Below are 72,089 nucleotides of genomic sequence, written 5' to 3'. Positions count from 1 at the left end.
CTTTCAGTGGGGCAGCCCTGTGAGACCAGAGCCTGCTGTGCTTTCTGAGGCGATAGTTTGCATCAGTGAGCCCTGTCTGATTCATACCACCTGAATAAACTTGCTCTTACAGTTAAGATGGTCTCTTTTTTTTTTCCTGAAAGGGTTTTTTTTTTTTTTTTTAAAGGGGGAAGGGTGCAAAGAAAATCTCTTAAACATAAAATGATTTAAAGACTTTTTTTTTTTTTTTTCCAAAGCAGATACTTTAGTGTATGGTCTATGGTTAACCCTTTTTCAGGGTGCCTTAAACTGTCATTGTTAGTTTTAAATCAATTCCATGCTGTTAGCAAGTTGCTGTTATTTAGGACTCAAAAAGAAACAAAGAGAAACATTCAAAGAAAAGAGATTAGCAGAGCCAGGAAAATAAAAGTTTCTTTTCTTTTGTTGACTGACTAGACTTGCTAGGATATTGATTTATGTAGAAAATGTCTTGGAAAACTTGAGTTTTGATCAGAACTTTCCTATAAGCAGCTGAACAGTGCATCTAATGCAATGTATCAGATTTTGTTCTTCGTTGCACTGATATAAATCTGGCCTTCCTCCTCTCAACTCAGAGGAGATACTCTGGATTTATACTAGTATGACTGAAAACATAATTTAGCTAACCATTTCCAGGGGAACACTTAAGAATAAGGAATGCCAGGCTTTCTCAAGCTTGTTTAAAAACCCTCTCATCCTCTTAACCCCTCAAAAAAAGAAAACGGAAAAAGAAAGTAAAGCCCAGTAATATATATATATTTATAGAAATTAGCCTTATGAATTCTTGGATCTCAGACATATTCATGTCCAACGACAAAAATTACTTGTTCTGATTTCTTTTTTTAAAGTTGACGATCTGTTTAAATATGTGTATCTTAAGCTGCATCCAGAAATCTGCATTCTCTGTAGTGTTCGTCCTTTTCAGGGAGAACAAGCCAGTTCATAAATGTGACTTTGCTGTGTGGATTGCCCTGACTGACATTCTGGAAGCTGGAACCTAGCCACTGCACTCATTTGCACAATAGCAGGTACAAAATGGGGGCAGAATTGAAGTATGTCCTCACTGTTTATTTCACTGGCCAAGAAAGAGGATGCTCCCAACTCCATACTCAGTCCCAGAAGACTGCCAGCTTTGGATGGGGTTGTGAGCATGTAAATACCCACCTATGAGAAATGCGCTGAGACCATGGAGATTCATTCCACAAAAACACCGACTGCTAGTGTGGATGCTTTCAAAGTTAGCAGTGTGATTGCTTGAATTACACTATTATATTCTTATTTTGAAAGCGAGTCCAATGGGCAAATTAATTTCTGAAGGCATAGCTGAATGCCTGACTGCCAAAGTGGATAATGAGGGCATCACCAGTGAGTCAGAGGGAAGGCAGCAATAAAACAGAGAGAAAGGCTGGACAGCAATAAAGCAGCAGAGAGGGAACCTCACACCTTGGCATCATGCTCATCGTTGCTCTGGAGGGAGTGTGTAAGAAAGGCAACATCCAGAGCTCTTAGAAATTAAGCTTTAATGAGTATCATAGAAGGAACCCATTGCAAGGGATATGTGGAGGCTGAAGGGATTTGGAAGTACTGACAACCAGCCCAGTAGTGTGTACATATCTGTAGCTGCTGGAGAGTGGTGAATCTCAGCTTCAGCCTCCATTTTTGCTGTTTAATTTATTTCTTATATTTTTCCTAATCTGCTGAGTCCTTTTACATACTGTACATGACTACTGTGTCTGGAAGTCAAAGAATTCTATACAGTTCAAGTAGATTTTGTGTATTGGAGTTCAGATAAAAATAAAATATGGTTCAGAGATATATTTCTAGTAATGACTATTCCTATAGAAGTTGTTCTTATCACTGAATAAATGGCATGTATTTGGAAATTAATATTTGTACATGTGCAATTAAAATTTGTGCAGAAACTGCTGGATGAATATTCCCAAGTTGTTCCATTGCCAAAGACGGCAACTCTTTTTTTTTTTTAGCACTGACTAGGTCAGACCACCTGAAATGACTTCTCTTCATCTGGAACAATGGAAATAATGAATACTAACTGCTGCCATGAAACACTGTGCTCTTCACGGCAGAAAGCTAAAAAAGAAACATTGCCAAAAAGGAAGCATCATCCTCACAACTTCTGCAACAGCAATGTAAAATTAGGAGAACTGTCATGCAGTTTCACAGGGACATAGAGGGGTGTGAGGCGTCTAGCTCTCTGCATGGGTCGCTGTAATATATTTCTGCACCACAAGTTAGGAAATTTTCCTTCATTTTTACCTTGTTGTGCATGTGACTCTCCTGGCCAGGACAGCCAGTCTACCTCAGGAAAAGTGAGATAAGATGTGCCTTACGTGAGGCTTATGAAAACCACCAACCTCAAGAACAAGAGGACAGTCAGGACCACATTCTGATTCTCTCTGTTACAGATGTGCAGATGTTCTCACAAAGCTGGTGTCAGGGCTGCATTGTACTGGAGATCTGGTGCTGATGAGCCCCTGTACAGCCCAATTTCTCCTTGTTTGTAAATTTCTGTTAGTCTTGTAAGTACTTTTCATGATTCTCTAAAAAAGTTTTTTAAAACAAAAATTGCCTTATAAAAAAGAGCATCCAGCGAGGGGTTGATTTTGCTCACAGTGAAACCTGTGAGAGACTAGTGTGAGGCCTCTGATGCACAGCTGCAGAGGTGCCCTACATACCATAGATCTAGGATGTGAACATCTGTTGTAAGAACTGGACACTGACATAACATTTTATCCTTTTTAGTAAAGAATGATATATATGTTAGCAAATTCACGGGAATAAATCCGTCTGTTAAACCAGGGCACACATCAGTTTTTAGTAGCTGGTATCAAACTAAGCTGTAAGAAACATTTCCCATTCTACATACTTTCAGCTATCTAATATCCTCAGCTTTTCCTTCCAAACCCATTTCAAACTTTCTAGATTTGTGAAGAGCACAGCAGAGAAGTCTACAGGTCCTTGGAGCTGGGCCAGCGTCCCTCTAATCATTAGAAAAACTACATCTCGCCACGGGAGATAACTATGCTGCTCTTATCTTTAATGGTGACCAAAATGTTTAAATACTATTTTCTTTACATAGTAACCTGAAGGTTTGTTCCCTAATAGAGGCTTTTTTTTTCTAGCAGCGATTGAAAGATAGTTTATTCTTTTCACAGCAATCCATGTATTATTATATTTACTCCCCTGATCTCCTTGCCACCTCCCCCCCTCCTCCTCACCCCCCCCCCCCCCCCGCTTCCTAGAAGTTCTCCCTGAAATAAAACACTGGTTTTGAAAATCAACATCTTGTTTCCTGCCAGAGCCAGGAGATATGCCAGCCAGTATTCACTGGTTTCTGATTTTCTTCTCTTTGTGTTGGGAAGTAAAAAAATAAAAATAATTTGCTGACTTTAGATCTTAGCCTATCAGATGAAGACTTCTGGTGCATTAGGGGCCTATTCAAAACAGGGCTTTTCTTGCAACAGGAGCCCCTCACAATTGGTAATGAGGACAGATTCCGAATTGTTTGTGAGCAGCTGCTTAGTAGGTAAGAGCTTGTTTGGATTCAATTGAGCAGTGTTTTTAGAAGCAGTTACTGACCCCTGACCCTTCCTACAGACTGGGTTGATGGGATTAGGGAAAGCTAGCGTTCAGCTTACACTCAGCTATAACAAGCTGGCAAGAGATAACATACTTTTTAATTATCAAGTTACACCTCTGCCAAAGTTTGTCTGCGAATTTACCGAATGGGTCAATGAACTATAAGAAATCAAGCTAGGCTCTGAGATAATAGTTACATAATAAAATAGTCTTGAGGGAGAGATAATTAATACATTTTGGCGATTTATTTTCCTTTGAAAATATTTCATACTTTCAGATTGTATTCCATGTACCATTTAAATGCATTGTAGAGGCGTATCTTGTAAGTCAAACTTACATTAGTGCATATTAAAAGGTAAAATAGACTTGAACTGCTTCTAAGAGTTGCCAAAAATGTAGTCAAGGAAAAAAGTCCAATATACAAAATGTAAATTGAAACACCAAATTAGATAACAAGTATCCCTAAAACCTTAAGCTGAATTTGTTCTACCACTCTGAGTCTGGAGTAATGTAAAAATACTTACTATTGGCTAGAAGCCAATTTGCCTGGCAGTCTACAACCATAAGAAAAGGAGGCAATTATGGTATTATTCACCTGGAACAATTAATGATAATTTCTGGCATAATAATAAAATGTTCTCCAAGGGCCCTAGGGATTTTATGTCTTAATTTTAATTAATAATAACTAAGCCAAAATTATAAAGCTTAATTATTTTGAGGGATTCTTTCTAGCAAAGTGTGAAAAATTCTCCAGTTAAGTTATTTAAGGCCGTAGTTCACTAGTCGTCTAGTATACATCTTGTACATGGGGGCAGTCTGAGAGGCCCTTGTTTCAATACACACAACAATTGCGCATTCCCAAATTGATCCTTTAAAATAAAAAATAAATTGATCAAATAAAACACAGTGAGCAGCCCCCCTATGTAAGCTACGTTGAAAACTGTAGCATAGGCTGCAGTCTGGGCTGGGTTTGCTAACAGACCTTGAGCATTTCTTTTCTAAAGAGGACTTCTGGTGGTTCTTTCCATTAGGATGGAAAGATTGAAGATTGGAAGATTTGATAAAATACTTTTTATTTGAGGTAATGATGGCTTTAAGCCCACGCTTTATTTCTGAGTAGACCCGGTGGATCAGGTCCCATCACGCTTGTAAAACAGAGATCTTCAGGAGTGGAGAGTACCTCTGGGAGAAACAGACGTGTCCTTATATTTGTCCTTTTTTGTCATGGGAATTGCCACACACCACCATGTTGTTGAGTTTGCCAGTTGTTGTCCAAAAAACAGCTGTATGTTTTCTTCCCTCCACTCCTATCAGAATTCTGCCACTTGGTACTCTAATGGTCAGATGTCTTTTAATTTCCATCTTAAAGCTATTAGTGGTTACTCTAGACATATTAGTTCCTTTACCAGAAATATCGCACATTCTGAATAGTGCTTTCTCTTCCCTGCTGTTTAATTCCTTAATGTTTATCCATAGCACTTACTTCTTGCCTCAGACCTTATTTTGCTAAATAAACCAACGTTTTAAACTCTTTTCACATGGCTCTGTCTTCTTGATTTTACCATAACCCAATCTTCACCTATTTTTATTTAATTTTCCTAATTTGCCTAGAATTGTACACAGTGCTCTGGAGGACCACTAAGAACTGTCTGCTTCTGTGTAAATACCTCTACCTGTACATCTCAAGATTGCATCTTGCGAGGCTGACTTCCTGCTGGTCTCCCAGGACCTCTTCCTTTTAATCATTTTAAAGGGGTGTCCTGGTTGATAAAAGAAATGTAGCTATTGAATTTTGCACTATTGAATTTCGCCCTTTTTCTATTATTTTGTTCCTCAAGGTCTTTTTTTTTTCTCCTGTATAATAATCTAATGATGTATTGACAGTGCAAGTAGAGGGCACTTTGTAGCGACAAAGGAGATGTCCACAAAGACCAGGTTAGTCTTCCTCTGCCTGTGTAGCCCAGGGAAGGAGGTGAGCTCAGCTAGTAGTAGACTCAAAGCAAGAGCTTTGTTATCATTAGTGCATTACATGGACTAGGTGATCTGAGAGGTCTTTTCAAACCTCAGTAATTCTATGATTCTATACCTGGTCTGAATTGCACTTGGAGGAGTTTATCTGCCATTTGCCATAAGAACATCTTAAGAGTTATATCAATCTTTGTGCTTATCCCCTATATCTCTTTAATTCCCATAAAATATTTTAAAAAGTATTTAAAGACATTAAAAATATTAGAAAGGATTAACATCTCCTGCCCCACTCTTCCTTATTCTTGATGAACTTACACAGTCCCTTGTGTATCACACTATACAAAAGTCAGTGTCTTTTGTAAACCCCTATTCTTTTTGTGGCAGTAGTGTAACAGTTACTCTGCTGAGATTCACATTATTTCTGTCTAAAAAAAATCTGACTAACATATCTATTGGGGTATAATTTACTTATGACAAAGCCACATTACATGGTCTTTGAGCTCTTCAGTCCTATTTTTCCTGACATTTTCTCTGTTGAGACTGATCTAAAGGATCTTTTCAACAGTAGGATGATTTTTCATAAGTAGACACAGTATTAGTGTATTCCAGTTTTAAGGATTATCATGAAGCTGAAAGGCAATTCCCAGAGCCAATTGCTCTGGGAATTTGGGTTTAATGAACCCATCCTTTCATGGTTTTATTTGTTTATTTTTAAGACTCTAGGTTATTTGAGAACCCTCAGTTTGATCTTAATAAAGTATTTGTGTATAAGGTTCATCTTGCTTGTGTATGTTCTCTTTTCTATTTGCTTCCTGTTGTGTAATCCCAAATTCAAAAGCATGAGTTTGATTGAAAATTAAATGTTTAGATTTTTTGGTCAAATAATAATTAACTCAAACGTGGATGTTTGTGTGTATCTCATCCTCATTGCAACACCTTTCATTGTCTTGCCTTTTCCTTCATCGAAATACATAACTTCACCTGTTTAATCTGATTTCCATTATGATGTCAGATTCAGTTTGACTTCTAGCAAATCCTACTTTTGCCAAGTCTCACTTTAGAGCTGGATTTCTTGACATCGAAGTCATAGTTTTCTTTGGTGATCAGTCTTTTTTTCCATTATCTGTAGGCTCCCTACTTATGCTTAATGTCATTTTCAAGATGGTTATTCTTCTAGTTAGGTCTGGAAAGTTCTCATGCAACATTTTTTTTTCTCCTTGCCTGGCATACAGATTCCAGATAGCTTTAGCAGGTTTGACATGGAGAAATTCCAGGCTGCCTCCAAAATCAAACCCTCAGGTTCCTTACTTTAGTTGGCCTCCCTAAATAGTTACCTTGGGCTCCATCCAAACTCAGCAGCTTGCACACACAGCGCATTGCCTGTTGTCCCAGTTGCTTGATCTCCAGATAGTGCACAGTGTCAGTGTGAAGTGCCTCTCCCTCCTGACTCATATGCCCAGATTTCCTTCTCATCCAAAGCAAAGTTCAGCCAAGGAGGGGAGCAAGCCTGTGCCAAGGTTTTGCCCTCAATATACTTGGGACATGTTCAAGGCTTTTTTTTTTCAGATTTGGGAGCTAAAAAGTACTCCAGGCTTTTGTTAGTTTAGATAAGGCTCCGTCTCTTTGAAAGGAAGAACTTTAATGAATTTTAACTACATTTCTTTCTCTTTTCCATTTCAACCTAATTAAATTATATACACTGAAGGTATTTCTAGTTAACATCATTGTTTCTTCAGATGTATGTATCATACTATTTGGGCTGGTAGTACTGCTTTTCACTGCTCCTCACAAAAGAATAATTCTTTGTATATGTGCATACCTTTGCCATGACACCATGATAATCTCTGTTAGTATACAGATTTGATTCTGGGATCAGACTCCTATGAATTTCTCAATACTTCTACTTAAAAAAAATTTTGTTTTGTCCTATCATGAACAGATAGATAATATTACCCCCCAAAATTAATGTTTCATTTCATTGTCTTGTGTTTCTTTATGTTATGAATATACATTTCTAGAGAACCAGATTTACCTTGATGTTATCCTTTGATAGCATAGTATGTCCTTCACTATAACCATCATCACTGAAGTTTTGTTCAGTGCTTCAAAATCTCAAGTTCACCCTTGCTGTTGCCCAGGTTTTTGCATTATCGCAGGGACATGCTACCAACCACAGTTAATCCTTCATCTAAAGCACTGTTTATCTGCTAGCTGTGTCCAGTATTAACCAATTGGTATTAGCCTTTCCATTGACTAAAGGAGTTTGGAAAAGACACCCACTGTTTGGAATGTAAGATGAAGAAATCTGCTTTTACACCTTGTGAAGGTGATTCTCAGTCTGAACCCTCCTGCTGCAGTGTTGTTGAGAATTTGCAGAACACCTGTTTAGTTATAATTACTCTTTGTCTTGTAATGACAGACACAAACTAATGAAGAATTAAATTTTATGTTAAAGTGATAGATGTGTTTCTTATCAGCTGCACAACATAGTATCTTCAAATCACATTGCGGATGTCTACTTGTCTCTGAGTAACTGGGGATAAGTAATATGAAATATTAGCTAAGGGGAGTCTGTATGACATGTTTCTGCATATTTCTCTGTGAAATGTGTGGATAACAGAGGTGATACAGAGAAATATTGGTTAAGAAACCATCAAACCATCATGGCTCCAAGGCAATGACATACATGTTTTTTTCTCAGCATTCACTAATACTTTCTTGTAGGAATGCACTACCAGACCCAGGTGTTAGGCTCACGATACAAGATTCAAAGGAGGATTTAATTTTCTTATGTTACTTTAACATCTGAAGCGAAGACCAGCTGCTACCTAAAACACAGTCTGCACTAATAGAGTGAAACAATTTTCTTCTCTACTAAACAAAATAAACCTTATCAAGTTGAATTTTAGATGACATTCATAATACAGAAATAGCTGAGGATTTCTGCAGTACAACAGTCTGTAATTCCAGGTTTGCTGATGTAGATTCATACAAATTAAAATGCTTCAATGCTATTTCTCTATGTTGGTATACATAGAAACACACACACACCATCCATGAAGTACATACGTATCAGAATCACACACAGATCACCACAAGCCCTAATCAGCCCTGTTCAGTGCTGATGTGTGCTTTCAGTTCTTCCAATTAAGTTGTAGAGAGCAATTAATCTTGGCATGACAAGTTTAGTTTCATACATATGTGTGTTCACATAAATGTGAGTGACATGGAGGGAAAGGAAGAGACGAGTGAAAGTAGATTCAACTAGAGAGGAACAGTCCTGTGATCGCTAATGAAGAGATATGAAATTTACCAAAATACTTGAATATTAATTAATATTATCTTAATTATTGCAGAAAGGAGAAGGGATAAAGGAAAAGGAATAAAGTAGCAGCAAACTTAAAATTATGTTCAGTTTATTATTATCTCATGGAAGACAAATAGGGAATATTTACAGTTTTAGTTATTACACGAATCTGGGTTTCTTTTTCCTGTTCTTCCATATGGAAAGTAGTCACATTCACAGGCAGCATAACCTCTATCTATAAAAGAGAAAAGAATTACAGAAGAACTCTCAAGCTATTTAGTGAAATCTACAACTCTCTTCACAGAGGATCATTTTTTTATCTATTGATTTGTAAAAGCAAAAAATGATTTTGGATGTTCTAAATGTGCCTGTGATATTCAGTTGTTAGCCTAAATACTCTTTAACCTTTGAGAAATCAAATTGTTTTGTCAGGAAACAAGTGTAAATTTCTACTGTATTTTTAAACACTCAAAGTAATGTAAAAATATAGTTAGCATTTTTTTCTTAGATAATTTGGGAAAAGTTTGTCTGAAGTTGTGTGAATACATGCTCATGATATGCCAGCAAGTAAAAAAAAAAAAATACAGTTCTCCCCACTCCTTCCTTTAAAGCTCTTTAAAACTATGTAGGAAATGGCAGCCAATCTATGTAGAAATTTTCAAGACATTTTGTGTTAGTACAGAACATGGATTCTAGGTATTTTACATTCTTTGTGGGTCAGAGTGCTCCTGCTCCACTCAAACACATGACTATGTCCTTCTCTTAAAGAATGAATATACCACAATGAACTTGTTTATTTCCCTAAGTGTTTATTTTATTTTTTTTCTCCTGAATCCAAGTGAATTTGTGAATTGTAATATCTTCCAAGCTTAATTAAAATTATGGAGTTTGCAGCTGAAAATTTTCAACACTGTGTGGCTCAAGGCCTCTGCAAGGATGAGGAGCTACCTGAAACACCTACTTCAGGACTAATTATATATATTTATGAATTGATAAGCAATATTTTCTTGTGTTGATGGTATAGTGTGAGACACTCTGTGGCACAGTATAACACAGGAGAAACACTGAGTTACATGGATATCTTTTGCACATGCATTCTTACTGATGCCTGCTCCTTAGCTGTACTAAGTATTGAGAGGAAATTTAAATATCCTTCTTTAGAGTCCAAATTTTCACAGGTAGCACATAGTGAAAGTTGATTACATCTTGCAGTATTTTACATCTGCCACTAATATGATAAATGGGAAAGCTGAAAACCAAACAGTGTTATTAGTGGAGGCAGAAAGCTTTTAGCCAGGCTCCCTATATGTTGATGGATATTGTTTATCATATTTTACTTGTTGCTTTAAACTTCCCCTTTCAGAATGAGTCAATGATGTAGGGGAAGAGGGGCTAGATAGCAAGCAATATGATTTGTCTGATAGTAAGTTCCTCTAATAAAAAACTTTGAAATAAATGAACAATCGGTAATGTATTCGGCTTATCGGTTTGCATAAAACTGGGTGTACTCAGATATTCTGGAGAAATTTCTTTTGTTCTATATTTTGTCATCTGTATAATATGCAGTGAGATACAGATCAGTAACAAGGGTTAAAACAGAAATTTTATATAATTAAAAATATCATTTGCTGACGATTTTGCTTAACTTTTCTGTCTTGCTTGGGATGTTGTTTCTTGTAGCAAAGCTGTAGCACATAATCAAACCACTGTTAGAACCACTGCTCTACCACAATCTTATCATGTTTTCATTTCTGAGTTATCCATGTGCTTCTAGCTATGGGGCTTACCAAGTAACACGAACTAGTGCAGTGAAAAACAACAGCTATACTAAAAGGTTTGTATTGTTGTTTAAAAATAAATTAATAAATAAATTCTTACAAATTAAAAAGAAAAATCTCTTGTGCCAAACCCAGCACATTTTAATAAGTGCTTACAAAATGTTGTAGAAGCATTTCTAAACTAAACTTTATTTTTGTGGAACATTTTTTCAACAATTTCCCCGTTTAGTTTTAAAATTCAATGCTTATACTTTTTTTTTCTTCAGTTTTCTCTCTTAAAACAATGTTACAACATTTTTCTGCATATTTTGCTAAATTCAGACTGACATATTTGAGTGAAACACATTTTTTTTCAGCTACATTTCTTTCACAAGTGACATCCAAGTTTTGATAAACAAAGATATCCATCAATTTCAAAACTTGAGTTGAGCCTGTTTTGCATATTTTAGGGTTTTTGATGTACATTTTTATTTATCTTTGTGTGTGTGTGTGTGTGTGTGTGTGTTCCTTCCCTGATTCATTTTGATTCATTCTGATTTGATAGTTAATGACTCAATGTTCAGATGGAGATCAGTGTCAAGTGGTGTCTCTCAAGGGCCAGTTCTGGGACCAGTGCTCCTTAATGTCTTGATCAACGATATCAACAGAAGGATCAACCTCACCCTCAGCAATTTTGCTGATGATACTAAGCTGTGTGGTGCACTCGATTTGCTGAGGATTGAGATGCCATCCAGAAGGATCTAGACAGGCTTGAGCAGTGGGCCTAGGTGGTCTTGCACCTGGGTTGTGGTAGCTCCCAGTATCAGTACAAGCTGAGGGCTGAAAGGATAGAGCTTAGCCTGTGGAAAATAACTTGGGGTACTGGTGGATAGCAAGCTGGATATGAGCCAGCATTGTGTCCCCACAGCCCAGAAAGCCAACTGTACCCTGGGCTGCATCAAAAGAAGTGTGACTTAGCAGGGTGAGGGAAGAAATTCTCCCCTCTACTTTGCCCTGGTGAGGCCTCACCTGGAGGGATGCATCCAGATGTGGAATCCTCAGTACAGGAGAGCCATAGACCTGATGGAGTTAGTCCATAGGAAGGCCACAAAAATGATCCAAGGGATGGAACACCTCTCCTATGAGAACAGGCTGAGGGAGCTGGGGCTGTTCAGCCTGGAGAAGAGAAGGCTCCGGGGAGACCTGATCTCAACATTTCAGTATCTGAAGGAGGTCTATAGAAAGAAGGGGGCAGACTCTTTTAGCAGGGTGTGTTGTGATGGGATAAGGGGAAATGGCTGCAAACTAAAAGAGGGGAGATTTAGATTGGATATAGGAAAAACGTTTTTTTACAATAAGGATTATGAGGCACTGGCACAGTTTGCCCAGAGAGGTGGTGGATACCCTGACCTTGGTGACTCTCAGCAGTCTGATCAAGCTGTACATGTTCCTGTCCATCTCAGAGGAGTGATGAAATAACGTCTGATGTGGAAGTGCATATGAAGCAAAGGTGTGTCACTGAATTCCTCCATTCGGAAAAAATGGCACCCACTGACATTAATCAACACCTGCTGAATGTTTATAGAGATCAAACTGTGGATATGAGGTGAAGTGGTGTTTGGTTCATTTTATCAGTGGTGGATGTGACAGGGTCGCATCTGCTGGTGTAGATTTTGATGAGTGTGGCATGCAGGCTCTTGTTCATAACTGGAAAAAAAAGTACAGCTAATGGTGGTGACTAGATTAAAAGACAGTGTTTCATAGTTGAGAATTCACTATATCAAATAGTGTTATTGTGCTCTTTGCATCTGTTGCAGTTTCCCTTGAAGTAAATAGGAGGCATTACTTTTGGAGCAACCTTCATATCTTGAAATGAATTCCTATAGTTTAAGCCATACCTGTGACACTTTCTTCTTACCTAGATTTACTCACCAAGTCAGTAGTCTCCTACAAACAATTTTACTTACACTTTCTACTTTTCATTGTAACTAATTAAGCAGCTTTGAAGCACTCTTCTTATTTAAATTCCAGTTTCATTTTTAAAAGTATAACTAATCATCTTTTAGTTCAGTAGAGATCTCTTCCCTCTGTATATACTCAGTCACATCTCCATAATTTAGAACCAAAGTTATGTTTTCTCTGCAGTTAGTTTTCACAGTTATTTATCCTGCTGAGCTAATACAGCTAAGGGAAAGAGTGGAGTCCTACTTGTTCTTATGCAGAAATCACAGAATTAATTTCTGTTAGAGGTTCAACCTGTTATACCTGTGTAAACCCACGAAAGGTAATGGGGTTGCACAAGTCTCAGTAAAGGCATAATACGTTTAATCAAGCATAACAGCAAGTAAATTGCTCTGCAAAATCATCATTACTAGAGATGAAGTGCATTCATCTGTCTCAGCTGTTAAGCCACAAGCTGTCTGCGCAAAGGCAGTTCCTAAGACAATGATTCTTTGATTTCAAGTGAAACCTGTAGGTGATGTACCACAAACAAGTAATGACTATATGATAATAATCTGTATTGACTACTACACAAGTATTACTTTGCCCAACAGAACTGCATGTGTGGAAACTCACAATATGTATTCTAGAAATCACAACTGAAAGGCATTCAGTGTGAACAGCAACTGTATTCCTTTCATTCACATTTCCAAAATGAGATGACTTCTATAGGCAGATTCTTATTCAAGTATGCAAATATAAGAATCAGCAATTTATCACTAAAATATCATGACAATTCACATTATAAAGAAATAAACTATCAGCTCATATTAAAACTTTTTTTTAAGCTACTCAAATTATTACTGTGTCACTGATATCTCAAGCTTGGATTAGGGGAGTGTGAATAAAGACTGGCTTAAACAAAGTAAGTCTCTCTGTTCATCACTTAGAATAGTGTAAGTAACAGATTAACAGTACATTTGGAGAGATGAGCCACAATAGACAGCAACATTATCTTATACTATGACAATATAACAGGGTCTGAAGAATAGTAATCTGAGAGAAGGAATATTAAAAAAAAAACCAAAAAAAACCCCAACATATGTTGCATTTTGTTAACACTAGCAGCAATTATGACAGAATGCAGCCTCTCAGCATTCCTGCTGCACTGAAACCAGAGGTGTGTATAGGCTGATAAAGCTTAAGACCTGAAGGACCACTGTGATGATCTCTTCCAGCAACAAGAACACAAGCAAAATGGGCAGCTCTCAGTTCAGGTTTCGTATGCCAGGTTTTGGAATGGGTTCACCTTTCCTTTCTCAGTATTGTCAAAATGTTCTTCCCCACAAAGATGTTTCTAAACTGAACACACCATCTCCTCCTCTCTCAGATTGCTTTAGTAAACTACATAGATGAGCTCTTTGAGTTGTCACTATAAATCAGGAAGAAGTATAGGTGCTGTGATGTTCTCACTATATAACTGAAGTTACGTTTGCAAGGGGAGTAGTCTTCATTATTGGACCAAGATACATGGTAAGAAAAAACAGATGAACTTTCCAATCACTTATATCACCAGTAAAATTTCTTCAAACCTTTCCCATTTCATAATTTATTGACACAGTTTTCCATATATATTGCTCCAGTGCTGAATAATTCTAATTGATATTCACCAGTTATATCCAAGGACTGTGTTAATATTTTTGGCCAGGGTGTTCTCCCCTGACAGGGTGTGTTTGGGTGGTTCACCATTTGTGATTCCCGAGTTCTTTCAGAGATTCTTATAAATTATTTGCACCCAATGAGGTAGAAGATAATTAGCCTGTTTTCTTCTTCTTCTTCTTCTTCTTCTTTTTTCTTTCTTTCCTGTCTTTATTTTGGTGACATTTGCAAATTTCATTAGTAATGATTTTTAAAGATATTACACAGTCTGTGTTGACAAATGTTTTAAGCAGAGTAGATCTCCCAAAAGAAACATAATTGCTTAATGATAATTCTTCATGTAAGACTACAACTGAAGACTTAGCAATAGCTTGTTTCCAATCTATAAAGTGCACACCAACTCAATTTTTCTGTAATTCTGAGTTTATTGGCAAATAAAATGTCATATACTACCAGTGCTGGACATAAGTCTATTATATCACATAACAGTTTTTTACCTTTACAAACCACACTTCCTGCCTGATCTGAAAAAGTCATCAAGAAACTTTGATGGCATTTGCTTCCCATTGTTACATTTCCCTGCATTAATTCTTTATGAATTAATCCTCATACCAGATTTCGCTTTATTTTGCCAAAGATCAATGCTGGATGATCAAGCTTGTAGTTACATGAATCTGCTCTTTTATCCTTTTAAAATATTCAAACATCATTAGGTATGTTTCAAGTGTTTCAAACATTATTTTAAAATAATGCACCTGTCTTACACTGGAGGTACTTTGTACCTTTCAACACAATAAAACATGGGAAAAATTATTATTTTTTTTTTTTCCTCAAAGTAAAAAAAGCAAAGCACATTAGGTGATACTCAGGAGCACATTCAGTGTAGTGTCCCTCTACTCCATTCCATCATTTATCTTGCACAACTCCAGTCAACTGAAAAAAAAATCTCCTTCCATGCCTTTGTGCTTCAGGAACAGGAAGTGACATTATTATTACAAAGTCACCAGCTCTGTGCTTGCTAAAGTCTGTACAAATCAATTAAAATAACTTATCTACTAGAGCTCAATTTTCACCATGTGTACAAAAACTAAAATGAAAATCCCTCTTTAAAATGAATTTGCAAATATTTCTCAGAGAGATACTATGATTACAAAAGTGATTACAAAAGTTTGTATCTTAAAACCCCAAGCAGATTCTAAATAGTCACTGTCAAATAAGAATCAGTGAAGGTATTTTCTTGTATTTAATCAACGTAAATACAAAAATAATGTTACCTAATGTTAAAAAAAAAATCATAATAGTTTTCCTCAGAAGGCGGATGTTGAACTACAATTCCTTTGTTGTAATTACACCTTCAGTACAATGACAGTGCTCACCAGCAACACAGTTTACCTGGTAAAAGACGTGAGTGAAATGGTTTATAAATGCTGCTTTGGGAAACTGCCATGTTCTTCCTTCAGACATAAGGCATGTATTGAATAACCTTTAAAAGTTATGGTCATTTTCTCAACTAGAATAAATCATATGGATATGGAAAATAAATGCAACATACTAAATTGCAACTTAAAGTAAACTATGAAGGAATCAGTGGTAATCCATCAAACAGGAAGGAGATGGGGACTTTCAGGATTTTTTGGGTGACTCACAGCTACCAGGCAAGGTGTTCACAGATCTGTGGAACAAGAACTTTCTGAAAGAGATGGCTCCTCCAACTGAGTCACCCTTCTGGCTTGCTGTGCAGATAGCGTCAGAGCTATTCCAGGAGCAATTATTTCTTTTGGCAGAAATTCCTTCCTGGCTCCCAGTTACATTAATCTTTTCCTGAATCACCATGAAAAAAATACTTGAAGATATGCAAAGAGGTGTTGCCTGGAAAGTTTCACATTTTGCCTTTCCATTTGGCTTCAGAGCTCTTATGCAAGGTGCAAAGGGAACCATTTCCATAGAGACTACCATCATTCTTCAGGAGTGAGAGACTCCTGTGTAGCCTGTCTGAGGAATGGACTCTGGAGACTGTCACTCAGGACAATCTTTAAAAGTCAGAGAACCCCACTGGTGAACAACCATGGACTTGTTATCTTTAATGGGGGCACTGGTGGCTGGTGAGATAAGTTATGGAGCTTTTGAGCCGTGGAGACTTCTGCAGAACTTTCACAATTCTGTGAACTGGTTACAAAAGGGCAAAATATAGCCCTTGAGAGACAAACTTCATAGAGGTATTAAACAACAAGCATTTCTAGTTTCATTGGCTCCTAGAGGAAAGTTACCACAGTGAGAATTTATTAGTGAGAAGGAGGGGAGATACAGAAATATTTATTCCATAAAGATTATTAGGAGTTAGATAATTTCCGTCACAATCAAATAACCTGGATGACAGTTTTTCTTTCTTTCTTTGTTTTCCAAAAAATGATTAAAATAATAATCATGGTCTTCAGAATTAAGAGAACCTTAGCAGATGTACCTCTTAACTTTGTTAACTTCCATAGCTTGCAAAATTATTATGTGTCTTAACTACTAAGAGAACAGAAAGGAACTTTCTAAATAAGAAAACAAGTTGTTTCTGTTCATGATCCACCAAATAATCTTTCTGTGTCTTGAAGGAACAGGTTTATTACCTTTCTATCTGAATCAGATACAGTCAGTGGAGAATCTTGAAAATGTACATGCCCTTTACAATTAATGTCTGAGACACCAAGTTTGTTAAAATTAATGCATTGGTTCAGATGTTCCTGTCTGGGCACCAAGTTTGTTAAAATTAATGCATTGGTTCAGATGTTCCTGTCTGGGCACCATGTAGTCCTAGATACTAAAATCTCAGCCACCTAGGCTTTTGTCTCTCCACAACCTCTCAGCTGTCAAAATCCATTCAAGATATTAGTTCATAAAATTTGGAGTTTTTAAATATCGAGGCCTAGAGGCAACTTAGTGTTGCAAAATTTCCAAAAACAATAGTTTAGATCTAGATAAAATATTTGGAGTCAAAGTTACAAAAAACAACAGGACTTCCAGGAAAGTAAACAAACAAACAAAAATGAAAATAAAATGATGAAGAAAAGGAAAAAGGAAAAGGAAAAGCAAAATAAAAAAGAAGAAAAAGCAAAAGTAAAAGCAAACAAAAGATGAAAAAGAAATAAAAGAATAAAAATGACAAATGAGATTTCAGCCTGCGTAGCAAATTCTTATACAGATTTCTTTTCTCAAAGATTTGCTTTAAAATGTATACAAACACAAACAGGAACATATTTAAAGTTGTTGTTGTTTATTAATTTTTTAATGTTTTAATGTTTTAATTAATGTTGTTTATTAATTGTTTTATTAATAATAATAATAATTTGTTCTGGTGTAATTAAAAACCAGCACAGGGTTATGCTGAAGTTTGTGTTAGTGTTCAAGTTCAAAAAATGAATAAAAGAGAGAGAGAGAAAGAAAGAGATAAAGAAGGAAAGAAAGCAAGAAAGAAAAAGAAAGCACGACAAACAAAAAGAGCAATGCAAGATTTATAAAGAGAACAGTTTTAAGATTTCACACTCAAGTTGGAGATTTCTAAAGTTGTCAAAGAAAAGAAGATAAATTATAAAAATTCTTACTTTTATTCCCTGACTGCTTTTAATTCATTCTTCTTCCCACCACAGTGGTGGTATTGCTGAGGATGATCTAATAACACAGTTCCATGCAGATAGCTCTTCATACTCATGAAACTCCCATGGAAGCCAAGGTAAATTCCACATTAAGGTACTGGAGAGTTGTTCCTGAAATCAGCTGACAAAGGTAGGAGAACAAGGCCAGGAAGCTTCCATCCAAGTGTCTAATATCTACCAGAAACACGTATCTTGCAAATTCCTTACACCATGTAATTAAAGGCTGCATAATTTCTAGCCTGGCGGATTCTTGGTGTCTATGAAAAAGGCAGGTCTTTTTGCTCAGTAAGTACAGGACATAATTCTGTGGTGAGGCAAAGTAATACATGTTCTCTAAGAGTCAAAAGTTTGGAGACATCCTCCTAGGCTTTATGGTGGAAAGCCACGCTTTCCACATCTGATTGTCTTCTGCATTTGCAAAATGTAATTTATCTTTATGGAATGTGCTCTACATAGTTCTTCTTTCAGTTGATATTTAGATGTGAGCTGTGATATTTGCTGGCTTTGAGAGCTTCTCTGCAGGGAAAATTGGGTGCTGGGAGCAGCAATAATGAAAGGGCAGAGAGACGGTTCCTGTGTACTGCCTGCTCAGTTATTCTATGATATCTCTCTTACCATCCTTGATGACCAGGTATGAAGTCATAGACCCCTGTTGAAAACCAGTACAAACAATGCACAGAAAACATAAATTTTCGCGTATGTGAATGCTTGCAGTTAGATTAAGTAAATTTAAAGTGAATTTTAAAATAAAAGAAGAAAATTTCAGCTCATCTTTAGGTTCTTCTTTTTAAAGAATCTGTTGCACTGGATTCAGGGACTACTGGAATCTGAAGAATTACACCCAAGAGTTGCAAATCATGCCTACAGCATAGCTGTTCCTCACTGAAATTTTTCACGTGAATGTTTTCCATTTGTATACATAAGTATATATATATATATTTCTCTCTCTCTCTCTTTTTCTGCAGAGGCTTTTTGACTTACTCTCTTACACATGCTCTTTTATTTGAATGGGTTTATTTTTGTTAATCCCTCTCAGACTTCCAAAATTCCAGTCTTAGTACATTTTAGCCATCTGTTTGAAGCTATGAAATAACTCACGCAGTGGTGTGAGTAATGGGCATCCAAGATTCTTCCCTGCATGAAATCTACAGATGTGTAGTAATACTGGAGGAGGGCACACTTAGTGATGTGATCAAGACGAGCACAGAGCAACCCATCAACAACCCAGTCCTTGTGATGGGAAAGACCTATAGACCCTGTGCATGTGTTTTGTTTTTTTTAAACGTTTCCTTTGATAATATCAGTTAGAAGAAACAAATATGCTGATTACTTTTGTAAGATTGCTATGAATTATTTAGCTATGAAGTAATTGCAGGAGCCATTGTAGGAGAAATTACCCACAAAGCCAGCAAAACTGCAAGTCAACCTGCCATCATTGGACGCAGAGTCATCATTAATTTTAATGAGATGTGAGAGTATGCAGTTTGGTCAAAGGAGAATGCAGTCACTTCTCAAAAATCTGTGTTGTAAGCTAAGGAAATTTTACTAGCACTCCAGATCAATAGTGGAGGCAGCAGTCAATATTAGTAGACCTCACAATCATCATTAATTGAAATCTCTCAACCTGAAGTTTGCATAACAAAGCAGCTAGTGCCTTAGTGAGGAAAAGCATTTCTTGCAACATTACAGCTTCCCGACCTCCTGCAATGTCCTTCTGGACTAATGTGGTTGGAAAGAGTGCTTCAGTCCTACACTGAATCACTTCCTGTGATACGCACATGCTTTTTTCTCATAAGTCAATATACCAATGAAAGGAATTAAGTAATTAATTAATAATAGAAAATGAAATGAAGTACCCAGATTCAAATAAAATGGGCCAAAAAAATTGAAAATGCAGCACAAGAAGAAAAAAAGAACAAGCCAACAAACTGATCCACTTTACAGAGGACTGAAAACACGGATACTGGAAAAAATATGCATTGGAAAAGTAATCTTCAAATTTGAAAAGTTGGAGAAATATAAAAAAGATTTTCAAATGTAACAGGCCATATTAAAACAAGTTTTCTGTTTTGGGGCATATTCATTTTTTAATTTTCTATTTGAATATACTGAATAAAAAAGGCATTTGGAAAAGGCTCAGCAAGGCTAAAACATAATAAGAATCACTTGCTAGTTGTCAGCCTAAACATTAAGATGATTGAAGCTTGCAATTGTTCTGTCCTGCCATATGGTAGTGTCCATGTAAGAAAATTTGATGAAGATGATGAGATAACAATTTTCTGGCTGTAATGAGTAAGGAACTAGGAAATTGCTGGTGAAATTGTGAGATTAAGGCCCATTTACAGCAGAAAATTGCAAAGAACCCTCAGAGAAAATGCAGGAAGGCAGCAGCTGGAGTATTTATTGGTGCCACAAATCAGTCTTTTTTTAAGAAATCTGGCAAAAGAAAAAAAAGTGTCCAGATCGTATTATGCAAACGTACTCACATAAATATATTAAAAATAATCACTCTTTCATTTTCTCTACTGTCCCGTGAAGAATAATTAAGAGAGAAAACTCAGGAATACGATGCCTTTTGCATTTCTGTTTTCCACAAACTGCTTTCTACTATTATTTCATTCAGGAAAAATAAATGTACCTTCCAACTCTCTCCCATTTCTAATGAATTGTTATGATTGATAGTGACAATAACATATACTTACTCTCACAGTAGTTCTGCTTAAAAACCTGAAGACAAATATGTGCTTGCACTAGCTAACAGGATGAATACAAAAGGCACTTTAATTTTTGATCTTTGATCATCTCCATACGTTAAGGACTTCCACAACTTATTCCTTTTTATTTCTCTGTTGCATCTTTTTGTTTTTCATCAACTCTTCATACCTCTCCTTGTCATTCTGTAAAGGATAGATGTAGTATTGGTCCTAGTCCACATCTTTGATCTCTTCTTTGTCTGTCTGTGTAGATTTTTGTGCTACAGTATTTCACTTTTGCAAGATTAAATATAAGAAATAGAAGAGACTAGATGCTTGGAGCTGTGTGAATAGAATTGGATTTAGTCATCCTGAGAAATTCTTTTTAAGTTTTATTATTTTTCTTTGCAGGACTAAAATAATTCTTGCAGAACTGTTATATAGACAGACTGATAAGCTGTGATATCAAAATAGCCAGTAGCCCAGCTTGGATGCTTGGTGAAGCTGAGTTATAGGTATGAACTGCCAAGACAGGTTTGACCTAATTCATGCCAGTGACTTGAAGCCTAACTTTCTGACAAAAAGCTTATAGCTCAGCAGTTTAGTTACAAGTTTTCTCCAATATTTCTGTATTCTACGTTTAACCTACAAATTCCAGCTTTAAAAATATGTCTAATCAAAGAATCACCCACATTTGTATGTGTGTATTTTCATAAACTTAAATACATATATATGTTTCATCTAAATAAAATCAGTGAGTAATGAAAAATTCGTTTTGTCTTTGAGAGGGCACTGTATCTTATTTTTATTTTTATTATTATTTTTATGTTTACTGGATATATTTCAAGCTGGTACTCAGATGAACAATAAAACCAATCTCCAAGAGCCTAATATCTTCAGGCACATCTTACCTGAGATTCAAAACCTACTTTGGCATTTTGAAGAGTGCTGAATCATGTCCTTAGTGTTTCTCTCATTTCTGTTTAAATGCTGTTTCAAATAAATCTTTTCTCTTGTTGAAATTTCTTGCTTAAACATAAAAGGTCATCAGTCTAGGAAATGGCAGCCCCCTTGTCTCTCTGGACATGAAGTACTGTGATTCCAGGCAGGCTTCAGGAAGGTGGAACATGCTGGCTTTTGCTCAAATATGCATTAAAAGAGAAGACTGCCAAAAACAGGAAAATTGCATTAGCTACTGTAGAGGTAATAGCGAAAGGAATTTACCATTTAGATCTTTAATAATTTGTCATAATGATGTAATCCACGTCCACTTAATTTTTATCTCAGGAATATATTCATATATTACTATTTTTATTTCTTTTTCTTCTTCCTGTGACTTTCCATCACAGGAGTTAATTTTAATGACTGATATAGTCCCAAAGAAGAAAAGCAGAATAATGAACTTGTTTGGGGAATGTCGATTTTCATAAAGAAAAAATTTCCAGTTATTAAAAATGTATTGAATAAACTCTAGGCACTAGCTACTATCCTTTTGCATACAAAATACAGCTTGGTTAGCTAATATTTTTCTATGTTTGAGTGAGATAATTTTTTTTCAGGAATATATTGATTCTGATGTTCATATTTTATTTTTAACTAGTTCTAATAAAAAAATGTGATAAATAAGTGAGAGAAAGAGGCCTCAGAACAGACAGTAATAGAAGCCTACCCCCAACAATGGTACTCTTTCAATGATATTCCCGTATGAACCAAAACTCAGAAAAAATTCTGAGAGCATAATACAGTTGTGATCAAGACCATGTCAAAATGGTAAACACGAACAAAATTAAGTAGCATTGGTGGGCACAATGAAGAGTACCTCAGTTTCTGAAGAACTTGATGTTATTTCAGTGAGAGCAAGCTGAAGTCTTTCGCTTATGAGCTACTACAAATTCAAATATTTTCAAACTTCAAAATCAATGTGCCTAATTATATATTCTTTTTCATGTGTATTTTCTGTTTAAAAGAAAAAGTAAAATGATTTCCTAGCCATCAAATCTCCCTCATGAATACTTCTATCAGGGAATTTTAAAAAATATTTTTACTGGGCTCTGTAAAGTGAAGAGTACAATAAGACGCATACAAGGACTAATTAATCTCCTATTAAAAATTATACAAGAGATCACACACAGAAACAGACAGAATTGGAGAGGTTGGAAAGGACTTCAAGAGACTGAGCCCAACCCCCTGCTAAAGCAGGTTCCCTACAGTAAGGCACACGGGAAAGCATCCAGGCTGGTCTTAAATGCCTCCAGAGAAGGAGATTCCACAGTCTCACTGGGCAGCCATTCCAGTACGCCATCACCCTCACAGGAAAGAAGTTCTTCCTTGTGTTAGCATGAAACTTCCTGTGTTCCAGATTCTGGCAGTTGCCCCTTGTTCTATTGCTGTTTGCCACTGAAGAGTCCGCCCTAACTGACTTCTCTCTCACACTTTAGAAGTCTATGAACAGTGATGAGATGCCCTCCCAGCCTTCTCTTCTCCAGACTCAGAAGAAGATTCGACTCTAGAGTCTCAGGACTCTCAGCCTTTCCTTGTACAGAAGATGTTCCAGCCCCCTCATCATCTCTGTGGCCCTCTGCTGGGGGTCTTTCTAGGAGATCCTTGTCATTTTTGAACTGGGGAGCCCAGAAATGGACACAGTACTCCAGAACAAACAAGATCAGAACAAAAAAATAACAACAACAAAAAAGAGCTGAAGTGCAGAAATACAATAACAGATATAGATATTTTTAGCAAAGAGTAGCTCCCTTTTCTTACTTTCTTCAATTTGAAAATTTTCCAAACAAAAATTCAAAATTACACTCCTTCACATACAAGAATATTTCCATACAGACAATGATCCTTTTGGAAATATATTTCCCATATTTTAAACTCACATTTTTTCATTAAGTTTTTGATTATGCGTTATCCTAGTTCTGTTAACAAATGAGTTCTTACTGCTGAGCACATGTTCAGAATTTGTACCTTGTGAGCTTTAGCAAAGCACTAAACAGGAATTATTTACCATTCAGCATTCTAGAAGTGTCAAAATAAATAAAGAAAGAAATAGGTAAATAGAAAAATAAATAAATAAAAGACTGTCAGAGTAAAAACAACATCTCCCCCCCCCAAAAAATAACCAAACAAAAAAACAACAACAATGAAAGAAAACCACCATTCACTATTAGTGTAGGTGTAAAGGATTTTGAAAGGGTTGCTTTGCCATTTTTCCTTTTAAAAATCCAATAAGGGAATTCCGACAACCCCACAAGCATCAAGTTTTGTCAATAAGGTTTCATGAACAAATGATTCCCTACTATGGCATATTAACAATGTTAATCATTCAGTGTGTCTGAGCTTAACTCTTAAGAGTAATCCAGAGTAATCCAGATATGCTGTTTAAAGACACTAAGAATTTATTGTTTTATTTACCAGAGAATGAAAGTGCTGCCTGTGAAAGTGTTACATCAGTTTTGTGCCTAGCAACAAAGTTATAGAAGCAGAAACTCTATTTTGCTGCAATCATAGCAATACAAATAAGCACCTAGCATCTTTCATTGATTTTCCATCACAGTGGCAGCAAGTTTAAAACTTGCAACCATAAATATAATCCAAGGATTTTTTTTTGCCTACCATCTCGTACTTTAATTTTTAAAGAAGAGGTTTTAGAAATGAAAATGCATTTAAAAAGTCATGAGACGAAGTAAAATAGATGGCTCTGGGGTGGATTCAGAAAGGGTCACTGCTTTGAGAATGGACTGACTTGAAAGTGCTCAAAATTTATTTTGATTCTTTGACAGTTTTGCACTCAGGGTGATAGGAGATGCTGACGTCAATCCCATTTGATAGGCAGTGATTCTCCACTATATCTGACATTAATTAAATCTCTTTTTAGCAGGGTCAACAATCAGAGCAAAGGCTAAATAAATCAGAAATATCTCTGTGGAAATCAATGAAGTTACACAAGTGAGAAGTAAGCATGAGAGCAGAATGAACCCCAATAAATGTAGTTCATTATTCATTTCACTTAATTGCTGTGGAAAATAAGTGCCTTTGAACTTACTAAGCCATTAGCAGCAGACACTCAACTCCTGTCTTAAAGAAAAGGGTGATTAATACTTAAGTGTTTCTCTGTATCCCGAAGACATCATATGAAATGATGATCCTACCACTGGGAGCTCTCACCACTGGACAGCAATCAAATTGTTACAGAGGATCAGATGGGAATGAGGAAAAGACATGTTTCCCAGAATTCAGAAGTAAAATAAGGCTTTGATTTTGCAATTAGTCTGCAGTACACTAATAGACTGAGAGAGAATATATAAGCTGCAAATAAATTCAATTATCTTCAGCTCTCAAATCTCTCATCAAGCTTTCTACGATGAAAGTCTTATCTTTCTGACCACTCACTGTGGTCTATCTACCTTTGCCATGCTCAGAATGCTGGGGTGGACCTGGTCCTCAGGCCATGCCACTCTTCTTAGGTACAGCTGGAGCCTTGAAAAAAACTTCTCACATTCTGCAATCAACTGCAAAAGATAAAATACTACATGTCAATATCCTACATTATTTTTGAGGTCTAGGCCACATCATTAAAGTGAATGTATCCCAAGTTATTGATGAAATTAAATAATAAAAAGGTTGTTTTCTAATCAGTTCCAAATTAAGGGAGATTCCTCATTTTTTAATGCGGACAATAAAAACATTGTGAGAGGGAAATAACTTCTACCCTTTGTATGAAGTTAAGAAGATATTTAAAATTATTAAATTTGATTTTTGATATGAACAGATAGTTTCTGTGCTCTTTAATTTTACCATCTCACTTAACAGGAGCTATTTGAAGTATATTTTAATAGCATCGGAATGACTTTACAATTCTAAAAAAAATAAAATAAAACTGCTTTCCTATTTCCTTGTCATGAGTTGTTTAATTCATTTAGATTGATACCAAATACTTCTTGATTATTTGTCAAATGTGTTGTTTGCAGACACAGCACATTCATTTTAGGGAAGTTAAATACATAGCTCATAAACAGAAGGTTTTCAGATATGAAAGTTTTCCACTGTCTTACAAATATCACAAGTCTACTGCATAATATCAGTGTTACTTGGAGTTTATGAGAAGGAATAAAAAATGAATAGCTATTTATGGCTGTTAAAATATTTCATGCAGCATTTGACAGTCCACATTCACTTTTGGATCTCCACAGGGCAAAACAATGAATAACACTGGCATTTGCAGGGACGCTTACAGGTAGTTCAGGACAGAATTTAGAGAAGAACAGTGGTCCTTGTGTGCAACAAGTAATGTAATTTCATTACTTCATTTCCATTAGTAGAAACAACTGACACAGACCATCTAGATTACATGTAGTGTAATTTGTAAAATACTTTCCTGAATACAAAATTTAACAGTTAATAAATATCTGCAAGAAGATTGAAAAAGCTGCAATATGCCCAAGATTGTTCCTTTTTTCTGCTGTGTTAAATACTGATCTGTTTGAGTTCAAGCATGGCATAAGGGGATCTGCCAGCACATTTTGTCTGTTGTTTACATTTAAAGGTTTTTGAACCTCAGAATATGATTTTCTTTCAAATAAATAATAAAAAAAAAAGTAATGACAGAAACATACCCCTCAAAGCAGGGTTACCTACTGCAAGTTTCTCATGACCATGTCCTCCAAGGTTTTGACTATTCCAGAGGGCATAGACTCCACAGCATCTGCTAGCAACCTGCTCCAGAGTTCAATCACGTTCCCAGTAAAAGAGTTTTCTTAGGTTAAAATGGAATTTCTCATGTTGCGGCTTGTGTCTGATAATTCTATAGCCTGTTGGAATAAGAAATGTAGTAAGTCTGTAGTCTAATAGGAAGTATTTTTTGGGCCATGACATCAGAAAATCTGTAGAAAAAAAAATCATAGTTTTACCTGTAATGTGATCCAGATATCTGCATAGGGTTTTTAGGTATTTCTTCAGGGTCAATTACTATGTCTTTTAAGTGCATGTGTGTTTATAATATCATAAAACTCAGCTCCTTCATTTACCCCAAGTCTCATAATTTTCTCTGTGAATGAAGAACTTCACAGCCAAGTGCTCCTTCAGAATAAGAGTTAGACTTTTCTGAGATAAAACTTGGTTGCAATTGTGGGAACATTTGTTCTCATTGGTATTAAAGCTGTTTTCACATGATTTCAAGTATTTTGTTCTGAAAAAAAAAAAAAGAAAAAAAGGCAGATCAAGGAACTAGTGAAGAGGCAGTGCTGAAAGAGCTATTAAGGGTGCACAATTCAATTTGCACAGCTTTGACAAAAAGATGAATTTTCATGGAATAAAGGGAAAAGAACATGGAGAAATTCAAACATTTTAACCAAATAATCTTGAAGTGCAAGGAAAGAAAAGCAGTACTTAAAGATGTGAGCTTTTTTGGTTAATGACCAAAATAACTATAATCTTCTTTACTTGTTAACTTGTTATTCTTAACTTCTAATGAAGTTGTGTTGGAATTGTATGAGTAATATCAACAGCTCAGTCATCCTGTACCAGTGAAAACAGTGGAAATATTTTCAACCACCCATGTAGGCTCTAGATGGTAATTAGGGTCTGCACGTATCCCCTGGTGTACAACCTTCCTTCTGGAACTGTTCTTGTGATCTATGTGTCTTTTAGCACTATGTTAAAATCATAGCAATAGGTCACTATGAAGAATCAAATAAAATACTTCACATGGTTGAAAACAACACTATCTCAAAGCAAGTCTGTTCAGGTCTGGAAACCATTCAGCTCACTAATGTGGTGTTCTGCTTGTATTCATCTGTCTGTTGAGTGTTGGGGAAGACTAAGCAGTAGAGGACTGAGGATCTGAGAGGTCCCCTCTGCCATGCACAACTGTGTCTTGAAACGTTTGATAAGTAATGGGGAGAAACACTACCTACCTACAAAATCTGAAAAAGCTATGTGTTGGGAGTACTGTGGTAGATATCAGTGTATTGAGTATTTTCTTCATTGAAGCTTGGTTCCTGAGATTTGGTAAACACTGTGGAATTCATAAAATAACTAGGTATTTACATACTAAAATGAGATCAATTTCATGTTCTATTAAACAAGAAAGGGAAAAAAGACCAAAAAAAAAGAAAGAAACAAACAAAAACTCCATCTACTTTAGACTACAGAACAGATTAAAGAAATCATGAAGGAAAAAGTAGGAAATTTTTCTCTTAGATATTCTTTTTTATTTGTTTATTAGAAGTTTCCTGCGTATTTTTCTAGGTCATTTACGATTACTAGCAACAAGAGAAAGCTGGACTAGATATCATAAATCAGTACAAAACTTTCTAAAAAGTTAAAAAGTGAAACCTTTCTGTAGATCCGTTGGCAAGATTTCTGAAACAATTTTTTCTGATAACTGGATTCTGAAAAAGACCTCATGTATAGGCTGCATGTCTAAAGGGCACTTACAAGCAAGTGCAGGAAATTCACCAAGTCCACTGGAAACTGCCTGCCTCGATTGGGCTGGAATAGAAAGATAATTCAAATAGTACAAAATCATGGAAATTCAACATTCAGCTTTCTATAATTCAACTGAATTAAGTATCCAGGAAAGTTTCTGACAGGAGTTGCACCATACTCAGAAGCACATTCATGTATTGTTTGTACTTCAACCATGCCCTGAGGTCCTCACACAAAACTGGAGTCCTGTTGTGGCTGGTACTGATGAACCTCATAGGATGGTATAGCTCACACCCTGTTGCTTTGTGTGCTCAGTCTGTGATTCATTTTTCAAGGCATCTAATAATGCTTACTAAAGGGACATGATTGTTGATTCCTATGCATTTCTAGAATTGCCTGATTACCACAACAGTTGTGTGAAAGCAACCCAAAAGCCAACTGGACTTACTATCAAATCTCAGAGTGACTCTGAAAGCAATAAAAGTGACTTGAAAAAAAAAAATGATGCCCTAGTAATGTTCTGTTGTCTTTTTACTAGCTCTCAGTAGCTCCTTATGAGACTTCAGAATGTCGGACCATCTTTACCTGTTATTTAGATTTCAGTAAAATCCTCCATGTGCTAAACCATTCTGCAGTGCAGATGAATGGCCTAAGAAAAGATGAGAAAATGTAGCAAAACTAGAGAGAGAGATTTTACTTGTTATTGGATGGCTATAATTCTACTTAGATGATCGTTTTCCTCTCACAAAGAATCTGAGATACAGTTTCACTGAGCCCTTTTTCACTCACATTCAATCTCTTTTTTTCAGCTCTTGTTCACTCATGGAATAAATGAGACCAATAAGCAAAATGGATTAAATAGCATGATCTGAACTCCACTGAAATCAATGAAAGACTTTCTGCTAACCTCAGTCAGCTTCAGACCATGCTTTAATCAGCCAGGTGTATTTACTGTAAGCATTTCCTTTAAGCTTATTATAACTACAGATAAAGAAAAATATCAGAATTGTTTCGGGGACACCTAATCTTGATGGGCTACAGCCCAAAATTTGTCCCCCAGAAAAGTGAGATTTTGTGCATGGGAGAGGAATTGGAGGCAAACAAACACAAAGCTGTGCTGAATATTCAATAATATTGTCTATCTACATCTCTGATTTCCTCAGACTATAAACTACTTGTCCCCATATGCTTCTGTGGCAATTAGCACTTTACTGACACTTAAAATTATTATTATTGTTGGTTTTAGTAAAATTAACTCTAAACAGGGGCGAGACAAATTGGGTGTCCTTCATACTGGAAGTGAAGCATGTGTTTTGACTGTCATCAGTGAGGCCTTTTGCTCTGTTTATCATCTGAAGTATTCTGTAGATATTGTCACAAGTACCAATACCAAAACTGCTGATAATTGTTGAGATGGCCAAGTGCCCTATCTGGCAAATGAGAACAGTTCTTAACTCTGTACCTATGTGCATGTTTGTTATTTATTATGCATTATTCTGTGCATTATCTGAGGGTGTAAAATTGTCACAGACCTGTAGGAAGAACATGTCCTTCATATCCAAATGCTTTCTAAATCTGCAGAAAATTCTTAGTGCTGAGTTAATGTTTGCATGTAGAATAGGATACATAGGGACATCCCCTCTCCTTTCTACTACAAATAATCAGGAACTTAAGGACTCTGGATGTTTGACAATTTTGTCATCTGGCAGAAAAATACTGTAGCCCAGTCACTCCATGGAGTTCGGTGTATTTCCTCAGCAACATTGGGAGAGATCTGAAATTTGAATTGTAAGTCTAACAGGTTTTCCCCTGAACCGAAAGGTCAGTGATGGTAGAGGCTTCAAACATCTTATATCCTGATTTTGTTTGTTTGTTTTTTTGAGCTTGATCACCTTTTCTCATTTTATACACTGATGATAATTTTTTCTAGTCTACTTCTAGAATAAAAAAAATTCCCATATGAATTCATTCAGTTTCTTTATTTCTAACCATTATCAGGATGAGCAATGTATTATCATGTCACCATTGGTTCATGCACCCATTAAACAACATACTAAAATCCTACATATAACAGTTTTCCTTCTTGTTACTCAAAACCAACAACTACTATTTTGCATGAGGAACTGTAAGACTTGTACTTAATATCTTCTCTAACAAAAGCCTCTCACCTCATGTGGTGGGACAGGAACAAAATCCTGAAATAAAATCCCTTTTGCACTCTCTTCTGACATGCCCTTTGGAAATGCACTTTTAATCTTGTTTCTCTTAGAAATGAGGATCCTCCTTGGCAAGGTAACTGTAATCCTAGGAAAGGAATTGAACATACTGTATGTAGGATACAGGAGAAAGAACATTAGTGCCTCGCCAGTGCCAGTACTTTTGCCTTATGTTCATAGTTTCATTAAGTTGGAAAGGACCTACAAGATCATCTAGTCCAACCATCCTCCTATCACTATCCCTACCCAACTACTAAATCAAATCCCTGAGCACCTCATCTAAACGCTTCTTGAACAGCGCTAGGGATGGTGCCTCAACCACCTCCCTAGGCAGGCCATCCCAGTGCCTGACCACTCTTTCAGAGAAAACATGTTTCCTCAGGTCTAATCTAAATCTTCCCCGGTGCAACTTGTGGCCATTCCCTCTCGTCCTGCCATTATTTATCAGGGAGAAGAGGCCCACCCTCCTCACCACAACCTTCCTTCAGTTAGTGGTAGAGTGCAATAAGTTCTCCTCTGAGCCTCCTCTTCTTCTTGAATAGATGGTGTCAATGCCCATCTGAAGATGGATGAGTCATGCTTGGTGAGCATGCAGACAATGGGTCCAAGCTTATATGTACAAAACACCTTTTACTATATGATTCAGCATCACCTATTGTCTGCCAGTGTGGCTGTAGCTGCAGCTTCTGATACATCCTTCCCCTTAAGTGATTTTCCTGGATGAGGTCAGGCTTCTGTTCATGAGGATCTTACAGGGAGATCACAGAATCATAGAATGACTTGGATTGAAAGGGACACCAAGGATCATCAAGTTCCAACCCCCCCTGACATAGGCAAGACCACTAACCTCCAGATCTGGTACTGAATGTCTTTGCTTTTGCTGGAGGTCCATCTCTGTTTGCTCCTGGAGTCCTCACAATGTATAATAAAGGCCAGTGATTCCCACAAAATCTTATGCACAAAGGAAGACAGTCTGGAAACAGAAGGCAGTGACATTTTTATCTCTAGTGAGCACTGCAGTGCCATACAGGCTTCTGTTGGTCCTAAGTGTTCTCATTCACTGCAAGAAAATTGCTGATAACCATTCAGTAGACATACACTCAAATATAAGTTGCTCATCCATGGTTTCAGAAGTTGCCATGAGTCCTCCACCTGTTACTCATTCTAGTGGTCAGCCTCTGATTTGAGACAAGCCAGCTTCACCCAGTCTGGGTGTTCATTGTGCTAAAGGCTAATCTGCAAAGGGAAACCCTCCTACACCTTCTCAGTGCTGTCTTAAACAGCACTGAAAGAGCTGTTGTACAAGTCAGTGTGGTATTAGACAGAAGTTTATTATTTAGAGTCACCTGGATTATTACCCACAGGCAAGTGTTTTGCCACTAGTATCTGGTTTTCCCATGATTTAACAGCAATAGAGACATAGCCATAGATGAGTACTGCGTTCTCCCTACTATCTTATGCTTTCCTAATGAAACATTAGCACCCTTGGGATTTTGTAAGTTTCACCCATGATTACTTCAGCTCAGGTATTATGAAGAAAGCAAGCTGAAAGGGAGAAATATGTTGTGATAATTCCAAAATAACATCTCTGTTTTAATTAGAGAAATCCCTTCCAGGCAGATGTTTAAATCACGTGGGGGTTAGTATGCCAAATGCAAGATTAATAGTCTTACATGCTAATGAAGCACTCTAGCTTTCCAGGCCAGAGAATAAAAGCAGTAGCCCTTCACTGGTGAAGATGAAGCTGCATCTTTTTGCAGCAGCAGAGGTTTACTTACTCATGTGGGATTCTTCAGAGATCGTTTCACTGATTCACTGAACAATCTTTTTACATTTATCTTTTTTCATGCCCTCAGCTGTAGGAAGGAACATAGCCCTTTTCTCCTCATACAGGCAAAACTCACCCCTTGCATGTCTATGGCATATAGTGCCAGAGCTCTGTGAATCATTTCATCCTGTGTCTGATGAGGTACCAGTAAGAAAGTATGTCCCCCTAAAATGAATAGTGCCTTGTTTAGAAGAAGTAATGTTTAATCCTGCCCCAGATTATCGAATAAGAGTCAGTTTGGAGTCAAATTGAACAGAGAGGTTGTGGATGTCCCATCCCCAGAGGCATTCAGGGCTCTGGGCAGCCTGGTTGGCAACCTTGCTGATGGCACGGGGATTGAAACTAGATGATCTCTGAGGTCCTTTACAACCCAGGTCATTCTATGGTTCTATGAAAAAATTGCAAGTTGCCTGTGTGTATGAAATATTTTTGGTTTGTTTTCTTTCATTGCTGGGTAAGCTGACTGAGATTCTATCTCCACCATGAAAAAGACCGTTATTTTGTGTTGTTAAATGAAAGATGAGCTTCTGACACCACAGACCACTCCTTATGGCTCTTACAATGGACCTAGTAGCCAGCCTCAGAGACTCCCCTGGCCATATTTTCAGGCTATACAATCTAACAAACAACCAGGCCCTCCATTTTTAGTACTGCTTTTCCCTCATGTGTCATTTTCCATCCATCAGTAAGCTAAAAAATACAGTTGTTTCCTGTATCTGAGGTTTGGCCTCAAATTTTTAATACAATTTATCATTTTTTATACAAGTTCCTGCTTCAAGTCTTGAACCTCTCAGTTCAGAAAGTCGATCTGAAGGTGTTCATGAGTACAACTTGATCTTCTCACCCATCTTTGCCTACATTTGTGTGCATGGCTGTGCCTGAGGGTGATTTAGGAATTCCCTCCACCACTTTATCATTGGTTTTGTAGAACTCAAATTACCTTCATTTTCTTTGAATTTTATGGAAAGGAAATAAAACATAATAAAATATTGTTCCCCAAAGGGCAGTTGCATAGAGTAATCAGCATTTCTTTTCTATTTCAGGCAGCCTCAAGAGGACACTGTGTTGCCAAGGTTATACAGCTATAATCATCATGTATTTATGCAAAATAAGAACTATGTAATAGTGCAGCACTAAACATGATGAGATTATTAAAAGGAAAATATAGATGAACAAAGGCCTTTTCTTCTAACACTACCTTTTATAGGAGTTTGAAGTGAAGCTTTAGTCAAACACCTGGATATATCCAAATCTTCATTACTTTACCAGTCTCGATAGACTAAAACAATTAGTATCCCTGTACATGTATTAAATACATTGATTTTTAGGTCACAAAATGTTCTTTGTGAGACATTATCTTTTAAAATAAGTTCTAAGGGAACTGTATTTTTTAAATACAAATGCCCAGGCACTGGAGACTTGATAACTGTTCAGATAAAGCACAAACCAGCCACAGCACAACTGCTAGCTACTTGGATATTTCATCTGCTGTGTGGTATCTTTTTACAGGCACCAAATGCACTTGGCTCCCAATCAGCCGCAGAACAGAGTTCTGGATTGTTATCTTAAGCTCTAAAAGTCCTTCCTGTATATGGAAGGATGAGAATCAGATCATCAGATTCACTGGTTACTATCTATGATGCCTCCAGAGACAAAAGACCTCTTTGCCCCCCAGGTTGGTAGATGGACCACTGTTTTGTAGATCCAAGGAGAGTCCTTTTGCTGCCTTGCCCATCTTTGAACACACCAACATGTAGGAACACAAGGCCGTCTCCTGCTTTATACTCTTTTGTACCATTGCAGAGTGTCAGAGCAGCTGCTGTGGATCAGCTCCAAACCCATCCAGGCTGGGCTCCTGTCTCTTACCATCACCAAGGCAGAGGTTTCCAGTGATGGATTTGTCTTCACTGTTCAGCCTCTTCTGAAATTTCAGTGAGATTTGAGCACCCATAGCACCCTGTGGCAGCAAATTCTCTACCTCAGCTACACAGTGCAGTTTTATTTATTTATTTATTTATTCATCAGATAACTTTTTTATTTTGCTTTGTGTCCCATTATTTTTGGACTGGAAAAGATAGTAAACAAGCCATCCTTGTGTACTACTTCCACACCACTCACGATTTCATAATCACTTTTCCTACCCATTTCCACAGTGATAACAGCTGGTTTATTTACTTCTTGTCTCTGAGGAAGCCATTGCACACCTTCAGGTGTCCTTGGTGCTCCTATCCCAAATGACTTGGATGCTTTGGGCACCAGTTTGGAGATGGAGAAGATGAGAACTGCTTGTACAAAGAGAATGCTGCCATGCCTTGAAGTTCCTAAGGACAGAAAGCAAGGAATCGGCTCTTGTACAAGTTCCAACATCTTCATACAGGTTCTATCAGAATATGTTATCTCATGTTCTCAGAAGTAGTAGTTGTGCAACAGATTTGGTTGCCTTTCAGTCAGGTGTAACATGATTCCTGAATGTATGCTACTCTACACACCCAAGAAACTGAGTTGAGATTCCACATTATCATTTTTTCAAGTTGCAAAGCTTGTTTAAGAGCAGCCTTCCCCTCCTATGTTGGTACTCAGATGTGGCAATCCAACTGTCTGGGTGACCATACTCAAACTGGTTCCGTGAAATGATCTAAGAGAACAGGCACTCTCCCACCCTTCCTCAAGTGTTGCTTTGCTTTGTTTATAAACCTGCATCAGTATAGCTGTCAGCAGAGATACCAATGAATGAATGAGCCTCACTGATAAGCTTCCCCCATCTGAGGTGGGGAAGCAGAGAAGGGAATGAGTAGATGAGACCAAAGGGGATGAAACTTCTGAAACTGGCTTTCCACCAGCAGAATCCTCCTGTGAAATCGTGGTCTTAGAGGTGTTGATGAGCTGCACTAATTTCATCCGCTGTGCTTTTTTCAGGGATAGATTCTGCAGCTGGGAGGGGCTTAAGGGGGTCCTGGGTTGAAAGGTTTTGTTTGTGCATGTGGTGATGCCTTGAAGAATTTGTGATTTCTCAAGGACAGGCCCATCACCTGAAACGTCTGACTTGCAGCTAAAATGACACAACATACTCTCCTCTTCTTAAAAGTGAAAATAAATAAAAAAGGTTGAGAGGTTGAGCAGAGAAGGGCGGGCAAAAAAGAGGACGTGCAAGCAGGCAGAGGCAGAATACAGAGCTTTCCAAGTATGAGTCAGGGGGTTACAAAGCGAAGGCTGGAGAAAGTGAAATAGGAAAATGCAATGGCAGGCTCCTGGTGACACGTTCAAAGAGTTCTGCCTTCCTTAAATGCCGAGTTTGCTGCAGTTACATCACTAATCCTTGCATTCCTCACATGCCAGCAGGCCTCTTACAGGGGCACTGCAGCAGGGCCGCACGCTGGCCTGCCCTTCCCTGGGTGACAGCAGGAAGGGCTCACAGATTGCATCCGATGTGCCTCCGTGGCCAGCAGAGAGACAAACAGCAGTATGTGCTCTGTCCAGTGCTCTCAGCTTCACTGAGTGCCAGCTTAAGTGTATACATAAATATAGCATTTGCATGTATTTCATGAATTACATGTGTTTCTGAATCAAAAAGTAAGCCTCGGAAGTGTTGGCTCGTTTTATTTCAGGACAAAACTCTCCGTGTAAACATGCATAGGATCTTTGTGATTACCCGTATGTTATAGTGCACGGTATCAAAAGAAATAAAGGCAAGAACACCAAACAATCACTTTAGCTCCCATTTGTAAACCAGCAAGCTAAATCCACAGCAAACTCTCATATCTTAAGATATTTTAACAAGCAAACATTTTTCTTCCAATGAAGAAAGAAAACCTTTCCTTCCATCATGTGTTCTGTGAGGAGGTAGATCAGGTTAAAAGAGTTCGTGCTAAGAAAAAAGGCATCTTAAGCAAAGGTTAAAAAATATGCTATGAAAAATGAGATCTTTCTGGAGAGCAGGTAACTAAATATCAGAGGAACATGTTATCTTCATGGAGAAAACACGAGCTTTAAGTGAAAGCAGAGGGAGCAGGTCACTCTGTGACCCCGCAGGCACTGTGAACAGCCCTGCTACATTTTAGAGCCCCTCACTGACTGCAGCAGGAGGTGCCTGAAATGGGGTGGGGAGGGAGGCCTGACAGAGGCATTGTTTTCTGTCTCCATTTGTCACAGGGAGCCCAGATGGGACCTCAGCACATAAAAATAAGAATTTCCTCTTAGAGTTTTTTTTCCTTCCTCTGGAGTCAACAGTCTGAAGGGTTTGGTGTTTTGCTAAATCAGTACAACCACTGTGCCTTAGTATCTGCTCAGGCTGATTAGTTCAATTAGAGCAAAAAGTGCCTCGGATACCATAGTTTGTAGGTTTAAAATGCTATGTTCGGTCCTAGGCCTGAAACAATGAGATTTCTTTGTACCTATGTGTTTGTCAGGTTTATGTTTTATCTGGATTTAAGCTTTTCATTTGTTGATAGCATTTATGTCTTCATTTTCAAAGTTTCTTTTAGTTGCTTATTTGTTAATTGTTTGCTCTTTTGTCTCTCTCTCTCTTTTATTTATTTATTTATTTTTCCCTGCTTTATATCAAATCTGCCTGGAGTTTAAAGGAGTCTTTTATAGCCTGTTTGTAGCTTGAAATAAATATTATGAGTTAAACATCTATTTATTTGTAGCCATCTGTGACATCGAGGTAACTCAGTAACAACATACAATACCTGCCTGCAGCTTTTGAGATTTCACTAGCAGCTTTGCCAAAAATTCACGGATTTCACTCTTCTTCCAGTCTTTTTTTTTTTTTTTTTTTTTTGAAACCCTCAGTGCAGAGCAGCCAGATGCCAGCTCTCACCAGATGTGGGGCGATGGATGTTCCAGTGGCAGAGGTCGACGTTTGTGTGTGCAGCTGTCCCTGCCCAGTGGTGCCTGCAGCTCTACGAGACACCAGATGGCTCCAGTGGGTGCTCTGCACAGCACTGGGCACAGCCATTCTCAGCAAGATAGTGGCAGGGAGCTGGGATCTAAATCCCAGACTTTGAAATCAGTGTGAGTCAATGCGAGTGGATTTGAGGCAGAGAGTAATCAGTATTGCTGCAAAGGGACAGCAGTAGCCAAGTGCAGTTCCCATATAACATCTAAATACTGAAATCATTAAGCTTTTGAGTGACCTGTGTATCTTGGGTCGCATTCATAGGGAGACTACAAAGCCCACAGGCTCCATTATGTATTTCAGGACACAGCTAATCAGTCTCGCCTAATAAAGCTACAAGAAAATGTGTGCTCTAAGATGACACTGCCGCAGACACACTGCATGTAAAAGCGCACTGCAGAGTGCTGAGCGTGGAGCTTTGCATCCTCACACTGGGATGACTGGAGAGGATCTGATAGCAGAGCCATAAAATCATTAGTGCAAAGGAGAAGGTGAATAGGGAACAATTGGTCACTGTCTTCTCCATGCAAGAGCTGGGAGTTATCAAAGGAAATCAGCAGGACTCAGATCCAGTCATAAACAAAAGGGAAAATGTTCTCATCCGGTAGGAGGTGATTCACGGAACTGCTTGCTGCAGGACAGGAGGGGATCAGAGCTTTGTGGCCATTCAGAAATGGATAGGTGCATGGAATTAAATTCACAAGGTCTGACAGAACACAGACCTGAGCTTCCTTTGGACTCGTGTTCTTTAGGTTATTTATCAGGCTTATGAGCATGGTGAGTACTTGGTCTGGGCCACTGAAGCCCTCCCCATATCCTTACCTTCAGCACTGTGTAGCCCCAGAAATATGGAAGAAAGAAAATACATTTCTGAGAGTGTCTGTCTGGTTGCTGAGCCAGATTTGTTTAGTGTAAGGAAAATGTCATTAAGGCCCAATAGATGGCTTATTGCAAAAACTCTCTGGAGATGTGGCGATTTTCAGGCTTGCTTTTCAGTTTTATCCCCCACCTAACAGAGAAGCAGACCCTTATGGAACAAACATCAGCTTATAAACAATGGATTTTCTTTACTTCATTGTCTGTTGTACCAACATGGAGGTTACCCACTGACCACTAAAAACTTCACATTACAAACCAGCAGTTACTGCCTGTGGGCAGTGGGTTGCAGTCCTGGGCCCTGCTCTTGGATTCCTTTATTTCCCAGGGTGAGGCTGTACGGCTCAGCAGCCATGTACCATAATCTCATGCTTGCTGCATGGCAGTTTCCAAGGAAACTCACCGGCTGTATATGCTGGAAGTGATCCTGAGGGGATGTCAGCAGCAATTGTCTTGGTGGAGGCTGTGCTTGGGTGGAAGCTGACCCACAGCAGTGGCTTGATTTCCCTTACCAGGCTAGGAACTGAATACATATTAGAAATATAAGGCAAAGCAGAGACTGAAAGACTTCACAGTAATTAAATTACTTCAGTTTTTTTTTTTCCAAGCCATGTTCCACCTATTTCTTTGCCTTAATATTTGTGACATGTGCAAGCTTGATGTCTGAGGCTATAGTGTGAAAATTATTTAAAATTGTAATGACTGTGTAGTAAAACAAAACCAAAAAGAAAAAAAAAAAGGGAGGGGGGCTAAAAAACTCTTGCAAATGTATAAGCTCAGTAAACCCTCTAGTCAGAGATACAACACTGGGAAATACAGTGGGCTGCAGAAATACCAGAGGTGAGAATACATGGATATGTCAGTTTCCAAATACTGGAGGGATGTTTAAAAGGAGATGGTGTATCAAGTGAAGAAGACTTCTATTTTCCATCAAGAACTGAATCTCTGTAAAACATCAGGCTTTAAATCCAAACATTTCTTCTCACCACGTAGTTGAGGACACTGCACAGAAAAGCATGGTGATGGAGAGAAGCAGAAGGGAGAAGGTCACAGCCTACATCTTCCCATCCTAAAATATGAAGTAACAAAAGTAAATAACTCCAGCTACCTCGCTGCTCTGTTTTGAAATGCACAGAGGAGAAAATAAAAGCAGGAGTAGAAAGTCACTAGATGTTACCCGTTATGTTAAACTGTTTTAGATTAGATACAAAATCAGTGCCATATTATCACACAAAATATACAGTAGAGGAAACACGGAACATTTCACTAAATTTACTGAAATGTATTTGTTTCATAACAAAAATATGTGTAAGGAGGAATGCGTATCCAATCTGGAGGAATGCCACCATTTAACACTCTTTTCATCTTTTTGAAGATACTCCCCTTCTGGGGCCTGGCCAAGAGGGATTCTGATAGACTGACTTCTTTCATTGAGTTACTTTGCTCATGATCCAGCTTTGGCCATGTGTCTTTTTCTTCTGAATATTAGCTAGGTTATAGCAAATATTATTATTTTATTTGTGTGTAGTTTTAAATAAAGGTGATAAAATATGATCCGATGTGATCCCAACCCCTGAAAAAAAAAAAGGAAAACATAGTTCAGTTTCTTCTCATGCACAACATCATGAGATGACAGACACAAACCCACAAGCAAGAAACTGTTCTGGAATTGTGGTTCCTTCCATGAAGCTGACATGCGTGGTGCCTGTTCTCTTCAAAGCAGAAGAATGGAGTAGGCTGTAGTTATGAGGGCAGCTCTGTGAATGCAGAGCTCTACAGGTGAAGGTTATTCTTTGCTCAGGGTTTAAACAGGGGTCCAGATTTCTGTTTTATAACTCTGCTGAAGGAGTGAACTGAAAATAAATTCCTTTCTTTGGAGCTGCCCAAGATTACAGTCTCTGATGCTGATTGGCACTGATAACTGCTTCTCTCTCTGATTGTTCCTCTATCTAATGAAAGCATCATCAATTATTTTTTTTAACTATTTGCAATCAGCTTCTAGCTGTAGGTACTGCAGTAGCCTCAGAAACATCAAACACTTGGATCTCTGACTGGAGCAAGTTGCCTTAACATTTGTGAGCTGAAAGCCATGGGAGCTGATAGGTGTTGTGGTGTGGTATTGCTGTTATGATACTACAGACAGAGACAATGGGAAAATCAGTATACTTGAGTCCTTCTGGGATTGCGTTTGGAGCCCAGAGTTCTACTCTGTGCTCTGTACTCAGTCCTTTATAGAATGGACCGGAAATCAGCTGCCATTGAAACCACTGAGTGAGATGGAAACTCATCTTCCAACAGAAAAAGAAATGTTGAGTTACAACCAGGAAAGATCAGGCATAACCTAGCAAGTGGGTGGTACAAATAGGACCCAAACAAAACAGGATGTACTGTGGGTAACAATATTTGAAGGAGATCTGCTTCGTGGTCTCGTGGTAAGGTGAGGAATGACAGACTGATTGTGGTGGTTTGAAATGAGCTGAGGGTGAAGAGGAACACAAATCTGAGCTGGGTTTGATGAGTGCTTTCCACACGATGTCTGTATCTTCTTTAGTGAGACAGTCAAGAAAACGCCTGGTTTCCTGATTGTTCAAAACACTAGCTATGGAAAAATGTCTCAGATGAGGCAAACACCACAGAGAAGCATTTCCCTTTCAAATGCTCCATGGCATGTTGCTTTCACATTCTCTCTCCTGGAGCTTGGGTAGAAGCACTCCTGCTTTGGGCAGTCAAGTGAAGCCTGTTGTCGTACTGCTTAATTCAACTTCTGAAAAAAAAAATAATAATTAAAAAAAAAAAGTGGGAAATAGAAGCCTGTGGTTTACCCCTGACAAATGGATGCTCTCTTTTTTCTGTGTAGCTGTCTAGATGAAGCCTGCTTGCTGAAGTTCTAATCAGCAGGTAATTGGGCTTCACTTGAAGGTGTGCAGCTACATCTGTCCAGTGGCTGCATCTGTCCAGAGCGTTTAATCCATAACACATACTGATCAATGCTCATTTTAACTCAGTGCTTTCAGAAACACTCTTTCTATTTCCAAGACACAAGCTGCCCGGCTGCTTTCAGATTCTGTTCCTCCTTTCTGCGTCGCCAGACTGCTCTGTTGCTGGCTTGGACGCTTTCTCCAGCGTCTGTGACGTGCTAAAGAGCAAGAACAGAAAAAAAAAAGACTACTGGGGACCGAGAGATCCCCGATCTGTCCCGCATCGCTGTCGGGATCGCGTCCCCGCGGAGCCGCCAGGTGCCGGCGGCCGCCATAGAGAGGCGGCAGCGATGCTCCGGGACCGGGCGCCACCTACCGCTCCTCTCCTGTGAGCCGATACGAGAGAGATCTACTGGGAAAAGGGTGGGCTTCTTGCCTTCCCCATCCCCTCCCAGGCACTTCTAGTTTATTGTTATTGGTTTATTATTGTTATTATTATTATTATCATCATCATCATCGTCATCATTATCATTATTAATATTTTTCCCTACTGTTACAAGCTCTTTTTGAAAACACTCAGAGATATTCTTGGTCCTGGGTGAAGAAGATGAAATTCCTTGCTTGTAACACCTCTTGAAATCCACTACTCAGGGCCTTCCTAAACGGGACGCTGAGGAAACGAATCTGCATGAACGAAAGGTGTAAATGTAAAGTGTTAAAACTCACCTTTAGTGTAGGCATAAAGGCAATTAATAGTGACTAAGGACATCCTCAGAGGAGCTTAATGAGGTTTTGCTAATCCACTTAAAGAGTGAATCTTCCTTGAGTTTTCCCTTGTAGATCCACCCCCACCTTTTTTTCTTTTTTTTCCTATAAATTCACCATTCCTCTGCTTGTCTACATGAACTTTATAAAGCTTGATATGCTCCATAACAGCCACCTATGCACCATACAGCTGCACTCAGGTACATTAGTTCTCAGTGATAACATTGCTGACATTTTTGCCTGTAAACTTCAGTGTCATCTCTGGCTTCGAACACCTTTAAAATGGTCTGTTAAAGAAACCTGTATATTTTACTGAGTGTGGCTGTGACACACAGCAGTGTGCCCCATAGCAGTGTCATGCCCATTCAAACCCTACATCCATCTAACCTTACATCCATTCAGACTCTACATCCAACTCAACCTGATATCCAACCCAGCCTGACATTCATCCCAGCCCTCCATCCATCTAACCCTACATCCATCCCAGTTATACATCATCCAGCTGTACATCTGATCATCTGATACTGAGTTTGAGGTTGGTTCAGGTGAATTTGAGGTCAGTTCAGGTGGGTTTGGGGTCATCTAAGTTGCAAATTTGGTATTGTTGTATTGTGATTAACCATGCACAGATATTATTAAATGCTTAGGGCATCTAGTTATTCAATAAGATGTTGAGAGACCTAAGGTTGTTCATCCTGGAGAAGAAAAGGCACATAAGTGTCTTATCAATACATATATATATATGATATGAGAAATAAAAAAGACAGAGCCTGACTCTTCTCAGAGTCAACAGGACAAGAAGCAGTGGACAAAAACTGAAATACCAGCAATTCTGTTTAAACATTATTCTTGCTTCCGTTGTTTTACTTTGCTTTGTTATTATATTTTGTTTTGTTTTACTTTGAGGGTGGTCAAATAATGGAGGATATTGCCCAGAGCATCTTCACCCTTGGAAGTACAAAATACACCTCAGGTATGGCTCTTAACAATCTGCTGTGTTTGACCATCCCTGACCAGAGACCTGGCAGTCTGCAGGGGTCCCTTCCAACTTCAATGGTCCCATGATTCTGTGATACTCAGCATTTTTCATAGCCCAGGGTAAATTACCAACATGAATAAACAAGAAAGGAAGAAATAAAACAGCTGCTCTGAGTGCAACACTGCATGAGTACAATCAATATTCATCAAACAGAAAAAGCAAAAAATCAATAAGGTAAAAATTAAAGAGTAAAAGGAAAAGAAATCTTCTCTTTCAATAAACAGGCAGAAGTGATCTCCACTGCAGCAGACCATGGGGTCTTTCTCACTCTGAGCGTACTTTCAACTACAGAATCCTCATGCATGGGGGACAGAGTTAAGGCTGCAGGGATAATCATTTTGTAGGTGTTAGATGAGCTGCTTTGAATATCTGACATTATTTCCATTTAGTGACCTTGCCTTAACACTTCTAATATGCATCTAACAATTATATGCATTTATAGATATATCTATATATATAGGGATACATAAACATACACATTCTCTCCTGGGATGTGTAAATATGTCCTCAGGGCTGAACAGTGGTTATTAATACACTTCCATTACTCTCTCTGGGAGAAAAGACATCTAGAAAATCAGCAGAAAATAGCTCTGAGAGATATTTTAGTATTTGCATGTAGATCCCATTGGCTCTTTTTATATGTTTATTAATACAAATAATGCTGGTGGTGTTCTGGACTTGTCTTTTTTATGTAAAGTAATTTCTAATTTCCCTTGTTTTTAAGAATGCTTGATCCAGAGATGTTTCAAACAGAGGAGCAGCATAATGTGGAACGTCCCTGCCCATAGCTTTGGTGACAATCCTCCATCTTGTAATATCATAATGGCATGGCATATTTCTTTAAATTTTGGTCACTAAACTATACAGATTACAACATTCTCTGGTTGAACAGTGGAGGAGGAAGAGAACAGAGTATGATGTAAGTAGACCTGGTCATGTCCAGGTCCAGGGTTATGGCTATCAAAGACTGGAGAGCACAAACCAGAGCAACTACACTCTGTAATCACTGGCAATCCTTGCCTCCATGTCCCTGCCCTCTCAGCTCCATCCCAAAAGCTACCCAGCCCATGTCTCCCTGATGAGAAGCACACAGTCTGCCCCTCCAGTCCAGAATTTTGTCTTTTGCTATACACTCTTGTCAGAAGGTAGAACCAAATCCATAAATTAGCTTCTTTCTGCTTGGACTACTTCCACAGACTACTTCTTCCCTGTTAGCTGACAGGACAAGAGGCTGTGGGCACAAACTAAAACACTGGATGTTTCCTCTGAGCGTCAGTAGCACTTCCATGCTGCGCAGATTATGGAGCCTGGCACAGTTTGCCCAGAGGTCATGGGATCTCCTCCTTGGAGATCTCCCAAAGTCACCTGGGCACACACACGCATACACATATATAAATATATATGTGCAGATGACATGAAACTGGGTAGAAGTGTCAATCTACCTGGGGACCTTTCAGAGGGATTTGGACAGGCTTGATCACTGGGCTGAGGCCAAAGGGATGAAGTTTGTCAACACCAAGGTCCTATACTTAGGCCACAACAACCACAGTCAGTGTTACAGGCTTAGGACAGTGTCTGGAAGACAGTGTGGAAGAAATGGATGTGGGGGTATTGCATATTAGGAAAATTTATTGTCCAAAAGGGTTGTCAAGTGCTGGAATTGGCTGCCCAGGGAGATGGTTGAGTCACCATCCCTAGAGGAGTTCAAGAAATGTGTAGATGTTGTACTGAGGGACATGGTTTAGAGAGGAAATATTGGTGGTCAGGTGGTCAGCAGGACTTGGATATTGGAGTTCTTTTCCAACCTTAGTGATCCTAATGTTCTATGATTCTATGTATGTCACAGATTAAAGCAATGAGAAACTTTACATTATGTGCATCTGTATAATTTCCTCAAACTTTAACTGCTTGTATTAAAAAATTCCATGCTTTGTCTTAAGATGGAAAATATTTTTAAAGCATTTCAATTATTTGTGAAACCACTATTACATAAACATATTATTAGAGTGCAGAGGCCTTTTCTGAGAGGGGAAAGGTGGAGAAAAAAGTGTCAGAAGTTTTAGCAATCTTTTTCACCTTCATCAATCTCCAAGCCATGCATGCTTACCAGGCTGTTGCAGTCCTGTTAGCACTGCTTGTAGAAGAGAGGTAATGATTGGTGCCAGGGAGATAGTGTGTGGTGGAGAGGGTTGTTTCCCTAAATAGAAGCAGGGGATCAGGCACCCAGGTGTGTTGGAGCTGGAGACAGAATGTGGTGGTGAGAGTGGCTGGAGAATGGTTTTGGGCACTCCAGGTGTTGTTTTTTTTGTTTTTGTTGTTGTTGTTTTTTTAACTTTCTTTATCCACTCAGTATTCCTGAGTCTCAATAAGACTTTTCCTAAAGCAGGATGAACAATGCTCTCAGGCACATGAAAAATGCCACAGGGGTAGGAATGCATCTCAGGATACCATTGGCTTTCTTGCCCACATATACACAATGCTGGCTCTTGGTCGACCTGTTATCCACCGTAAGTCCTTCTCCTCACATCTGCTTTTCAGCTGGTAAGCCCCTAACCTGTACTGATGCATGTGGTTATTCTTCCCCTGAAGCAGGACCCTACACTTGCCATTACTGAATTCCGAGCAGTTCCTCTATGCCCATTTCTCCAGCTTGAAATCCTTGAATGGCAGCACAGCACTCTGGGGTATCAGCCACTCATCTCCATTTTGTATAATCAACAGATTTGTTGAGAAAGCACTCTGCCTCTTCATCCAAGTCACTTGGTAAACAAGTTAAACCATACTGGACCCAGTATGTACCCCTGGAGACACCTCTAGTTGTAGGACTCAGACCAGTAATAACCCACTGAGCTCCACCAGTCAAACAGTTTCCTGTCTACCTCACCATCCACTCATGTAGTCTGCACTTTCTCAGACCATGAGGATATCATGAGGGGACAGCATCAAAAGGCTACATTGCAGCCTGGGAGTCAAATGGGGCTGATTTTTTTTTTGCAAGTCACATTATTATTTTATGTGCCAATGCCTACTGAAAATGGTTGTCTTACATACCCTAACATATAGGGACATCTAGCTCCAGTTGAACATACAGCCACCACTATAAGTCCATGCGTTGACTTTACTACTGTGCTACCTAGGCGAGATGGCCTTGTCTTCATCAGTTACCCAAAACCTCAAGTGACGATGAATTTAACACTGTGAGAGTCTCACTAAGATTTTTTAAGCCTCAGAATATCTTTTCCCATGTAATTGATATTTAGCCAATTTTTTTCCATCAAGTATTGTTGATTTTGATTTGGTTACCAATACAATTGCACAGCTGCAACTATGAGGGTGAAATGTCTAGTGGCATCTTCAATACTGCACTCATATTTAGAGCTCTGGTATCTGTTAGTACACATTGCTGATATTAATGAAAGTTCCTTCAGTGCATCTAGGCTGGATAATTAAGGCAAGGCCAGAGACCACTGTCTGTCTCAAAGGCCAAATGAGATACTGACTGCATTCACATTGCATAATTCTAGGGCCTCAAGTGCCATTAAAACTTTTTTTCTTTTTATTTCTTTAATCCCTTTAATTTTTTTTTTCTTTTTTGCTTGTAAGGTCTGAGATAATATGAAGACTGTTATCTATTAAAGTGATACTTTCATACAGTGGAGCCATGGGCATGTGCTGTGCACAGTGACTTGTGTCACAATGAGTGTTTGAGGGTGGCTGTTGCAAAGTTAAGATTATGTAGGGTGGGGGGACACTCAAACCACTGCATTCTTCTCTAAGTGGCTTTCTGGGAATGGTCCTGGCACATGTTATCCCGTGAACCATGCCCAGGCATTGTCTTGGAGAGCTCTAACTGGGACAGACAACATCCCTTCCAGGGAGTATGCTTACAATTATGCATTACAGAGGACAGTGGTCCCGTCCGCTGCTCATATTCACTGCCTTACACTGCTTTATTTTACAGCATAGATATAACTTGTCTTTTAATTAGGTGAAGGCCTACATTTTTTTTTTCTTTCAGAAATTTTGGAATTAGAGTATAAAGACTTTTCTTCCTAATATCTCTTCAGTCCTTCCACAGACTATACAGGAAGGTCTGTGTTTTGTGCATTGTATTCTGCAATACAGGACACATTCAACATTGCCACTTCAGCTGAAACCAGTAGTGTGCTTGCCTTGTGCTGATGGCTGTTATTATGTTGGCCTTTTTTCTCTTGAACAATTCAACTATCCTTGCTGTTTGGAGGCATTTCTCCAGATATGCTTCCCTCAAGGATGCCTCCTGCAAGCTTGACTCCTTTGTCCCAGAGACAATACTAAGTTTGGTTATGGAATCTTTAATGTCCATTAGGTTACACATATTATTTTCAGTTCTGAATATGTATTTATTCTGATTTTCAAATTTCTGGGCAAAATGAACAAAGACAACAAAGTAAAGCAAAAAGCCTATCCCATCTATTCATTTCTAGGTGCAGTATTATATTTTGTAATACAAATAACTAGACTCAAATCTAAAGATAACTAGACTCAAATCAAAGCATGTCTCTTTTATTGTAAGCAAGGGTCTTCATAAGACAGCTGTGGTAGACAGGTATTAGGTTTACTATAACCAACAAACACAATTTCCATTTTCTCATCCTAATGATGAGATTCAAGTGTTAAAAAATATTTTGCAGGCAATGCAGATTTTGTAATAATTCTGTAAACATAATAATGCCATAATGCCTCAACTATCTAATGGTATAAGATCAGTGCAGATTTTAGTAAGTAGTCCACCACCTTTGTACACAAAGGTAAATGATCTATGTAAGTAAAGTATTGGAGATAGTTCTGGCATGGAGATACTTTTTAAAAAAGAAAGATTTTGGAAAATATAACATTTATTTCTCTGAAGGTGAAGTACAGAATATATTGATTTATGATCTCTTTTGCAAAGCAGTAGTAGAATATACATTCAATATTTGATTGATAGCACTGAATTTATTCTGTTCTGCATTTATATATCTCCTACATCTATGATTGTAATTTATCCTGTGTTTTTCAAGGAAAGACTACTCTTACTTCAGCAAGAGGAGAAAAATTGTAGACATCTGCAAAGGAAATAAGAATCAGACCAAGAGGTCAGACAGCGTATATAACCTGTAACCTAAGGCAGCAAGGCAATTTGGTAAATATTTCTATGGTCTCACTCTGGACTTACTATAAAACTTGCTTGGCTTTTCCCTGCTTCAGATGTTACAGCAAAGTTATTGTCATCTCTCTTGTTTTGCTGCAGGTAGAATAGTTAAAAATTGCCTCAATTTCACTACTTTCCCATGACTATTAGATGTTCTTCTATTTTCGCAGTCTGAGTTACCATTTTGTTTTTGATTTAAAACTAAAGGAAACCCTTTTGCACTTCTTATTTCCTTTTTTTTTGTGCAGAGCCCTGGAGAAACTCTTAAGGATAATTTTTGACCATGACAACCAGAATCCTACGTTTTACTGCAGTAAAGCCTGAGATTATCTTAGAAACTTGTGCCTCCAGGGATTTAGTCTTTAAGACTAAGCAGTGATTATGACTAGAACTTGAGATAAGAACAATCCTGCTGATTTGGAACCAACTCTGTCCTGCTAGAGCTACAGAAATAAGCCCAGAGAGCTGAACATTAGCTAGGAGGAGTTCTTACAGATTTGCATAGAATTATTTAGTATATCTGTTGAAATCTCACAATCTTCACTAATGAAATAGCAATTATTTTGGAAAATTTTGCATTGAAATCCCATTTTGTCTTTCATTTCAGCGACTTGCTTCAAGCCTGTCCTCACATACCAGGCTAATTTTCAGCACCTTCTAGTATACTGCCCACTGGAGAGATTGATCCTGAGAAGCAGCCAAATGTGCATCCTTCTGATGTTGTGTGTCAGCAGAAGCAGTTCTGCCTTGTTTGCTCTTAACAAGTCTTGACAATGTCCTCTTACAAGAAGACAAGATTTTCTTAGTAAATGTGTTTGAGAAAATCTTGTTTTGATTGACAACGGTGACAATACCCCTAAGGGACTGTGAATCATACAGGAATGGAGCTGTACCCTTCCTTTCACACAGAACAGGAGCAGCCTGTGTTGGAGCACCTGGGAGGATGCTCTTTTTATTCTACATAACTTATGAGTTTATTTGTCTTCTGTTCCTCTGAATTTCTAGAAAGCACGAAGGGTGGTAAAAAATTCATTGGAAGGATTATTGTGAGATGCCATATTGAGATATTTCTGTCACCCACACATTTAATTTTCTCACCTTTAATCTTTTTCTCAATTAAAGCAAAACTCCTACAAGTGCAGGTTTATCTTTTGCAATTTTTGTCGGCCAATTGCTCATTCATGCAACGTCTGTATCAATACATTATCATCAAAGGTGACAGCTGTGTGAAGCTGTCACAACAAATATAGCAATAATTTTATTATTATCACTGTTAGAATGTGTTCAGGGCTGCAATACTTCTACTTCTGAAAAAAAATGTAAAACATGAAATGCCTCTTGACTAATAAAAACACTTCATATAGCATATGCATGTGGATACGTTACATGTGTATGCTGCACAGACATGTATTTATAGTAACATGTTGTAATTATGGCAAAAGTTCTGTCAGCATTTCCAGTATAAACATCATTTTCAGGATATATTACACAGCCATAGGATTAGATCCCAGATAGAACTTGGCAAATAAGGCCTCAGCCTGGGTAGCAAATTCTTATACAGATTTCTTTTTCAAAGATTTGCTTTATAATGTATACAAATACAAACAGGAACAGATGTTTGTAAAGTTTTTTATTATTATTTCTGCTGGTGTAATTAAAAACCAGCAGAAGGTTAAGCTCAAGTTTGCCTTAGAAAAGTGCTTGAATAAAAAAAAAAAATGGAGAGAGAGACAAAGAAGGAAAGAAAAAAAAAAAGAATGAAAAAGAAAAAAAAGAAAAATAAATGAGAGAAAAAGGAAGAAAAAGAAAAAGAAAGAAATAAGGAAGAAAAAAAAAGTAAAAAAGAAACCAAAACAATAACAGAGAAGAAAAAGAAATTAAAAAAAAAAAAAGACTCATATTGTGCATCATAGTCTTTTTTTTTTTTTTTTCATAATTTCAAATTTATTTCTGGATATTGGAGAAATATGTCTACTGTTCTTTCATCTGTTTGTTGGGATTCTGTTCCAGATTTTCTGGGAACAGAGCAGCCCTCCAACTGAAGCACCAAAGTCTGAGTGATGCCAGAGTGATCTGTTTTCAGGAGCATCCCAATCAACACTTAGCAAGCGTTACAGGGAATGTGACTTGTATTTCCTTATCCATATCCTGCTCTGTTCTGGTGCTCCCATTCTTTGCAGGGTGACCCTAGTTTAGCAGGAGATGGCCCATAGAAGATTTTCCCCCACAGAGGCATTCCTCTGCTTGAATTCAGGTGAGTCTGTCTTCCTATCTTCAAAGTGGTTGCAAGTTCAGCTCAGAGCAAGTGGAGAAATATAGAGATTTGTGGTTACTGTCTATGCTGTGTTAGGACAGCTTAGCCCAGCTTTCCACTGCGATAAGCTACCTGAAATCTGCTCTCACTGCACAGCAGATGAGCTCCAGAGTGTCCTGTTAGTCCTGGTTCAGCAGGTGTACAAATCTAAGCACCTTCTGGTGGCTGTCCAAGACTTCATGTTCTCCCCTGCAGAATATTTAACCTACTCTGAAATAGTATTTCTGCGTTTATTATTATCAAGGCTGTGGTGGTTTCACACTGATAGGCAGCTCAATTCCACCACACCAATCTGTCACTGCCCTTCCTCAAAGGAAGGTGGGACAAAAATACAATTGAAAAAAGCTCAAGAGATGAGGTAAGGACAGAGAAATCACTCACCAGTTACCATCACAGTCAAAACAGACTAGGCGTAGGGAAATTAATATAATTTATTGCCTATTACTAACAGACCAGAGCAATGAAAACTAAAATGTAAGTTATAGATAAATCAGAAAGACCCATTTCTTCTAAAGACAGTATGGGATCAATTTTTATTTTAACTAAACTAAACATAGGTGAATGAAAATTATTCTGATACAAAAAAAGAAAACCACAGTTTACATTTTGAGCTAATGAAAGAATTTGCTAATTGAATCTCTCAGTGAAAAACATTATCTCTGTTTCACAAGAAAGTAAGAGTTCCGCTCTAAACATTCTGGTGAAATAAATTTCATTACCTTCATATTTAGGAGAATTGAAATTTGAATGCTATGAGTTTTTAACCTAGCACAGGCTTTAATCTCAGTATGGATAAAACATCTAAAAAGGAAGAAGGCAGTAGAAATATGTCAAAGTAAGATAATGTAATGCTATAAGTGGCTATTGTCAGGCTAATATAAAAGTATTGTCAAGATTTCTCTCCTCTCTACGTAGTAATTATCTGTACAGAGAAAAACATCTTATCAGAAAGGTCATATTTTGAACTAGAATTGTGTGGAAACAGATGCCTTTGAGACTGGTATGTTATTGTCTCTATTGGTATCAATGACAACTGTTGGCTTATCAAGTAATAAAACAACAGTACCTAGGGTTTTGTATAATGTCTGTGTCATGAATACTTCAAATACTAGAGGGTGATACAAAAAGAAAAGCACCTTGTGAGTCCTTACCTTAAGTGTAAGCCTTTGTGAAATCAAGTTGCATAAAGATGTAGTATTTTTATATTTAAAATTCAGATTCTATAGAGAATTTTCTTCATGCTATCCAATACACTTCCTTAAGGTTTCATTGCAAAGAAAGAGTGGAATGAAGTGGCCTACTCTTGTATTACCTGATTTTTTGAGAGGATGGTTTTCTTGTCAGGTGGCAGAAAGGTGGAAGTACTACACACTCTTTAACTAAAATCACCATACATTTACTCTGATTAGCTCAGGAAGAACAAGAAAAAAACAGCTATATTTTTGAAATTGTAATCAATCAATACTGCTGTTACTTTCTTTGAAACTGTAGCCAAGAAGGAAACCACGTGGAAATACACACAGTTTATAGTCTGTACAATATGGATATTTACAAGTGGTGATTCACAGTGATTAGTTTCCATTTTCTAAGTTAGGATCTTGATATCTGGTATATTCATTTATACAACCATTATGAATTGAGAAGGGGTAAACTATCTTAACACTGAAAGGCGTCTGGTCAGTTATTTTCATCAAATTTGAGCCATTCATTTATCAGCAATGGGATGTAATCAGTTCTCCTCTACCTGTACTGAGGTGCAGCAAGCCTTCAGTTAGGAAAGGGTAAGGTTAATAAAGGTCACCAGATCTCTTTATCTGATTGTAACCAAGAAAATTGCAAGCAAGTATCCAGTTGGCACATTGGTGATTTTTCACAATACCATTGAGTAGAACCTTGATATGTGATGTGATCATAGATCATGGAGCTGAGAATGTGCACACACACATATCTAAACAAAGAAAATACCTTAAAAAAAGCACACAGAAGAAGGTCCAGATTTCATTAAGAATATTCCTCCTCAGGGCAAGCAATGATTGCGGATTTTCTTTCATTTGCTGTTTCATCTTTTTAGTATTTTGCTTTCTCTTGTTTGTAATCTCACACTAGCCTTGTTTTATTATTATACATTTATTTATCTATTCTTGAACAGTATAAAAACACTCATGGAAAAGCCCTAGGTGTCCATAAAATTAATTAGATTTACAATTCCAAATGAGGGCCACCAAACAGCATAGCAATAATCACAGAGAGAGAACAAATTAACTCAGCTGGCCAATAAATCAGAACACAGAACTGTATTTTTTTTAACCTACAAGAAACAGAATCTGAACTTGCTCAAATGCTTTATTAAAGAAGTACCTCTTCTATAATGCTCAGAAGGTCATGGCTTTTGACTGTTTTTTTTTTTTTTTTAATGTTTTCTTTTGACCAAGACCATAAAGGGAATAATTAAGCACATTTCTATCTTTTTCTGTATGTGTTGTGCGTCCCTGTGAGGTATGACATTGTCAGCTAACAAGACTGAAAGTCTCTGATGTCACTGTTTCTATTTATCAAGTTTCAGATAAGAAAATAGTTGTACATTTATTAACTGTTTGCTATTAAAAATTACAGATGTTCTGCTGTTACCTCTTAGGTTGATGAGTAATTATATACTGCAGCTGGGCATGAGTGACCAAAGGCCAATGTTCTGTTGCAGAGCACCATGCAAAGAAAGTTTATCTCATGCTCTAATAATGAAGTCTTGTCAGAGTATCAGGGATTACATCCTTGGAAAGGTGTCTGGATCTGGTTGGCCTCTAGAACCCAAACTAGATCCCCCATCTTGTTTTCAATCGTAAATGCACTGTAGATCTTATAAGTACAATGTCCCTTGATGCTGAGTCCTTCCTGTTCCACTATCCCAGTGTGGATGGAGAAGCACAGATAACTGCAGAACATAATTCTGATTTAATATACCACCAAATAACAGGGTTTTGGTCAATTACTATTAATCACTGGAAGGTTAGAGGGAGATGTCTGGATTTTCTTCAATATAAATGTTACTTCCAATAAGAAAAATGTAACGTGCCACAGAATGCAACATTACCAGCTTATCATTTTTCTATGGCTGGTTAAGACTTGGTGGAATTAGTATGTTTTCCTATAATGTTGAAAACAAACATTGGATGAATGTCTGAACATTTTAAAATGAAAGATTGACTTTTAAAGTATCAGTACTTCTCTAACCCTGAACCTTTCTTCTCAATTTGAAACAGACATAGAAATTGGAGAGAAAAAAAGTCACTAAGATTAATAAATAAAAATAATAGCCAACAATGAACTCTGCATCTGTCCGCGTGGATGGACTGCTATCCAACTGCATCTTGAATATGATTAAAAATATAATTTGACTTTGAAATCCAAATGTATCTAGCACCTTCTTCCCTAGAGGCCAAACCAGATGTGCCTTGTTTTTATCCTACTGGCAGCTAAATGTAATTTCCTAGGTAGACATCCATAGAAATCCTGTGATATCCTAAAAAGTAAATTTCATCAAGCTAAACACACAAGATCTAAAACATTAGACTAATGAAATTTTAAACCCTATCCCATACAGTTATATTTCACAAAAGTGGAAAGCAGTTTTTATTCCTTTTGCTGCAAATTTTGTGAACATATGGTGTAATGTGGAAACATGGATAGTCAGAGCAGTTAGCAGTTGCTGTGGTACTGCTGGCTTATTTCCACTTTACAAATTCATACGAAGCTAAAATATCACGCTGGTGACATATGCTTACCGGCTCTCCATTTACTGCCTGCAGCTATGGGCTCCTGTATTCTAATGGTAATTCTACAATCTGTTCACTGACAGCTCAGGGGGCCAGATGATATGCACACTACTGACAGGGACATCACTTTCATGAAACATTTACTTCTCTGCACCTGAATATTGGAGTAATCATATAGAGAGTCGACACACCATGAAATAGAGTTAGACTGAAGATTCTGAGAAGAAAATAGCAGACTGTCACTCAAAATAAAGTTCATTTTATACCCAGCAGAGCTAGGTTAAAAGACATTTCCATGCACTGAAAATGCTTTCCATCTTTAAAGCTGCAGTTTAAAAGAAAAATGTTTTCCTCATATTTTTCTTCAGTGGCTTAAGGGATAATTACACTCTGGGACTTGCATTTGGGAGAGCTTGTACTTTCTTGCCCTGTGTTATTTGGATGAAGTTAGAATTAGAGAAGGTTGACGGATGCTGAAAACTGAACTTCGCTACATCATCAAGAGCACTGCAAGCTACCTCTGGAAAACTTCATCTTATTTTCTCTTGTGGACCTACAAGGTGAGCTGTGAGGCTTTGAGCACTGAAAGGACATTGGCACACAGTGGTCACTCATATTAGATCTTTACATCTGTACATCTGCCTGAGGCAGGAGCACAGAGCAGCTGAGGTCCAGCAGTGGGTCAGCCAGGGAGGGATGAGGGGGCTGCGTGGGAACACAAGAAGCACCATTGAGGTACCCCTAAGAAGATAGAGGCATGGGCAGTAATGAGTAGGCTCAGAAGAGAGTTGGTAAAGCATGCAATGAATTGTGTAAGTGCACAGTTTTAGGGGAAAAGATAGCTATAAATTTCGAGGCTAAAGGTCAATCATGCAAAATTTGAGACAAGGCCTAAAAGGTCAGGTAATACCTTATCAGCCTCTATCATTCCCATCAGAAGGTAATGACCAATTATCTAATATTAGGAAAGAGGAACAGAGCAGTAGATTAAAACAGAGATTGTTCCCTTGCTAATAAAGACAGGGTAACAATAAACATGTAGTGTGAGCTAGCAGTTAGTAAGCATGGAAATCATTTTCCCAGTACCCATATCACCTGCGAATGGAGATATGGTATTGATATTAATATATTTTCATTAATATATTTTCATATCATCAAAATTTTATGCTGTAATGCCTTCTGTTCTTCAGGATTTTTCTCATTTAGTGACCTAGGAAAGGCTAGCAGATTGTTATTTCTGAATTGGTCTTTCTCCTTTTTTTTTTTTTTTCTGACTGGCATTTCACATTATGGGGTTTTTTTGTTTTGTTTTGTTTTGTTTTGTTTGTTTGTTTGTTTGTTTGTTTGTTGCTATTAAAGAGAAAACATGTTCTTATGATTTCCCATTTCCAAAATCTGAACAGTTCCCATTTGTATTCAAAAGGTGTATTGAAAACACAATACTTGGGAGGCAGTTGAAACTTTTTTTTTTTTCACTGAACTGAAAGATATTTATCTGCAAGGTTTTTATATGTTGCTTCGTAGAAAGTTAAAATGCTTGGAGCTAGGTTTTGAAAAAAAATATCTTGACTAAACATGGAAAAAAAAGAGCTGTTTTGATGTAGTTGAACAACTATGTTTAAACAAAAAGTAACTCGAAATTTAAAACAACTTCTGTAGCTACTGTAGTATTTTCTTGTTCTAGTGGGAATGGAGTACATAGAGGAATAGAAAAAAATGTTTTTTTCCCCAGGAAAAAAGCAAACAACAACATATACATTATTCAAAGATCCAAAATACCCCAAAAGACACAATAGTATTTGCAAAATTGGATCATACCTCATTTTCAGGCTCCAAGATTTTAGAGAAAATGTATAGCTTTTATTTATTTATTTAGCAATCACGGTTGCTATATTTTATAGGATTACCTGAAAATCTTCTCTGCTTATAGAACAGCAGAGATAGCTTACGGCAATGCTCGTATGAGGCTGTAGCCTGCTACAGAATGTGTATAGTCAGCTCATTCTTTTATGGAACATTTATTTATGCACTTCTCGTTTTTATTCATCCAAATTTACAGTTGTATACTAAAATGTTATTGCAAAGAGTGCTTTTATTTTATAGTAAAATAGAATATTATCTATTCTGTGTGGGAAGATGAAGAGATGGACCACAAAATCCATTTATTATTTCCCCCCATCTTTAAGTTTCTTCAAACACTCTGCAGTAGATCTTTTTTTTAACCACAGAATTGCCTGGAGCACACTCTTACAGCCCTTCTTTCAGAGTGGGGTAGCTGTAAATGCAATGGGGAATGGGTGATTGCCATATCACTCCCATCCCAAGCCTGGGATGGAAAGTGGTACCATGTTTTCATTTTTATGAGGCCATTTATTTTACATTTTGATTGCAGCAAGCTCTTTTGATCTGGAATGCAGCCTGAAATATAGAGATTAACATAAAAGAGTTAAAAGTGTGGAAAATAAGACATCCTCTTGTGTCAGTAAGACTACTCGAGTTGTTTGAATTTTGGAGTGAGCAGCCCTGCACTCTGATAGCCCTGAGACACTGGGGGAAAAGTCCATTTTTCTACACAGAATATGTAGGCAATATTTTTGCATTTCACTGCTGAACATTTGAACAATTTGAACAAACATATAGTGTGTCTTCACAATAGAACTTACCACGTGTGAAAAATCCTTGCTCCTTGGACTGAGGATTCTAGACAACTGTTTTGCAGTAGGTAGTTTGGCCCAGTTGCTTCATGGCACACAAGTGTGCCCCTTTCCTTTGCTCTGAGACAATCTATCTGTAAGAGGTGCTGGATCCCAACCTGTGGGATTTATGAGAATCACCAGGCTGCTGACATCCCAAGGCAGCCTTTATGGTCAGGAGTCCAGGTGCTAGACAGGCAACACAAGGAGAGGCTTATGTTGAAATGTGGCAGGTGCCTTATTAGGAACCCAGTGATAGCAGTTAATTCCCATGACACTTCATTTTGATAAATCTTTACTTTGCAACAATAACTTGTATCCTGAGGACCTTGATGCTTGCGATTCCTTTTTAGTGACTTCTTCATGTCACTCTGGATCATTTTAGGAGACAAGCATTCAAAATCCAGTGGCACCTGATCAAAGGTTTGGCAAACATTATCAGGGTTAAGTGGCTCATCCTAGTCACTGTTACACAGCAATTTTCTGATATCATGACCAAAGAACACTCTTGCCATGGATGCAGCAGCTAAATCTTAAAAGAAGATAAATATTAAAAGGTAAAGTTTAGAGATGAAGCAGGAGTCCCTTGTAATGAATACTTTCTCAGTGTCTTGATTGTTTGGAGCCACAACAAATGCTCATTTTATCCAGAGGTTTTCTTACCTTCTGATTTTGGGGATCATGGTGTGACATCATGATCTTTTGTGTATTTCTGCTCTGTTCTTTATTTTCCTTTTGCTCTAGCTGTAGTCCTAAAAACATATGTAACATATCCATCCCATACTTAATGATGTCTCCCTCTTGATTTTCTTCATTTTTGGCAATGTCGACAGATAACCTAACAGTAATAAACACTCTTCTCCTCTATTGCAGTATGTACAGCAGTGGTAAATCCTTTACTTCTTCCTTTTTACTTCTATTTGCTATTGTTCTCTGTTATTTTTCCCCAGAGTAACCTCTGTATATGGATCCAGTGTTATTTTGTTTCTGCCTGTGCAAACTGGATTTCATTGTTTGTGGAGATTAAAGCCTGTCTCTAATGCTTGTTTACTCCAGTTCTTGATACTGCTTTGCATCAATGATACTTTTTCTTTTATTGAGAGCTTCACTAAGTCCAGTCCTGAATTTCCTGAATTTCACGCTGGGCACAACATAAAAGAATTCCTTGCATATAAAGCAAAACTGATTTAACAGCACACATCAGAAGAATGCTACAGCAACAGTGAACTCTCATAATGACCTCTTCAAACATTCCTCTCCTCCAGCCAAATTCAATTTGCACATTTGGTAGGAAAATAATAATAAAGCAAAAAGAGATTACTTAATTGCTACAAGCACCTCTCTACCAGTTTCAGCGGTAATCCACACTTCTTCCTTCCCTCAAGCCAAAAGTTAAAATGTGAAGATGATGTGTATGAACTCATATATTCTCTGCAAATCTTTTTCCAGTGCAGAATCACTATTAATAAACTCACAGCTTCACTTTAATACGATTTTAAGGTGCTTGCTGTGACAATCCCAACTAACTCTTAGATATTTACCTACCTTTTTTGTTCCTTATCAAGCAATGAAATAGTTGGCTGCTGCTACCCAACTTGAACGGACACATGGGAGAAATTGTAACAGCAGAGTCCCATGGGAAGTGCTAATCTACACCCATGGCTGCTCATTTCTAGAAAACCAAAATGATTTTGTTGTCCAGAACTCAAAACTAGAGTGGGTAGATCCTTGAGAAACTGTTCAGGCTTCACATTTTTCTACAAATAGGTACTGGTAGCATATTAAAAGAAAGATTGTCACTCCTGATCAAGTGGAAATAGTGAACTTGGGAAGAAAAAGGGCTTGCTATTAAGCTCAGAATAATTTTAAAATCAGTTTTCCCCTTTCTACTTGATTAAATTTCCCTTTCATATCCATGTGAAATGAGACTACATGAAAATAGTAACTTTCACAGGCAATCAAGAAAGAAACTAAATCCTAAATATCCTGTGTCTGTACCTGTGCCTGTTTCTGTTTGACTGTTTTCACTTTCCCCCTGTAAGTCCAGTGAAGCAGACATCTTGCCTTCCTCTCTGTTCACATACTATTAGCACAGAGATAGTAGAAGAGCACTAAAATTGAACTTTAAAATAGTCTTAAGATGTTACAGAGAATTTTTTTTTCTTATTAAGACCAGCTAAGTCTGCCTTTTTTTTTGTGTGTATGTTCTCTCCCCAGCTGTTAATTTGGGAAGTGTCAGGTGTAACCTCAGATATCCATTGCTTGGTCCCTTCAGGCCTTGAAGAGCTGCTACTCATGCTATAAGCACAATGAATTTACTGTCACCCACATTAAGGCTCAGTACATAAGTGGTAGGGCCACCATGCCACAGGTATGTCACCTCCAGTGGGTATGAGACAGAGCTGGTGCAGTAAATCATTTATGATGAGAGTACTTTACATGTGTAGGTTGACTCAATGAGGACAACAGACACATTCACATATGCCACTAAAATTTTAATTTGAAAGTGAAGGAGCAAGAAGTTGAGTTGAACTAACACTGGCACCATGTAGTCAGCGTGCAATCCAAATTTGGTGTAACCCTGCTGATTTCATTACCAGTTCATTTCTAGAGAGAAATAAATTCAGACTAAGGCAAAATAGTTTAAAGGGCAACAGATTTTCTAATAACCCTGGGTGCACTTACTTTAAAAAAGGGGTATCTGTTGCAATCAAGGCTAAGACAAAGTGAATTCCAAACAAACTATGTTTGTTAAAGTATATAGCAATTCATTAAGGGATTACTCAGGTTTGGTAATTCCAGAATCACTCTATACAAAGCAACTCTAATATCAGATGTGAGTTTTGGTCTTAGAGGTAGTAAGTCCATAAGCATGGACTGATCAATTACACTTCTGATTTTTTTTTAACTTGCTGTTCCAGCAGTCATATTCAATAGCTGACTTTGGGGCTTAGAAAGCATCTTTAAATAACTTTTCCTGATGTGATGTAATAACTTAAGCACATAGGCCTTGAAAATCAATCTCATTAGAGCTCTTGAGAGAAATATCCAAAAATTCAGGTGTTTGTAGAAGAAGTATGTATATATCCAAGAGGAACATTTGGTCTCCTTAAACCAAATGAGATACATTTCACGCTTACATACACACTCGCAAAGCTACCCTGCTGGATCACTGACTGCTGTGAAAGGAGATACCATTTTCTGATTAAATGCTTACTCAGTCTGATGGTACCACAGACTGACTGCAATAGTAATAAACCTCTGATAAGGCTTAGATTAAACCTTGGTGGTGCATTTCTGGATAATTGTACAATCAGTAAGAATAAGGATAACACTTATCTCTTATAGAACAACTTTTGTTTCTGGATTTTAGGATGTGCTAGCATGTAAGGTCTAGATCTGTAGTCAGAACATTTTCATCCAGTGGAGAAATGCAGTTCTCCTATGGAAACACACTTTCTGCAGTGGTATATTTCTTTCATGGAATTGAATTTATAGATTTATTTATTCACTTCTTGCCACAGAAAATGAAGGTGATTCTCAACCGAGCAAGTGTGAGTGCAGAGGGAATGTAAAGATGGGAAAAGTCATCTTTGCAGACACAGGGTTTATTGTCAATCATAAAACATTATAATAGGTAAATCCTGATCTCCTCTGGGGGATAGAGAACAGAGAAGCAAGGAGCATCTTTTTGCTCTCCCTGAAAAAAGTTCAGACTCTTGAAATGGATCTGTCAACATCCCACTTTTGGTGCTTCCAGAGTGCCCTGGTGTGGGCGGTGACCACAATGGGGAAAGAAAGGAAGGAGATCTTTTGCACTGGCAGGTTAGATTTTCTTTCTCTAATTTTTAGGTACTTCAAATAATACTATATTTGAGAAGACATTTTGGCCAGCTCTATTAAATAGAGTATTCACAACTCTTCTATGAAGGGACTCTTCCTAGCACCAAATCCATCCAAGGATTAAATCTAAGAGTGTATCCACTTTGTCTAATTTCTTCCAGGTAAATAAAGTGAGATCCACAGCATGGATGTCCATCTGCTGCTTTGACTCGATTCTGGGCTCCATTCAGGAAGGACCTTGGCAAGGTTCAGGTTCCCAAGTGGAGCAGCACTGAAGTCAGTTGGAGACCACTGGGAGCTGTGTGAGCCACAGCTTAGACTGAGGATATTAACTGCACCCATGCAAAACACTGACTGAAAAACTGATAAATTGTCATGAATGCAATAATATGACACAATTATGATAAAATGATGCTAAAAAGCAGTTATAAATGCTGTTCTTCAAGAGTGAAACAAACAGTTCAGTCACAGTTCATCATTTATTCCTAGAAGACATATGAAATTGAATGTTTTAACAAAATATCAGCAAAATGGTTATTCTCAATGATTAGAACAAACCCTGACAGAAGTTTTTGGTTTTTTTTTTTTTTGTCCATCTGGTTTGTCCATTGGAAAAAAATAATTTTATTTTTATTACTTTGACAGACTAATAATTTATTTCTGATATAACTAATACTGGCTCAGCACCACTGAAGCTTTAATGGATGCAGGGTTAAAAATTATTATTACTAAAAACACTGAAAACCAGTTAAGACTCAGGTCCTGCAAATATTATATTAGAATTTTCTGTCATTGTTTATGATCAGAGAATAGAATAAAAATAATTGTTTGAACAAATACCAATGTGTAGTGAAATTCAAAACAGATTTCTTGAATGTATTTTCCTCCCCTATTTCCCTTGTAATTCGTGGCATCTGAACAAAAGGTATGTTTTTTATAAAAATGAAAGCTCACAAGAAAGAATTTAGAAGTGCAGACAGTGGGTCTTGCCACCACTTAAGTTTAATTATGGAAAGGTCCTTTACATTGGGGGCTGACTGGTTGTAATTTTCTATATTGTGAACTTTCTATATTTAATTTTCTATATTGGGAAAAATGCCTCCAAAGTGTGAGTCCAAATCATTAAGGTAAGTTTCTATACAGTTACCTCAGTGGTGGCTTATCTCTTTATTCTGGCTACAGAGGGAACCAAAGGGTACTCAGCTTGAAAAACTGAATGTGAACCTCTTTGCTTCTCACTTTTACCCTTTTAAGAAGACAACGTAGAATAGCCTTTAAGATGCTAGATGTTAAGAAGGTGACTGTAAATGTTCCCTATGATTTCCACAAGTCTCTCAAGTAATGTAGTTTCAAACTTCATTTGATTTCTTGCAGTTAGAACTCCTTCTAGCCTTCTCATGGGAAGAACTTGTGGGAATGGAAATTCTGTCTTTTTTGTTTGTTTGTTTGTTTTTTCCATGCTCTGAATCCAAAGAATTTTGTAGAAAAATCATATCCTTAGAGTGCTGATTTAAACTGCTGGGAAAATAAATGCCTATTAAAACTTGAGAGAAATCTGTTTTTTCTGTTCATTCTGTTACTGCCAGCGCATTTTCCTTGGTGAATATTAAATTACTTTCAGAAAATTTGATATGAATAATTGATATAATTATTTATGAATGCTAAACCGATTGTGTTGAGGAGAGAAAAGCTACCATCAAAGATTTGTTAGGGATGAGCATCCAAAGTAATTGCCTACATCTTCAGCCCACAGGAATCCCATCAGACTAAGCTGAATGATGGGAAAGAAAGGTCTTGTATACCTTAGTGAAAGAGAGAGTAGAGCCTATGTCTTGCCAAACAAGTGTGTTTTATGTGTCACAGGTCATCTGAAGAGAGAAAGCTAGAAGGCCTTTTTTGTCTTGTCTTTATCTTACTAGTCTTCACTTAACTACTAGCTGGAGCAGAAAGCTCCCAGTTGACAAGGGATAAATTTTTAGTTTAGATTCTAAAGTATGAGTTCTGTGAATTTCAGGATGTTAACTACTAATATTGATTTCCCTAAATTACACACGTTGTCAAGGAGAATAGATTCTAATCTATTCTTCTTGAGTCCTTGAGAAAATTGAAGATTTATGATGAGCATCTAAAATATACAATGCCATTTTATCGTGCTTTTGAAAAGACCTGTACTTTTATTACTATGTCTAGCTTCAGTTTGCTTCCACAGGCTATTTTATAGAGATATAATAGCATCTGTTTGCAGTAAGTGCCTGTGTATCCATAGAACAAAGACAAGAAGCAGATACTGCTAGCTAGCTGCTGTAAATATAAATTCTAAATAAAAAGAAATTCAAGTGGGAATGCAATTAAATTACGTGTGGTATTAAGTGACATGAATGAATCTATTCTTTTAATTGTATTCAGGTTCACACAGATGAACGGATAACAGCAGGGAAGATTGTGAATGAAAAAAAAACAATTTCATACTAGATTGGAGAAGGAATACTGAAAATCATACTGAAGGTCTTGACGTGTCCTTATAAATGAGAAATTTCACTGAAGATGAGAGCTTTACCTGCAGTACTGAAAAAATACAGTTCTCCACTGAACAGTTCATCTGATTTTGCCTTAAGTAATTTAAAATGCTGTTGTGAAAGAATGTCTCTTTCTTCATGCAAGTTCTCCTCTCCCTCTACATTCTCAATAGAAATTGTTAAACTAATTGCTGAAAAGATGATGGTTCAATTAAAAATTATACCTGGACTTGTCTTGTACTTCCTTTTTTTTTCTCCAGAAGCTAAAGCAAAGTTTGTCTCAGATCAGAACGATGTTGTTCCTACCCACCTTTTTAGGCTTATAGTAAAATATGTACTTGTGCTTTCTCCTCACTCAAACTACACTGAAAAAAAAATCCTTATTTCTTGATTTTCAACTTCTTAATAGAGTGGTTTTGTGTTAGAATTCAACTGTTCTTTTGCCCATGTCTTCTGTATGATCTTTAGGGCAGGGGGCTTCTTTCTCCTCAGTGGAGGTGACAGTACCTCAGTGTCTGAAAATGTGCCTTTCTCAATCCCAGAAGTGGGATGATAGCTGGAGATGGCAGGCTCAATTTTCAGTAAGCAACATGCTTCAGATTTTGGTTTTATGGTCCCTTGGATAGAGCACATCTACAAGGCCTATGCTACATGAAGAACCACTTATGAGTGCAGTCATGGTTTTGGATAGCAAAGTGACCATCTTCATGACAAAATGTTATGCAGAGCAATAACCAAAATCATCAACAGTAAAATGTCTATTACTATTATTATTATTTTATTTATTTTATTTTATTTTATTTAAATACTTTAGAAGTCCTCACTAGCCTTTATTGATGGCATATTGACTCAGGGGTCATGGAAAACTTCTGCATTGTCAGAAGATATTCTCAGGCTATCTGGAGAGCTGGAAGTAAGCAGAGTGAACCCTTGCAAATTCCTCAGTAGTTTAATCAAGCTGTTTGAGAATGAAAACAAGTGTGCCTTCTATATTGCAAAAACACTATCACATTGCCCTGCATTCAACCTAACTCTGGCATTTCCTGACTTTCAGAGTCAAAATCTATTGGTGTAGTTCAACTGGTTCCAGTGGAAACATGTCAGCAGACATGTCCTCAGTGCTTCACACTACAACTTAGACATTATTAAAGGAGAGAAATTGATAAATGCGTTTACCCAGAACTCAGTGTAGATTTTAGAGGAATCTGCCATGCCACCAGTTTACTATTTTCAGAGCACTGTCCAGGTCTGTGAGATCAAAGCCGTAACCACCCATTAAATTGGGTTTACCTTCCATGCTACAATATACTGTCAAAACTCTTTTACCTTTCTTTTTAATTTTATTATTTTATTTCATTGCAGTTTATCTTTCTATGTAAAACTTTTCATTGTACATGTCGGTAGTTATATGTTTGGAGAGAATAATACAACCTAATACATTCTGATTTGGAAGTACAGTTCATTAATCCATTTATTTAATTCTTTTAAAAAATGACAATTTTTTTTTTTTTGCTATCTAAAACATGATTTAAAAAGTCCTGAAAGTCTCTGAATCCTGCTTTCTTGAGGCAACATGTTTTCTAAGCTGAAGTGTTATATTAGATCAGAAAATTTCTCCAAGCCTTTTGATTAAAATGACATTCATCACTTAGGGCACTGTAACATATGCTGAGGTGAAGAGCAGGTAAGCTGATTGCTGTAACTACACAGTCCACAAAATAAAAATTGGACAATTTGCTGTAATTTAGAATGATGAATGTGATGCACAAAATTATATATTTTGCTTGAAGAGCAGATTACATGCCTCTAATCAGGATTTAAAACCTGAATGAGAAGAGATTGTGCCATAATTATTTTCCCAAAGGAGAACAGACATTACAAAAGCATCTAATATCTCTTTGAAGACTTTAAGAAACTCAGCATAGAGAGTTGCAGAATAGTAAAGGGCAGCTACTGCTACCATTTACATAAGTTTTGTTATAGTAAAATTTATTTTACAGTTCACTGAAAGCTTTTTTCTTTCAAAAATAAGAGAAGACAAATGTTTCCATATGAAAGTATTTTGGGTCCAATTTGCTCTCACTATATCTCTCTGGGGTTCAATGAAGTGTCACCATAGATTAACATTGTTCTTGTTCTTTTCAAGTTTTTACACACATTCATTTATCTGCCTGAATTTCAAGCTCTTAATAAAAGTATGTATGTATGTATATATATATATTTTTTTCTGCTCTTAAGAACTTTTAGTCTGAGCCTAAAGGGCCTCTGCACTTCTTACACAGTCAAGATATAATTCTGAATAATACTCTTCAGATAGACAAGATCTTCAAGAAGTCCTTAAGCACATTATGCATGGGGTTAGCCTGCAGCACACTATAGCTTGAGTTTGTCTGAGACTCCTACAGATACTCCTGTAAAAGGCAACCATAAATACAAAATATAATAGCAACAATTATGAAAAAGTATATGTGGCAGAGGTCTTCAAGCCCATCTGACTTTTTGTTTCTTTATCCTCCACTGTGATAAATCTCCAAGCAGTGGAAAGTGCCAGCTGGTGCTGCTGTTTGTGTATGGAACAGTCCTTAGTCCTTGGTAGGAATTATCTGATGAAAGCTGTTTCTACAGTTCTCAGAATCAGTCCTCACAGAAGCATTGCTCCCTGATCTCAGCCTCCTAAAGGAGTCCTAGAGAAAACAAAACAGATCTGAACAGTCTCTGTAACCCTTTTTTTTTCTGTTGGATTGGAGCCTACATAAGTCAGTTCCCTTTTACACATGCACAGTGAGATCACATCACCAAGCTCACACTTTGCTTATGTGCAGTCTCTTCCATCACTGACCTTCTCCCTTAGGAAACTGAACTATGAACTTCTCATAGTCCCTGTCAGAATTGTTTTAGTAGAATAAGCGTATGTAAAAACATACCTTGCAGGGAGATCTAACTTGTCTGGAATCTGATTACTGCTACTCCTTAAAAGGCAGAATGTCAGCCCCAGTGAAGAGCAGCCATCTATGAGAGATGCTCCTTAAACCTCTCCCCCAGTGCTTCTTTTTAGCATCCTTAGAGAGATGGGGAAAAGGATGTCTCTCCTGCAGCCTGATCCTGTGGAACATACGTGAGTGGATAATCCTTGAAAATAAATTTTTAACATGTGTCATGGACCTGCAGAAGTGATCCACTGAGGCAAAATTCTCCCTGTTCATACTGTTCCAGGGACAGTGTGCACCTTTTTATTTGCAGGGGAAGATCCCTGTGATATTTAATACTGGTATTTATTCTCTGCAGTTTTCTTATTTAAAGGAGAAGATGCATATATCCTGCAGCCCAGATGTGAGGAATGATAACCTTGAAAAGTTATTTTTGAGAGGAAACATTACTTCTGTCCAGTTTCACAAAATAAGTTTTATTTAATCATCCTGAAAACACTTGAGAGGAAAAAATGTCTTTAAGGTGATTGTGATGTTTCTCACATTTCTGTATAAATAGATGGTGGCATTAGCTCAAAAACAGTATCTCTGACTTTAAGTAATTTAGTTCTGATTGACTTCATCATCCACGGAGGTGCTTAAGCTGAAGACATGCTAAAAGCCTTGCAGAAGTAACAAGATCATTAGAGAGAAAACCATTCAGAAAAACTTGTATGGTAAAAATGGGGAGAGAAAAATTTTAAAAGAAAATAGTTGCATTATTTCTTTCTTGTTCTTAGTGACTTCTGAGATAACAGTGTTTATTTAGATGTTCCTGACACATGCATCCTTTTCCAATAAATTATGCTGTGAAGAACTGCAGATTTACAGAGCCTTCACAGAATCATGGAATTACAGGGATTGGAAGGAACCTCAGGAGATGGTTGAGTCCAACCCTTCTGATAAAGCAGGTTCCCTACAATAGGTCACATAGGTAGGCATCCAGACGGGTCTTGAATATCTCCATAGCAGGAGACTCTAAAACCTCATTGGGCAGACTGTGTCAGTACTCTGTCACCCTTACCATAAGGAAGTTCTTTCACAGGTTTGTATAGAACTCCTATGTTCAAGTTTTAGGTCATTGCTCCTTGTCCTACTGCTATGCATCTCTGAGATGAGCCTGGCCTTATCCATGTGCCTCTCATCTCCCTTTAGATATTTATGAACATTTATCAGGTGCCTCTTCAGTTTTCCTTTCCCCAGGCTAAGCAGACCCAGGTTACTCAGCCTTTCCTTGTACAGGAGATGCTCCAGGCATTGTTCAGCAGGACGATATTTCATACTTGTCTGTAGAGTGCTGAATTCCAGAAAGAAAGGGATACATGTACAGGGGGAGAAAGGAGCAGGAAACTTGCATCTTAGGTGGCATATATATTGTTGTCAGTGGTGTGGCTGTATCTCAGGAACATGGACTTCAGCTTAATATCAGTCTGAAATCCTGAATTCCTGCACTGGTGCAGTGACTTCAGTTCTGAGCTCAGGAGGGAGCTGCTCACTACTCCCAGATGATGGCTGTCCCACTTCACATGCTAACAACAAAATGCCAACACAAGTTGATCTCCAAAAATTGGATTATGTCTTTAATTTCAGAAAAAAATACTTCTTAATGACTTAGTGAATAATGTGTTAGAAGGAAAGGAAAAAGAGAAACAGAGCTAGATTTCCTTTCCACTACCTGGTGCAAACTCCCTCAACAATTTCAATTGAAAATTAATTGAAAAATAAGTAAATAATCCACTGAGTGAAATGAATCAACCAGATTCTACATCATCTATCTTCACTTCTCACCAGAAGGCAAAACAATGTAGTGGAAGGTACAACATGACAGAGCAGATACCTTAGAAATAAGATAACAAAGCCTAAGAGATCTGTAAATTGCTTTAGTAATTTATGACATTGGCAATTGGCAGAACACAGCATCAAGAGAGTGAGAGAGATTTGACTCCTTTCCTGACAATCTCCATCCTTCAGCAGCAAGTTGAAGGTCGCAAGTGAAAATCAAGGTCACAATATTTAAAAAGTCTGACTCTTTGAAGTTATAAATTAAACCAGAAGTTAATGCATTTACAATTGCTTTCAGTCATTTATATAGCTAGTGATAGAAAGGTGTATTTTGAGAACAAAAGAATGAAAAATCAAATTATTTCTTCATTCTGTTTCCTCTGAGAATTGAAAGTTCAAAATTTTTATGTATAGCAAACTTAGACTGATGATGAACATCCTATTTAGAGTGTGACACTGAGTGAATACAAAAACCATATCACTTCTCAAGGAAGGAAATGGAAACAAATTAGAAGTTCTGAAACATCAAAAGGTGTGGAGTGGTGTATAGGACCTGTCCCATCCTTCTCCCAGGTAAATGGGCACCCTTGGGCCCAAATGGTGGTTATTAACCAGTGGCTAGGGAGGTTTAATATCTCCTGCCTGCAAAGCACCCACTGCCAAAAGAATCTCTGAGTGGCTGAGTACAAAGACAAAACCAAAACAAATCAGAAATCAAGGGTGTATACTGCCTTGTCCTCTCCCCTCCCAGCTCCACAGCTGTCATGAAGCAGGCTATTTAGCTGTCACATATCACCTCTTCAACCCCCATTATTTCTGTGCTAGAATTGGTCATAAAACTCCCCAAGGAATTTCTTTTTTCAAAATAAACAGGGTTTTGTGTATGTTTTCATACTCTGAATCACGTAAATCTAAAAAGCTACAGAACATGCCATACTTCACAGTTTCCTCCTCATTATTATTATTATTTTTAAGACAAAGTCAACAGATTAATTTCTACATGCATCTGTATCAAACTATAACCACCATTTCCTTGGTTACACCATTTTGATTACATTGTAGCACTGTAGGGCCCTTATGTGGTTGCCATTTATGTTTGTCATGGTATTCATGTCTTTCCTACTGTTTAGCATATGTGTATCTTTGTACATATGCCATACCCATCTTCAAAAAAAAAAAAAAAGAAAAAAAACAACAAAGACATAACAACAAAGGCCAAGATATCTGATGTAAAATAAGCATTAATAACCCTGTATGCCTACCATAGTGCTTTTGTATCTCACAGCAATTACATGAAATCTGGGGCTTGACCATGCCCGTGTCTTCCCAGGCAGTATTTAAACACTACTAGGACAAAGCTAAAATCACTGAAGGAGCTACAATTTTGGTTTAGTTTAGCAGATTGAAAGTAAAAGCTAATCAAGGCTTGCAATAGCAACCATTGCACGGGTTGTTATTTTGCAATTTCTTCTACTACAATAATGTATAATTAAAGTATTAGAGAAATATGTCACTTTTTTTTTTAATTCCAAATCTGGGACTGTCATATTATCTTTAAAAGAATGGAACTTGTTTGTCAAAACTGCTTTTCAAGCATGTTTAAAGAGCACTATCTTTGTATTAGCTTTTGGTCCTGATATGCTGCAGTAAAGATGAAAACAACGCATTTCTCCATTCTGAATGGCAACATACTAGTCCTTGAACATGTTTTCATGTACACTGGAACAATACCAATCAGAGAGCGATTATAACTGCCATGAATATGAGAGTGCAAATGAAGAAAAACATCAGTCTCAAAGTCAACTAGATTTTAAAGCAAAGATTAAAATGTAGACATTTAGAGTTTGGGCTTTTCTTTATCACTACTTCTAATTTAGGTCTTACTGTATGCATCATACAGACTCTGTGAAAACTTTTGTCTGTTACCTGACCTGATTTTTCTGTGCTGTGTAACTGTATAAGATAATCAATCGGGTGTGAACCTTTCTACTTAACAGTTGGTAGACTGAGACAAATCAAACCCTAAAAGCACTTACCTCTCTCCACTGACTGCAGAGAGAGGAGAGGGACCAGTGTGGCTTCACACAGCTCCACTGCAGATGCATAAATATATGACATCCAACATCATGCCACGAAAGGGCAGCAGGCAAAGGTTTTTACCAACATCTTCCAGACTTTTACCTTCAGTCAAATGAAGCTAGATCTTACTTTTTTTAAGTGAAGGCAAAGCAAACATTTATGGTGTTTGAGGATAGTGATGTGCAAAGTGAAACAATTTTTGAGCACACTTCTCGATGTCAGAGGTGTTACACATTGGCTTGAGTTTGTTGAGGTCCCCTGCAAAGGCAGACTCTTTCAGCACTGCATTTATGCACTCCTCTGAATAAAGACAAACAAACAAACAAAACCAACCAACCAATCAAACAAAAAAACCCTCCAGAGTTTAAAATGGTTTTAGATCCTCTGCAGGAAATGCATTGAGAAGTCAGTGGCTCCCATCTCACTGCACTTGTTACAATACTGGTAAATTCTGTAAAGGAAAATACTGTTGAGTCTTGGGATAAAACTTATTGAATCTGTTGATTAAAGCCATTTTTCCCTAAGCACATAAGAATATGTTAAACTTTCCTGTAGCATCCAGAAGCTGAAATAATCAGTTTCACACAGAAGAGTGTTATGACAAGCAAATAGTCGCTGTTTGCTCTAGAGGGATCACATCCTTGTCCAAGAATCACTTTGAGGGTGAGGATTTGTAAGGAACAGATGAAGGACACTGTGTAAGAGAGTATTTTGAAGAAGCTGTTTGTTTCTGGTGGTGAGAAGAAACAAAACATCTGAAAAGAAAAACCCTATGAAACAATCAGGGGAGTTTTGTCGGGATAAGTCTGACAAATATCTTGCCTTTTTTCTTTTTTACTTTTTTCTCTTTTCTCTGTCCCCTTGACTTTCAGCATGTATGGTGTTTTCCCACCACATGGAGTGAGAAATTGACAGTGGGGACTCAACAGGAGGAGGAATTACTAGTTTCATCAGCCACTGATGCTCAGGCAGAGACAGGGAGTGAGCCCAGGTCCTCCCTCCTTGCCCCTAGAGAGGAGAGGAGCAGGCAGAGCCAGCAGGCCCTGTGGCTGCAGAGGAGGGCTGCTTTCTCAGAGAAAGGAGATGGAGGAAAGAACCCATCCCTCATTCTGACACCAAGAAAATGGGTGGGGCAAAATTGATTTGGAAATAGAATCAACTAGACCTGAATTGGAATGGAGAGAGACAAGCAGAGCAGAACAAAGTGAAGGGTTCACTAAAATAAAAACAATGTTGAAAAAAATCACTTAAAATCCAAATAGAAGAACTATTATGTTCAGATTCAAAGGCCATGATTTAAGAATCATTGGTATTTATTTCTGCATACCACAAGACATTTATTTAATTAAAGAAACATGCTTTCATTGCACTCTGACTCAATTAAATGGAAAAAGCATGTTTTTTATAAAGTTTGAGGTTTTCCTTAAACCTCAACTCTCTCTAGATTCTCTGATCCTTAACCTTTCTAATTATGTGCTTTGTTTTCATTACAAATACCATTTAAACTTCACAGGCAGCCTTTACTCCTTCATTCCCAATGCCATGTAGCCGTGTAGCGTATGTGTTCCAATATCCCACTCTATGGAGTCCTCAAAGTCATCCTCTTCCCTACTTCAGTCACAGTGATCCAGAAACTTTCTTTTGTGCTAATTAGATAAGTGAGGCTTTCCTGGGTCAGGAAACTGGGCTAACTTCTCACAGGAAGACATAGGAATTCACTCTCGTGAGTGTTCCTGCTTGTCAGAGGGATGGCAAAAGCCCCACTCTGCTGTAGTACCTGCTCCGTGTCTTTTCAAGCAGAAGCACACCCAGCCTTCCTGATCGGTGCAGGAAATGAAGATGCTAACTGCATGGACGATTTGCATGCACTCATTCAGAGTGCAGTCTTTCAAGCTTACAGGATAATTTATTGAAACAAATGCCTGCCGTTTTCTATATCATAAATATAATATTTAATCTTCACTAGTTGCTCAAGACAAATTTTATTATGTACTTCAGTCATACAAGGTTTTAATAGGCTGTGGTGGAGAGTTGTACACCGTAGTTTTATGCATGCTATGATGTGTGTAAAACCTGAGATCGGGGAATGCAGTATGTATTTATAGCACTGTCTGAGAGATTATATGTAATGAATATATTATCCTGCATACACATCAGAGGCAGAGTTAAGGGTGCACATGGATCCTACAATATGGCACTTCCTGACTTCCGTGTGCTTAACTGTACAACCTTAACATTCCCTCAACACTCTCTGATGGAATATCTATCAACCCACATCATCAGCTTGCAAGTTACTCCCACAGAGAAAGATATTTCAGATTGTCCTCTTCCAAGAGACATTAATTAATGCATTTTCATTTTGAAATGTACTGCTTTCCAGCCAGCATGTCTTGCTGAAGATTAAA

This window comes from Cyrtonyx montezumae, unplaced genomic scaffold (assembly GCF_038088225.1).
Source record: "Cyrtonyx montezumae isolate F1298 unplaced genomic scaffold, pur_monq_1.0 scaffold_13, whole genome shotgun sequence".
Classification (NCBI taxonomy): Eukaryota; Metazoa; Chordata; class Aves; order Galliformes; family Odontophoridae; genus Cyrtonyx; species Cyrtonyx montezumae.
Note: the sequence above shows the minus strand (reverse complement) of the source record.